Here is a 71846-nt window from a genome sequence, read left to right as displayed (position 1 = left end):
AACATTGCACGGTCGGCAATCACATCAAAATGTAATATCCAGGGAATCTGCAATAATCAGGACCTTGTAATTATTATTATTTTATATTATTATTATTATTATTATTATCATTATGGAAACATGGTTTTAGTATGCAGTCCTGATTGGTGGAAAAGCCCAGCTTTAATGACGAATGGACTGATAAGCAGGTCCTGTATGTCTCATTTTCAATGAAACGATGCTGTGGCAAAATAATAATAACACAACCAGCATCATTATCAAAAATGAAGTACACGAAGATAACAATTGCGTCATTCACGTGCATATTAAGTAGCCACATGTATTTGTTTTGGTCTTATAATGCATCCATATTTACCGCTCCAGCGGAGAGGATGGTTTCTTCAGACAGCTTAAGTTTATAAGAATTTGTCCAAATTTCAAGATCCCTCAAACTAAGTTACAAAAACAGACTACAAACCAACAGCTTTTGCTTTAGCTTGTTTTGTAAAAATTCGCTATTTGCAGAGTAGAGCTGTGTTTGCGTAAAACAGCGCAATGGACAAGAGTGGACTGAGCAGACAGAGCAGATTGAATTATCGCTTTCTACATGTTTATGCCGGTCTACACAGGTGAGTGCACTGATAAGTATTGGCTTTTAACTCACGAAGGTTTAATTGTAGCCTCCTTACAGTAACAAGACGTTAGTTCATCTGCCCAGCGGCCGTTGGTAATCCTCTTTGTATTGTTCCCAGTCAGAGATATGAGTCAATCAAACTACCGTAAGTAACAGGTTGCGCACAGGCGCCGATTTGTTTTCCTCCGTGGGTGCTCACACGCGCACACCCTTTAAAAAAACTTAGCACCACCTGCAATGTTTAATATTAAAATAATGTAAAAAGGAACTGGCAGTCTGGCACACGTGGGTGCTCAGTATTTTTCGTGGGTGCTCAAGCTCCGGAGCACCCACGGTATCGGCACCTATGAGATCGGCAACTGTGAACGTTGTAATTTGGCATGCGGATGAGAGAGTGCTTCAGCATTTCAACCATGATTTCAACACATTAATAACTCTCTTGCACACATATTGCCAGCGTGCCATTGGTTAAGGTGCCGCGTGCCCATGGTGGCACGCTTGCCTAAGGTTGCCGACCCCTGGTCTACGGGAAGACAACACAAGGGTTAAGAAAAACAGCACCTCAGGTGAAACTGTGCAGGGCCAGCGAGGTGTCACCCAGTTGTGGTTTGGCTCCTGCAGTTCTGAGACTACGGTTCCATTGGTTAATTTTTTTTTTTATTGAATCTAGCAATCATAACAAAAAATAATTTGGGAATGTATTGTGTTTAGAAACCTAATGAAAATTCAACACTCTTCCTGTGCTTAAATCAATGCCACATCAGCCATGGATTTCTCAGGCTCTTGTTGCAGTGTTTAGCTATTAGCACCTAGACCTGCTTTTTAATCCAAAATGTCTCACTGTCTACGATACGGGACCAGTAAAGGCATTTAAATGGCAAAACACGGATGGCTTTTATTGTGAAGCATGCCACAGGAAACGAAAACGTGTATGCCATTTTTAAAAATCCTAATCTTTATTTATTTTCTTTTATTCCATAAAAAAAGTCCGAACATCAGAAGGTCAACAGAACAAATACATGACAGACCTCACCACAAATCAGGTCTAACCATCAATTAACAAGCAAACATCAAAAGATAAAAGAAAAATAGAAAAAGAAAAGGGAGAGAGAGAGAGAGAGAGAGAAAAAGCTAATAAATCAATAAATAAATAATTAAACTGGCAATAAAAGTAAAGTGCTTCCCTCCCTTATTGTTTTAAATCATTGTGCCCTTTTTTTCCCCATCACAACCTTTTTTTTTCTGTTTCACTTCCAAACCCTCTTCGCTGAGCAGTTTTTTTTTTTTAACTTCACACTGTGATTACAGGACAGCTCATGGCCCCGTGACTCGTTTTGTGCCCTCGCTCCTGTCACATACACTGCCCTCCCAGGTGCTGACACAAGACAGAGCCCACACAGCTGACACTGACATATGGTCTCCTGTGAGGAAACATGAAAAAAGTGTCTATACAGCAGGTGGAACAGACATCACAGTCCTTCGCTTCCTAGGACTTAATCTGTCCGTCCTTTCAGCTACTTAACTGTGACATGTGCACTGCAGGGGCTTGTGGCGTGCATCATGTACAGTGGTGGACGAAGTCTTCAGATCATAGACTGTTAATATTAATGGACAGTGCATCCGGTTCGGCGAAGTGCTGCAAATGTGGAAGCGCCTTAAACCTGCATTCTATCTGAATTCCAGAAGGGGGCGACACGTGCGGTTGCAAAAGGAAGTCTGTTTCTGGAGAAGTCTGTGAGAAAGTGACCCACTTCTCACTTGATTTATTACCTCAGTAAACATTTTCATAATGACTTTTATGGTCTCAATCGCTAGTTTTAAGTCTTCTGCAACACAGAATGGTGTTCATGTTTTGAATTATGATATGGTTGATTTTAAAATCGGCGATAAAGCGGGGGGGTGTTTTAGGGCGTGGCTATGATGTGATTGCCAGTGAAAGTGTGTAACGTAACGTAGAGTGTAAGCAGCTCCTCCCTCGCTCCTCCCTCTCGTCTAAAATCGTCACATCTGCAACCAGGATGGCTGCGCCCGTAACGGCAAACTCGACGACAGATAGCAGATCTCCACAAACCAATGGGTGACGTCGCACATGCTCTGTCCATTAATATACAGTCTATGCTTCAGATCCTTTACTTCAGTAAAAGTACTAATAATACCACAATGTAAAAACTCCTGCATTGGGCGCCCATATAGAGGTTTACTCCTCGACGCAGCGGGCCTGGGTTCGACTCCGACCTGCGGCCCTTTGCTGCATGTCATTCCCCCTCTCTCTCCCCGTTCATGTCTTCATCTGTCACCTGTTACTTAAATGTGCTCCAAGCGATGTCACACGTTTTTTAGGCTACGACATTTTTTGTCACATACAGCAAACATCTCCTCACTGTCCGCGAGCTGCCTGTCCCCTGAACACACTGTAAAAAAAAATCGCGATCTCTGTAGACAGCCCAGGCTCCACAAACGCCAACAATAACAAACTGGCCAACCTGCACCACCAAACATAACAAATAGTGTTCCAGCCAATAACCGACAAGAAGGATTTAGGGGGTGGGGGTAGGGGGGGTTAGTGCGCGGAAGTACGGAAGGGAGGGAGAGGGGACAGGATGAGGAGGAGGGAGGGGCGAGCTAGTCTCTGTTTGGTTTGAAAATACTTTGAACGTCAACAAGAAGTGCCGTCACCCAACATCGCTTAGAGCACCTTTAAGTAAAAGTATGGAAGTATCAGGAAAATGTACTTTAAATCATTAAAAGTAAAAGTACTCAATGCTGAAAAATCCTCACATTTTAGAAACTGTAAACGATCCAAACAGTTCTGTCAAGTTGTCTAATCATTTCAGCCAGATTTGTAGGCCGTTATATTCTCAGGTAGTTTCATTTGTGATAAAACGTTGTATCTTATAAACTACATGTGTTCTGTGTGCAAAAATTTTATTTGTTAAGTAACTAGTAACTAAAGTTGTCAGATGAACAAAGAGGAGTAAAAAGTAAAATATTTATCTCTGGAATGTAGCAGAGTAGAAAGTGGAAAGTAGCACGAAAAGAAAAGACTTAAGTAAAGTACAAGTACCTCGATTTGTACGTAAGTACAGTACTTGAGTAAATGGACTTAGTTACATTCCACCACTGATCATACCATATATGTCATGTATTTGGTTCATAAATCATTTCCAGGAACAACACCGTCAGGATGCTCCTAAGAAGTAAGTCAAGTTTATTTATGTAGCACTTATCACAGACAGAGTCACACAGGGCTCCACAGGCCAAATAAATACATACATTAAAACAAACCAACACAAAAAAACAATAATTACTTGATGCAATAATTTATCAGCTAAAAGGTGTGCAAAGATGTTATTTATTCACTGCTGCTACTTATATTCACACTGTACTTATTTATGATCGTACTGTATTTATGTTGACCCTCACTGTACTTTAAGTTGACACTGCACTACAAATGCTGCGTACAATCCATTCGAAACAATCTTTTTGAACCTAATCTTACTTGTGACCTAATCTCACTTACTTCTACCTAACGTTTTTATTTATTTATGACTGTAGCTATGTAACTTTATACACTTATTGACTAGCTCTTTTCTTCTTCTTACTTTAGCTTGAGTATGACTGTGAGCAACTGCAACTAAATCATTTCCCTGAGGGGATCAAATCAAAAAGTATTTGGATTCTGATTCTGATAAATTAGAATAAAAAATTAAAACACTTACCGGAAACGACGAGCGGGATGAGCGTGACGAACATGACAAAAAATCTGACGAAAAATCTGACGAAAATCTTTCAAACTGACCTTTGTCGATCAAAACAACTGACAGATTCAGCAACTGCACGGCCTATTTCTTGCTTAAAATGTTTTCAGAAACACATTTGGATGAACTATTTTCGAAAAATACGAGATCGTATTCCGAACGAGCCGCCATTACGGTTGGCCTTTTGAAATTTGGGAGAAGCCAGACCCACGTGACACATTTGTCATTTCCGGTTTTCATTTTTTAAGCGACAATACAGATTAGTGCCGCCTGCTGTTATGGAGACGTATTACGTCTCGCACACGCGCAGAACGTACGCTCAAGTTGGCGTCGCTTCGGTGTGTTCCGAGGCACTTTTTGGACTGACAGGAGCCGAATGATCAGTCCGGTCGGCCTTCGGGTTGGTGTCTCAGAGCCTTTAGTTTTTAGCTTAATACGGGGAACAGCTCAGTACAGAAGAAGCTCATCTGGCCTAGATACTCATGCAAACAAGGCGGGATAAATAGTCCCCTGTGATCTATCTCCACCATCCCGATCACCACGCAGGTACACAACCATTAGCGTGTTTGCAAACGGCTCTAAAAATAGAAGCCATGCATTATTTCACTATGAAACACGGCTTAAGCATGTAATCCGTGTGTCATGCCCTTCTGCATGCACTTCATCATAATGAAATGATCAATGATACAAAGCGGGAGATCGTGTTTGCAAAGAGGAAAACATGTCAACAAAAGGGAGGAGGGGGGTATCATACAACACGGAAGACTATGAACAAGGGGTGAGGAGGGTGGTTTTCCTTTAAGGATGTGAATAATTTCCTGGTGTCCCACATGGATGCTCGCATCTGCTGTTGCTGTTGCGGAGGAGATGAATATGGATGTGTGCACACTGCACTCGCTGTCGTTTATCAAGTGAGGCGAGGGAGGGAGAGTTTGGGATTGTTGCATCTTTGTCTGTATTCTCCCATCTGACTTGCTGAATTCAATCTCTCATAGAAGACAAAGGAAGAAGTGGCCTTGCCTTCATTTTATGTAGTGAAAACCATATTTTCTATTTTTTTTAATGGAGGAAATTGTGACTGTGAAAACAGTATTGGACAACAAATTCAATGATATTACATAAAACAAGAGTAATGCCAAAAGGTATTAAAGAAATGTATCAGTACAGTAACAAGGTAAATGGATTCACAAAAGTGTGGCCATAGCTGTCAAATGTGTGACATTGTACTTCATGCCAGGGAGAAACAACAGCCCCCATAGGAAGTCCAACACAGTAAATACACACAAATTCAACAACAGTCAAATATAATGTTGCATTAGCGACACATTAGCTACAGAAAGCTAGTGGCTAGCTTGGTTAGCAGGAAGCTGATAATAGAATCAAACTCAATTCTACTAAACCACAAATCAATTACATGACAGATGTAGTATTAGATACGGTTCTAACAAGGGCATTTGGGGAGTATATCGAATATTCATATAAATACTAGCTAAATACAAAGCGCGCTGAAGGAGGGTCTGTCTACTCCACATAGCACTCGAGAATGGGAGGAAAACGTGCTCTGGTTTAATGGCATTTCTTTAAACCAATCAGAATCGTCATGGTGCGGCGCCAAACTCCGCACAGAGCCGCTGCAAAATAGTCATGTGAGAGAAAACTCAGATTGGACAGAGAGTCTAGCTAGTTGTCTGGATTCACCCTGTAGAGATCTGAGGAGCAGTCAACATTGATCCACCGAATTTAAATTTCCAACACAAAGAAAGCGGAAGGAAACAGAAAATACATGCATCCGGCGGAATGCATCCTGGAAGTGTAATGTCAAGGATATAGACTAGTTAAGTAGCAACTGCTAACCCCATAGAACTCTGCCAGTAGGGGTTGCTACTACAGTAGCAACAGAGTGTTGAACTGAAACCAACTTGCTGGAGGCAGAACACCTCTAACATACACTCACCTAAAGGATTATTAGGAACACCTGTAAGATTTCTCGTTAATGAAATTGTCTAATCAACCAATCACACGGCAGTTGCTTCAATGCATTTAGGGGTGTCGTCCAGGTCTAGACAATCCCCTGAACTCCAAACTTAATGTCAGAATGGGAAAGAAAGGTGATCTAAGCAACTTTGAGCATGGCATGGTTGTTGGTGCCAGATGGGCTGGTCTGAGTATTTCACAATCTGCTCAGTTACTGGGATTTTCACGCACAACCATTCCTAGGGTTTACAAAGAATGGTCTGAAAAAGGAAAAACATCCGGTAACACTTTACAATAAGGTACACAAAAAAATAGGTAGTTAATGATTAGTTACTGTTTGTGAAAGGGTAGTTACCCTTTTTCAGAAGGGTAACGAATGATTAGTACCTACATGGGGCGCACGCTCTTACTTTGAGAGCTAGAGGCCGCCCCTTGGCAGATGCTTTTGACCAAAGTGACTTGAAAAAAAGATCTGAAAAGATGGGTTTTTATCCTACAGCAGAAAATAGGCACTGCCTTTCTCAGGACTCTGGTGTCCTGACTTCAAAATTAAAGATATATCATTTGACTTCATTTATTTATCTTTTGACCACTTGGGGGCAGTAAAAAAAACAAGCTCAAAACACAACATCGGCATGCGTCGAGCTGAGTGTTATACTGCTGAGTTTAAAAGCAATCGCTAACAAATTCAAGAGATTTGAAAGCGGGATATTTTTTTTGCTCTTGGTCCACCCATGCTAACTATGCTATTTGCAGTATTTTAAGTTAAAAGGTGCGCAAGGCATATTGTGTAAGTCTCTCTTTTATCAGGTAAATCATTGGCAAAGTTTCTCTGTCTCGCTTATTTGTCGTGTCTAATTCTCCTGTCTAACTTGAGGCGCGGTGTTTAATTGGGTTAGCATGAAAGCTGACTTTTGAATCAATTTCGAGCTTAGAGAAGATGACAGGGGACTTGTTTTCTTTCCCTTTCTCCTCCCTCAAACTCTGACATATCAGTGTTCAATCTCACACACACACACACACACACACAGACACAGACACACACACATCTTGAATCAACGTGTGCGAGTTGTGTCGAGGCTCTGTGCACCGCGGGGTGAAGCGAATCTGCTGAATGGAGGAAGAGGAGAGGTGAAAGGAGGGGATGTACGACAGTGACCTCCCTCTGGCTCCGGCCCTCCTCCTCCGTCTCACTCATCTCTCCACCGTCTGTCTGAGGATTTATCCACCTGATTACCCAGCGGGTATCCCAGCTGCTCATCTCCATCTCAGCCCTGCTACGCTCAGCATAAACAGCTTAGGGGTTCATCCCTTGACCCACAGGGTATTGCAGCATTAGCTACTTATAATGTCAGGGATCCTGGAGTTTTAAACTAGTCAAGATTTTACTTTTACCCCCAGGAGCAGCTGCGTGTGTAAGGCCCAAATAAGCCACTTACTTCTAACCTGTTTTAAGAAGACTGATCAATTCAAATCACAACTTAAAAACACGTCTGTTTAGTTTAGCATCCCCAACATAACTTCAGTGGTGGAATGTAACTAAGTACATTTACTCAAGTATTGTACTTAAGGTACTTGTACTTTACTTGAGTCTGTTCTTTTCATGCCACTTACTACTTCTACTCCGCTAATAATATAGCTCAAATAATTACACGATTAAACACTTAGTTAGTTGAGTGACAAATCAGTTTGGATCGTTTCCAGTATCTAAAATGTGAGGATTTTTCTGCATTGAGTACTTTTACTTTTAATTCATGTAAGTACATTTTCCTTATGATACATGCATACTTTTACTTAAGTAACACTTTGAATGCAGGACTTTTACTTGTAACAGAGTATTTTTACTGTAGTATAAGTACTTTAACTTAAGTGAAGGATCTGAATACTTCTTCCACCACTGCATAACTTTCACCATGTCCACCTTGACTTAATTGACTTAAATGTTTTGAACTAGTCACCTTGATTTTACTATCGATGCATTTGTTGTGCTTTTATTGCTTTTTTATAAGTGTTTTGTAAGGTGTCCTTGGGTGTCTCGAAAGGTGCCATGTCATAGTAAAGCAGTTTTCTGTTTCCTCCTGAGATTCCCCTCCCTTTTTGTGTGTGTGTACTTGTTTGTCTGTTTGTGGGCGGCAACTTGTTCTGGGCTTCTGGCTGAGTGACACACCAGAGGATCATTGCCAATCAACCATCCCAGGGTGCGAACTACGGGGGAACTAGAGGGAGCTCGGCTCCCCTTAATAAGACATGGTCTCCCCTGAAAACGTGATTTTTGAAATTTTGGGGGGTCTCTAAAAATATTTTTTGTCATTTTGACGTGCACTTTGAGTTTGGTGTAATGTGATCATCATGGATTATTATGTGTAAAACTGCAAAAATATCATTCATGCATGCATGACGGCAATTAAAATCTACTTCACTTCAGATTACTATTACTATTACTATTCTGGTCATGAGCATCAAGACATGGCGGCGCTGCGGTGCAAATTCAACACATGTTTAGTAGGCTACATGTTAACTCAAAGATTCGTATTAACGTTGGAGACCATTAATTGGCACGCAAAGTCCTTGAAATCCATTCTGCAGTAAGTGTCATATAGCCATGGCAAAAAGAAAACTAATTAATTTTGGTTTTACTAAGAAGTTGTGTAGCGATGATGTTAATAGCACGACCAATTCACCTGTTGCAAGCCCTGTTAGCACACCTCCCACCGGGGTGACAACGCAAGAAGAAGCTGAAGAAATAATGTCTTCTCTGGCTGAAGATGATCCTAACCCCTCTTGCTCCTCTCTCCCGTTAAATTGGAACAGCCAGCAGAGGAGAGACTGGAAGAGCCGATATAGACATGGCTGTTTGTTAAAGATGGAAGCTTGGGGTGCGTCGCTAAGGTCTAATTGAACGGAGGAATTATGCTATAGAACACTGAACCATCCTGCATAAATAGTGTGTTCCATTTACCTCGGAACTCCGAAGCTGAAGCTGTGAATGACGTCACACCCAAGTTGAATGGAGAGCAGTAGCTACATGGCGTTTGAAGATGGATGGGTCAAACAACACAGGAGAAAAGTAATTTTGCTTGTTATTTTTGATTCAGATTTTAGATTATGGGAGGTGATCCACAAAAGCCTATATGGTCGGAACAATGGGATGTCGGAGCAGAGGGTTTATTTTTTCGGAGTGTCTATTTGCACCAACAGTACGAATAGCCACACAAACGTTAGTTTGTTAGTTAGGCTAGTACCTATTTTATTGTATACAGTATGGTTACCTAGCAACCGAAGTTTAAAGACACCACATGGTAAACAGTTGTACATTGCTCTGAAAGAACTGCTAGGAGAGTGGTTAGAACACTGAGCATTGGTCTGGGAGCCTGGAGTTTGATTCCCTGGTGAGGTCATCTTATTTTTTTTAATTTTGGATTGGATAATTTGCGTGCACTTGCGCAAGTCAGGGAACGCAACATTTGTTTGCAGGGTGGTTTAAATGGAAGCAGGGAGGCAGGCGCCATGCTCTTGCTGAAGAGTCGTCCCGCAGACAAAGAGGAGACGAGACCCCTGGAGGAGGCAGAGCCCAGAGTTAATGATCTTTCTGTATGCAAAGGCCACGGTTCAAAAGGCACTGGGATGATAAGAAGTGGCAAAACCCCATTAACTCCACGACAGAGTCTGCCACGAGTAATATGCTCTAATCCATTTTCTACCTCTCTTCTCTGGGTCTGTCTTTTCTCCCCATTTCCTACTCCATCCTCACTCTGGTTCTCTATAGCTTCCTGCCTCTCTCCTCCTTTCTGTCTCTCTTTTACTTAAGATGTGCATCTCAATCTCTCTCTCTTTATCTCATCAAATCTCTTATTGTCTGTCTTTCTTTTTTGTCCTTGTATGCCTACCATACACTACAAGAATTTGAAATGACTTTTAACAGACTTTGAAAAGACTAAAGTCCAACTCCACCTCACATCTAAAGACAATCATCTCACATCTATTAAATTAATTAAAGGACTTGAGGATGGGGAATGACCAGGGATTTTGGCAAAAGTGGCATTAGTAGCCAGACAAGCCATACCCACATCAAGATGTAGGGTCTGGGAACTTACCATTGACAGGGCTCAATGCGAGGGGCGGGATAAACAGCTGTCTTTCAAATTCCCTCTGCACGCAATAGGATAGAGCTACAACCAGGCAGAGCAACGAAGAAGGTAGCGGAACTAGTTGATAGATTAAACTTTTGCCGTATCCGGTCGGCAAAACTCTGAACACGTCTTCTTTTTTTAAAGGTCCCATGGCAAGAAAATTTCACTTTATTTATGCGTTCCCCCAGCCTGCCTATGGTCCCCCAGTGGCTAGAAATGGCGATAGGTGTAGACCGAGCCCTGGGTATCCTGCTCTGCCTTTGAGAAAATGAAAGCTCAGATCTTATGAGGTCATAAGGAGCAAGGTTACCTCCCCTTTCTCTGCTTTGCCCGCCCAGAGAATTTGGCCCACCCATGAGAGAGAGACATCATGGCTTTCAAACGAGCAAAGTGGCAGTTGGTCAAGCCACACCTCCACCCTGCACCTTGCCCCCCCCCTCCTCCTCAATAGCTACAGACAGAAATGGCACATCCTAAGGAAAGCTCATTGTGGGACTGGCTCTAGTGGCTGTAATTTTGCACCAAGGCTGAATTTCGGGAAAGAGACTTCAGATACAGTATTAGGGGACCACTAAGGACTATATAAAAGCATCCAAAGAGCACCATGTCATAGGACCTTTAAGAATGATTTCAGTGCCGTTCTTTGTTCTTTTCTCAAAGAGAAGCTTAACTCCAAGTCTTCCTGAAGATTGCTGTTCCCAGCAGCAGCAGCCATAAGCCCGCCCACCGACTCTATACACGATGTGATTGGCCTGACCAGAGTTTGGTTTTTCCAGCTCGCAAGTCAACTGAGAGTGCCTGGACCCCCCTGGCTACAAATTAAATTTGCTGCTGCTAGGGTGCGTCTAGATTTCTAGGCTAACTATATGTAGCGCAACTTTGGCTGGAGTTGCTGGACTGTAAACTTCCTCTAACAAATAAAGAGCAGGACAGAGCCGTGATTCTGTAAACGCTGATATATTGGCACCTTGACTTCTATGCAGTGATGTTCTTCTAATGTAATCTGTAACCCCACATAATCAAAAAAAAACAAGACATAAAATAGCAGCACTGTATTTTTTCTCAAAGTAATACATGAAGCAAACTTAAATACCTAATTGCCATCACATTTTCTACATTGTATTGCATCATTCTGCAGTGGTTTAATGGCGCCTGAAGGAATTAGTGCCACCAGTTGTTCATCTGGATGCATCCAAACTCTTAATAATCACACAGTAGTGAATGGAGGCACACATTAATTCACATTTTCTTTGGCTGAAATTTGCGCTACATATGGATGACAATTGACAGGAAACTTGTAATAATTATTGGCAGCAAGACCTTCACAGCTGTACTTGCGTGGAATCCCAATACTAAAAAAGGCTGTAAATAGTTTGCGTTGTACTGGGTTGCACCATGTTGTAAGGTATTCAGCTCTGCTTGTATATCCAGCAAGTATGCATGTGTTTTAATGATGGCCAGGTCAGCGTAACCACAGGTTTTTCAAAGCCTGTTTGATGTGGTTTTATTAATGTTTTTCCACCTTGATGTCTGTTGATACAGTTTCTGCCTGATGGTGCGAGCTCCTGATTTCTCCCAGTTTGTATTCAAGTCAGTTGGCTTTCCGGACCACCGCGCCAATGTCTGTTTTTTTTCTTCTTTTTTATCTTGAGGCTTGACGTCAGAACTAAACTATCCGTTCAAGTGAAAGGTCTTCAAACATTTAACACGCAGTTCAGAGGATTGATTTAAACTTGTTGGGCAGCATCTGCAGCCTAATTTATGGCTATATATTACAGAATACACTGAGAGTTCAGACTCAAAGGCTGGGCCACAGACAGGGCATGCTATGTCAGAAGCACCCAGCAAGACACATACTAATGGCCTGTACTTGCTGCCATTTAGTCCCTGTCATACCCAGCGAGCTTCAAAATGCCACCAACTGCGTGCATATAAATCATCAGAGAGGGAGACAGAGAAGGGATACAGTGGCCATTTTTAGCTCCAAATTGTTGCTACAAATAAGGGGGAATATACAACCATGTATTGTGCGTCCCAAACTTTTCTGTTATTTTTATTTTAAAGATAATTTTTTGGGCATTTAATGTGACAGGACAGCTGAAGAAATGAAGGGGGAGAGAGAGAGGGGGATGACATGCAGCAAATGGCCACAGGTCAGAGTTGAACCCAGATCCACTGCATTAGGTGTAAACCTCTGGGCGCCTGCTCTACCAACTGAGCTATCTGGGCGCCCACTTCTCTGTTATTTTACCGTAATTGTGCTGTAAAGAGTGTAACTGTGTCGCCCTTCGGCTTCAGGCATGAGCAGACTCCAGGGTCAATATGACACTGAGTAAAGACAATAAGACAGAGAAAGGAGAGTATGAAAGACAAGGTAATACAGGAAAGTGACAGGAAGACAATAAAAAAAATAAAAGTGAGAGAATTTGATTTGTTTGGTTGTGTGCTATCTTCATTTATATGTCTTTTAAAATCGCTTGACTAATGCTATTACACAACACATCCAGAGTGAGTAGAAGGGGTGAGATGCTGTCTCTCATACTCTTATCTCTAAACAAACACAAACTTTAAACCAAATCAAATCGGGTTTCACCAACCCACAGCTTGAAAGCTGTTAGTATCCAGCATCAAAATTGTCAGAGAGAGAAAAGGCAAAGTTTGGGACCGGTGTGGGAGAGTATAGACAAGCCACTGTCTGCTGAATTGGTGTTGACAAATTAGCTCGGTAACGGGACATTGGCCTTTTGCTATCACAAGGGAAATCTTGTATGGGTGAAATGGCATCAAACCCTACTTTGCTCACCGACTGTCAAATCAGCCTAACTGCCATCTGTCTCACTTAAGAAATCGCATTGGGTTAGTGAATGTTGAAGCACGAGGGAAGTATACTTCAAAGAGAGAATGTCTTTGTTACATTCCCGCAGAATATAATTTCCTTGGAATGGGAAGACTGTTGAGCTGCTGAGTATTAATAGTGTTAGTGATATCAGGCTGAAGGGGCACCTCCTTCCCACCAGCCTGTGTAGCTTACAGTTGTGTTCATGTTGCTGAAAGGAGGGGAGTGATATTTGGTTAAAAGGCAGATATAGGCTACCAAAGTACAGCACTGCAACCACACCTGCATCACACTGAACTACGCCTAATATTTAGAACAGGCAGAAAAGTGGTGAACTGTTGCCACTTAGTGACCAAACATGGAGCTACAACAAGTGGCAGACTGTCAGGGATGCAGTTGTAAATCTACCCTGATATGATTTTTAACATTTGTCTCTACTTTATACTTCCATTCCAAAGCGGGGTGGTTGAGATCTTCACTTTTGAGCAAAATTGAAAACACTTAATTTTCTGCATTCTGCAGATTTTTTTTTTCTGCAACAACTTGTGCCTTATCTGCATCAATTTGTGGTGCAAATACACTGGCCAGTTTTGATTATCGGGAGGGTTGTAACCACCCCATCCCTCCATATGTGATTGCTGAACATCTCAATCTACAACTACTGATATGCTGCTGTAACAGCATCGCTTCTTTTGGAAAAGACTTTCCACAGGATTGTGGAACCTGGCTGCAGGGAGTTGCTTCTATCCAGACACAAGAGCATAAGTGAGTTCCGTCACTGATGTTGGGTGACAAGGCCTGGCTCTGTGTTTTTAGTTCATTCCAAAGGTGTTGGGTGGGGTATAAGGTCAAGTTCTTCCACATCAAACTGGAAAAAAAACATTTCATTACGGACCTGGCTTTGTATATATATATTTATATATATATATATATATATATATATATATATATATATATATAACAGCAAGGGGTTCACCAAACTGTTGCCACAAAGTTGGATCCACAATATTGTCTGAACAAGAAATACAGGACTTATCTTAATTGAAACCTAAACCATGAAATCCATGAAAATCAAGTAAGATGTGTACTGGGCCAGCCAATATCATAATCAGCCAATCAAATATGATGCACTGTTACCAGTAACACAAAGTAATTTACTGGGGAAGTGCAATGTTAAGACACTTGTACTTAACTTGTAGTAAAATGCATTACATGCAGTGTAGTTTATATTATAGCAAATAAGCCATCTGGACAAAATTACCCAACGTTTTCATTTCACATTGTGACCCAAAGGCATGTGTTTCTATTATTGCTGAATGTGCTTAATGATCATCAGAGACTGGAGTTCTCTCATTTTTATAATTAGGCTACACTACAGCAGATTGACTCATACGATGTTAAATTGTGGCTGCACTGTGGTGCATTTGCATAGCCTATAATCTTCACAATCAACCCTGTTATCTTGACTTCCTTCATGGTGTGTCGTTATTTTTTATAAAAAATAAAATAAAAACTAGAATCGAAATGAACCCAAAATAAAATCATAAACTATTCATAAACTTCGAGGATACACGAGAAAAAGTTGTATGATCTGCACATATCAAAGCCTCGCGTCTTTCTAAAGGTCACATCATGTGACCTGTCTAAGTTAACGTTATCATTGCGCTTTTCAAAATGATCCTTAATAGATAAGAAGGTGACATTTGCATGCACACTTGACGCCGGAGCGATTTGTGTAGTGACCTAACCTCTAACCATGCGGAAAGGCACGTTTGAACAACCTCAATAAAAAAAAAAAAAAAAAAAAAAAAAAAAAAAGTTTGAACAACTATTGCATTTCACTTCCTAGTGTAGGGTTACATTCCCGTTGACACACACGCCTCTCCTCTGCACAGGCAGACCGGGCGAGTTGCGGTGATTTGGCTTCAGAGTTCAGCCCAGCAGCACGCGCCTCTCAGGCCACCTAAAGGGTGTCATCACTGACTTTTATATATATGTACAGGGCCGCAGTAGAAGAGAGAAAAAAAAAAAGAGAATGGACGCGTGAAAAGTTTTTTTTAAGAGGCCTTGATTTGAATTTTCTTCGGTCGGAGGCACACCTCCGCCTATGCTGAGGGCGCAGACCTGTGAGGACTTGCCCGCAGCCCGTCGGAGTCGAGTCCGAGGAGACCCACCTTTTAGCTGCTGTTTGTGGCTCGACGGCGCCCTCCCCCCTCTCTCCCTCTTTCTCTCTCCCTCGCTTTCTCTCTCTCTCTAAAAGCGGAGGATTCTGAAAACAGAAATGTCGTCAAATGAGAGAGCAACGCGAGCATTGAGGGAGATCCTTCAAAACCCTGAAAATGACGCTTGCGCAGACTGCGGCGCCCCAGGTAAGATACAATAGCCTAAATATCACGCCACATAGCCTATCTTGAATTGCTGGAATGTAACGTGCAGGAGGTGCCTAGCATTTACCTGTGCCAACACGGTAGTAAAGGTTGACTAATCATTTAAAGTAGGCTTCATGCTACTTTTAACACAACACTGAACGTGTCAAACGCTTTCTTTTGTGCCTTTTGACCTTTAATGTGTGGCAGGGTGAGTTGGGAATTTAGACAGGAGAGCTTTCCTGGATATGGCTAGCCTACTTGCAGGTATAGCAGCCAGCACAGGTGAAGCCTTTTTAGTATTTTGTGTTGGAGGCTGCAAGAGAAGAATCTTCAAGTCTTCAATGAACAAGTCTCGGCATGCATAGTGAAGGGCTCATACGCACCCTCTCTTGCTTTTAGCCCAAAATAAAAGGTCCTCCTGGAGATCCTTTAGCTCTCCTCCCTAAGTCCGCACACTGGCCTCCTTAATTGTAGGTAGCTTATAGGAGGTATAGCTACTGCCCTACAAAGGGGATTTGAGTTTAAAAGGGTTTAAAGGCCACAAACTGTGTAAAATGTATTGTAGGCCCCAAACCTTAATTTTACACCTTTTTAAGTCAGATTATTGGACCCAAAGAAATCACTTTCGTAACCTATAAAAACTTAATAAAGATCAGAATCGGAAAAGGATTTATTGCCACAATAAGTTAGACTTTTGTGGAATTTCCCTTGGTGAATGGTGCATACATAAACAAACAAACATATTAAACATTAATATGAAATAAACAATGAATACAGAAACACACACACACACACACACATACACATATATATATATATATATATATATATATATATATATATATACACACAAAACAACTTACAACTGTTGCTTAAGAAAGACAAAAAAGAGGCTGAATGGGTTAAAAGATACTGCATGCTGCCTTTGGTTTATTGTTAAGGAATGTGGGAAGGAAATCATTATTTTATAGTTAAGTTTTTTCAGTTTTCCTTTCCATTTTAAGTTTATTTTTAATTTTTTTAAAGACAATGAATGTTACTTGGCATTGTACAATCAATTTAGGAATTCATTATTTCTCTGCAGGCTAACATTTATATTAAATTCAATACACACATACGTGTATGTGATTTAAAAGTAGGCTCATACATTTGACAGTTTGCTTCTTTGTCATATTTGATTGGCTGTTTGTTCTGTATGTGTCACAATAAGACTCCTCTGAATGTGTATCATTGATTTTCTTTAGTCATTTGCTGCCTTGCTCTTTGTCATTGATTAATATCTTTGACTTTTGGTGCGTTGGTTTGAGAAAACCAGTAAACCGAAGTGGGTTTAGGGGTTTCCCTCGGAAAATTTGGTTAGAGGAGAGGATAAGCATGCAGGAGCTGTGTGATGGTGCCCCGCTGCTCGTCTTGGTTTTCCATTAAAGCCAAATAAGTCTAATATTATACTTAACGAAAATGTAATCATTTCTTCTGACCGTGCCTTTGGGTCTCAGGATTTGTGGGGTTTTTTTGTTAGCATTTATTAGGTTAAAAAATTGTTTGGACTAATTAATCTAAATAAATTAAATAAATAAATAATCATTAGTTTCAGCCTTAATATTTAGCCATATAAAACATGCAGGCTATGTCTTGACTCCCTGGACTTTATAGCTTTGATCGATTAACAAGTTAAATATTTGCATCCCCTCGCTCTTAGCCCCTCCATCTTTCATCTTTCAATCCATTTTTTTTTTTTATCTCTGTCACTCCATACCCACCACACCACCTCTTATCTGTTATCCATCCCCGTACTGCATTTGCTCTCTCCGTCTTCCTCTCTGCAGATCCTGGTTGGGGCTCCTGCTCCCTGGGGGTGTTCATCTGCTTGGCCTGCTCCGGGATCCACCGCAACATCCCCGCCATCAGCAAGGTCAAATCCCTGAGTCTTTCCCACTGGGAGGACCACGAGGTGCAGGTGAGACAGCAGCAACCCCTCAATAAACAGGATTTTTAATCACTAAGACCTTTGTTGTCCCTTTTAAAATAACATTTCACTGGGTTGGAAGGGTTGTACTCACTGTATTAAATTGGGGTGATAATTTGAAAAAAGTTGGCTGGGTGATAAACAATTTGTTTCTGTAACAACCAGATGCCACTTTTAGTACAAGTATTGGTGTGTAAGCCTACCTCAAAAATGCTAGAAAACTGTGTACTGACTTGTTACATATGATCACAGTGGCGAAAAAAAAACCTGTATTTGCTGCTTAGTTACTTATTTCCATTCTGCACCATGGTTGGGTTATCATGTGCTCTTCACCACAGGTCATTTCTCTTTTTGTTGGTCTTACTCATATTTTATTCTCTTTAATGGAAATAGTTTGACATTTTTCTGATGTCGAGGGTTTGATGAGATAAGCTCAGAACCACAGTTACGTCAGGTTAGCTTAGCATTTAGACACAAGGAAAGAAGGGCTAGCCTGGCTCTGCCCAAAGGTAGCAACATCTGCCTACCAGCACCTCTAAAGTTCACTAAATTAAGTTTGCTCAATCCTAGTCTCGCTTTGCCAGGGAGGAAGGTCTGGCTACTCCACACAGCATTCGGGGATGGGAGGAAAACGTGCTCCGGTCTAATGGCATTTCTTTAAACCAATCACAGTTGTCTTGGGCGGTGCTAAGCACGCCGTGGTGCCGCTGCAAAATAGGCTCGGAAGGAACACGTTTTGTTGTAACGTGTACGTGTAAAAGTAGTTTTAGTCGTGCAACAGAAAACTCAGATTGGACAGATAGTCTAGCTAGCTGTCTGGATTTACCCTGCAGAGATCTGAGGAGCAGTTAACCATAGTGTCAGGGTTTAGGGAAATGGCGGACCCAGAAATGCAGAGACAGCAGGGCAGTGGTGAGCTTGAGGATTTAATAAAATAAAATCCATACAACCAAAAGAGTCCTGAAGACAGCAGGCAAAAATGGTTCCAAAAATGTTGAGGAAACCAAAAGAACAGGAATCAAAAAAACTGGCCCACTGAGATAAAGGGGGGTGAACTTACACACACGCTAACACAATACAATGATCTGACAACAGACAAAGACAACACAGAGACTAAATATACAAGATAACGAGGGTGAAACAAGGGACAGGTGACACGAGGGCTCAGGAACAGGTGAAACACATCAGGGTGGGGCAGACAATCACAAAGGTGGAAAAACACAAGGCAGGAAGTAAAACAAGACGTGACATGGGAGAAAACAGACTACAAAATAAACAGGAAACTGAAACATACACAACCATGACACATAGTCCTCATAAATCCACCGGAGTTTAAAATTACAACATAAAGGAAGCGGAAGGTAACGGACATCCGGCCTAAATGAGTGAAATCCGGCGGATTTTCCGGCGGCAATGGAGCAATCCCGGAAGTGGAACGTCAAGGATATAGACTAGTTCAATCCATACCCAAACTGTAGCCTATATTTACATGACATTCTTTGTTTTTCATTTTGTGTGTGTGTGTTTTGTTAGTTCATGGCGGAGAACGGTAACGAGATGATGAAGAGGAAATATGAGGCCGCCGTTCCGGTTTACTACTACAAACCAACCCACAAAGACGGCCAGTGAGTAACCATAGCAACACACATACACACATACAAACATGCAACGTTTTATACCTTATCTGTTTGAAACACACGGTAGTTTTTTGTATGTTACACTGTGTGTGTGTGTGTGTGTGTGTGTGTGTGTGTGTGTGTGTGTGTGTGTGTGTGTGTGTGTGTGTGTGTGTGTGTGTGTGTGTGTGTGTGTGTGTGTGTGTGTGTGTGAGATCATGGGTATCCATGGATGGAGGTTTCCTGGTTTTGTTTGTGCATGTGCATCTCTGTGTGTTTGCATGCAGAAATGAGCTATTCTTTTTAAAGAACGTGACACACATCCTTAAACTTAAATCCTTACATAAACCCAGAAGTTTATCTTTAAGTGTTCTGACATTACTTTTATTTCTGTTAAAAACCCATCTTTTGAATTTGTTACCAACAAGGAGAAGATTCCAGATCGGCCCATCTGAGCTTTCATTTTCTCAAAGGCAGAGCAGGATACCCAGGGCTCGGATTACACCTATCACCATTTCTAGCCACTGGGGGACCATAGGCAGGCTGGGGGAACTCATATTATTGTTAAAAAACCTCATAAAGTGACATTTTCATGGCATGGGACCTTTTTAAATAATTTCTTACAGCATCTAAACAAAAGTTTTGTGTTGGATTTTGTAACATTCCAAAATAGTAATTTTGACTTCAAGATTTTCATTTTCACTGTATGCATATTGGCTCGAAATATCGGTTATCAGTTTTATTAACTACTAATAATCCGTATCGGCCGTGAATAAACAGTAACGGTCTTTCCCTAATTCTTTGCAATCCTTTAATCAACACAAGACATTTAAAAGGTCTTTTATGACCTTCGTGAAACTATAACAACAAAGTCAACTTATCGATTAGTTGATTTAATCAACAGACACTTTCTCCACAAAGAATGGCCCAGTTTCCCAGTTCAAGTAGACCTCGCTTATATACAAGATTTGAAAAGCATCCTCTCTAAATTGATGGTTTGACAGGGAAGCTGACTTACAATGTCAGGTTCTCATTTGCCTTTTGAAGGTGGTGTTTTTGAAATAATACTGCAAGGTTGCAGGGCTGAAAGCTTTTTCCTTCTCCCACTCTGAGCAAGTAATGCCTTTTTTAGAAACCATTCAGCTCCCCTTTGAAATGTCTCCGTGTGAAGTATTCAGCCCCTGTGACCGCACTCTACAGGAGCACCTTTTGGCAGCGATTCACATGTTCGTGGATACGTCTCTATTTTTGAATTTTCTGCTTTTCTACCATGTAGGTTTGCCCAAGCTTGATCAAGTTGTAGAGGCTTTGTATGTTAGGGCTGCCCGCTCTTAGGACTCATCGGTTGTTTTGGTCTTAGTTGACTAAGATTTCTTCAGTCAATTTGGCATTTTGTTTATGCTTTTTTTTAATGCTAATTGACTTGTTTCCAAGAAACAAATGAGCACATGTTCGGTAAACACAAGAATTAAAGTGGTGCTTTTTGTATGATTCTTTGTGGAGAAACTCTGTCTGTTGATTAAGTCAACTAATCGATTAGTTGACTTTGTTGTTATAAATAGTTTAATGAATAAAAAAGGTCATAAAAGACCTTTTTAAATGTCTTGTGTTGATTGAAGAATTAGGGATCGACCAATACTGGTCTTTCAAGGCCGATACTGATTATTCGTAGTAAATAAAATTATTTAAAGGTCACATGGCATGAAAATTTCACTTTGAGTTTTTTTAACATTAATATGAGTTTATTAGGGGACCACTAAGGTCTATATAAAAGCATCCAAAGAGCAGCATGTCATGGGACCTTTAATGAATTAGAAACTTTCAACATAATACCCAGTAAAAGATAGTAAGATAGTGTTGTGGGAGGGACATTAAGTCAGACTCAGTGGTGAGTGAAACTGTAGAATTGGGACAGACAGAGCTGAAGCCGAGCCAAAGTAGCAAACTTTTTATATAATTAACTTTATCGGTTATGGGTCAAATAAAACAACAATACAGATAATCTGTCAAAAAACGAGCTGGGCCAATAATCAGTCTATCCCTACAAAGAATGTTTACGGCATTCAACTCATCATCTTTATTAGTAGTAATTATGGGTGACGGTACAGTGTGTGATGCATTTTATTTGCATCAGTAGATTTCTTATCTATCAATTCAGTCAGCAATTTTACACCGCACAGAAATATGATTAATAAAGTGAATACACAGCAAGACAAGTGTGTGTGTGTGTGTGTGTGTGTGTGTGTGTGTGTGTGTGTGTGTGTGTGTGTGTGTGTGTGTGTGTGTGTGTGTGTGTGTGTGTGTGTGTGTGTGTGTGTGTGTGTGTGTGTGTGTGTGTGTGTGTGTGTGTGTGTGTGTGTGTGTGTGTGTGTGTGTGTAAACCACAATCTTTAATCAGCCGAGGATATTAAACATTTTCTCCTCTCCACTGTGAAATAACTATTCTAGACAAAGAAAATTGCCTTGTTCTCTGCCTGAACACAAACACTAACCATTTCTCATTAACAGTCAGTTCCTCCCCCCTTATGCTTTTTCTCCTGGTCTCTAAAACGTATGTCCATCCTCTTCTATGCTTTTAAATGTCTTCTTTTTTTCAATATGTTTTGTTCTAATGCCTTCCTGCAGCTCCGTCTGGTCTTACATTTTACAATGGAAATGTGATTTGATTTTGTAATATTACTACTAAACGACTTTTGGCATTCAGCGTTTGAACTTTAGTGTCAGTGTTTGCAACTGGTAAGGGCATGATACTACATGACATCATCACTAATAGCTAGAGGTGTTAAATATCTCGCAATATTAAACTTGACGAGATTTCTCGTCGAGGTAAAAAGTGTCTCGCTGTATCGGTACACAAGTGCAGAGCAGCAGAATTGAAATCAGCATAAAATATCCCCCGGCCGTTGTCCAAAGTTGACTCTGAGTTTACTTTTGCAGAGTGATATCAGGAGAAAAAAACTCCCGTAAACCCAGCGTTAGAACGTTAGAGATTACCACTGCTCTCCCTCTCTTGGCCGAGACACGAGTCTGCAGCGTGCAGTTTACTGTGGCGCTGTCTCGCGCAGACCACGCTCTTTCTCTGTTAAAAGGAGGTGTGAAGTGGACAGCAAAAGCTAACTTTCCTTTTAATGATATTAAACCAGGAGAAATGTTCTCCCTTAGTCCTATAATGGTCATAGATCGATACTAGAATTGCCTACTTCCTTGTTTACTGCTGCAATGAATGAAATGCATAGGAGGAGAAAAGAGTATCTGTCTTCACAAAAAACATCCATTGAGTGTTTGATGGTAATTTATTTTTGCTTTAGAACGTAATCAATGTGAAACAATAGCAAAATAAGCTTTATTTCTCTCTGTCTACTGTACAATGACAAATTCATGTACAAAACATTTGGTCTCAACTGCTGCCAGAAAACGCTTAGTTATGTTGTAACCTTGGTTTTCTGAGTGAAGAGACTATCTCTCCACCATCCATATGGAACAAGTAAAAGTGTAACTGTTAGTTATACAGGACAGAAGCCAGTCATTTGAGTTTGTGGCAAAACCTTTCAGCGCTGGTTTTCATTTTGTGACTTTTGATTGAATAAAGGACCATTTCTGCAAGTTTTCTGTAAAATAGTGTTGAAATCTCGTGAACCCAATCTCGTTTCTCGTCTCGTATCCTGAGCTGGGTGTCTCGTCACACCCCAACTAACAGCTGCTATTAGAGTAGCTGTCAATTCATCCACAAACCGTTGACAATGTAATGTTATTACATACACTTATAACTTCAGCAAGTAGCAAGCACGTCCAGAGCTTAAGTACAACCCATATGATCCTTATAAATTTGTAAAAACTTTAGATCACAGAAAGCAGGTTGTGTTTCACAGCTGCTGAGAGAGAAGACCACTGACGTGTAGGGCTGGGTACCAAATTCAAATCTTTTTAGGCACCGTATCGAGTATCAAAAAAAATACCTCCTCATTCATTACCTAAGGAGTAAAATCTCATCAGAGTCAGCAAGCCAATAAGCATGCTGCATGCTTTTACCAAGATCTAATAATTCTTGTGATTGGCTGTCTAACTTTACAAGTCGTACAGGCAGGCAAGAAAAAGTCTACGTTAGGCTACGCACAGAGACGGGGCTCACGTAGTAGGAGCTGAAAAAAAAATAAAAAGATTTGTGCCATATGTGTAAAAGATTTTTTTGTTTTATAAAATTAGCATTGAAAACAAGTATAATTTAGGATCCTGTATCAAAGTCCCGGTATTGGTACCGGTACGATACCCAGCCTCACTGATGTGCAAGTCATATTTGAATAGTAGCTACACATTTTTGATTACATATCCATATTGTGAGAATAAAGTCAAAGCCAACCAACACCTTTTTATTTTAAAAGCATTTCTGAAACGTTTATTGTCGACTGTCTCTTTGCTGCAGAGATGCATTCTCTTGGGCCACCTCCAGATTACCTGTAGACACACTCTGACTGTCTCGTAGTGTGTTACTGCTGCTGCACCGGGCAGCTCCCAGACAGGAATGTTTGGAATTGTACTGAATTGTATAAATGTGAAGCAGCTGGGAGTTTTTGGAAAAAGAGCAAACCTTTTCATGTGGCATACAATGATACACAAGCGGCCACAGCCACGTTTAAGCCACTTGTTGGCAATGTCTTTGCCTGATGGAAAAATGTAGTGCGTGTGTTGAATGGAAGGAGTAGCTCACCACTGTATCTGTAAATATTTGCCTGACGATAGCTCAAATCTCCACGCCCTTCCCTCACACACACAAACGCATAAAACACGCATGTAGCACCTTCTTTGATCGTTTGTAATAAAGACTGGTGCAGAGGAAGGTGGGTGAGAGAGAGATTCCTTCTTGGTTGACTGTATGAAAAGAGCTAAATCAGCTGGATTCAACTCTGGATTTGCATTGGCCTTAGACAGAGAACGTCCGTCTGCTATTAGAGTCAAATTAGGATCAAACGCACAGACATGAGGATAAACAAGTGAATTGTCGACAAAGAATAGGATTTCTTCACATAGTTTTTTAATCCTGACCCAAGTTTGCAATAAGGGTTTTAAATAAACTAGTTTATATGTTTAATTTCTACTAAAACCTGTGTGAGGTATCAGGTTAACCCAGGCAAGACATAAGACCTTTTTTTCAAAATTGAATTCATGGTAGAAATTAAGTAGACTTATAGTTAAGTGTCTTGTGGTTAAGTGTCTCTGGTGCAGGGTTGTTAGCTTTGCTAGCTAGCTAGTTGAATAGCTTATAGCAAACATGATGGAAAAGTTGTTATTTTAGGGTTTTTCCTTACTAAATATATTTTCAAGTATACATTTCTGAATTGTGTGATTTTAAAGTGTTATAATTCAAATACCCACACTTACTGTTTGCTGTTAGCTTACCAACTGGGCTAGCTGGCAAGACTCTAGCTAACTTGATAATAATCAGCAAAGTGCTAAATTGTAGACACACATTTCAGTCTCTATACCTATGCACATTAAATGAGGATTAAGCTTGACATTTTATACACTTCATACTCATTCTACACATTTATAAAATGTTTAAAAAGCATTAGACTTTTACTGAAATAGGCAGTAAATTTGCTTTAGAAAATGTAAGCAAATGAAATGAACTACTTGAGCAGAATAGCCCTTCCCAGTCTTGTTTCTTTTTAACCTTCACTATGCAGCCCAGCCTCGTTCTCATTTACCACGTTTGCATGATGTCTTTTAGTCTAATCCGCTGACTATTTTACAAGCTAGCTCTATTGACATTTCATCCGTTTGTGTTTGTGTGTTCAGGACGTTGAGGGAGCAGTGGATTCGAGCAAAGTACGAGAGGAAGGAGTTCTCTGAGCCTGGGAAGAGCTTTATATATGAGCAAGGTGAGTGTGTGTGTGCGCACACATATACATGCACACACGCACAAAAAGGCATTCATGCTAATGAATTACAGAGCTCAACAGTGACCGTCCACTTTTTTTAACGGCTCTGGTTCCGGAGTTGTTTTTCCCCATTCAGTATCTCCATTGATGTTTCATTAATGTCGTATATAAAAAGTTTTAAGTCTGGAACCAAGCCAACCCGCTCCGAGATGAATCGTGACCATGAAACACAATATCTGTAAAGGCAAATTATGTGTCAAACCAATCTGAATTAAGTATTATGGTGCTGCAGAGGCGTCCCATCCTACAAATTGTATCCTACAGACTAGAGAAAACAATCTTTGTTTGGAACAGATCCTCTCAAAAAACATATTATAATCATTTACATTTTTTTTATTTTTATTTTTTTAAATGAAAATCAGAATAATGATACCAAAATGATCATTCTTCCAATATCGTGAATCAAATCGCAATATCGGTTAAAATAATCACAATTAGATATTTTCCTCATATCGTGCAGCCCTATTTCATATGGACTTCTAATTTCTACAGGAGCAGAAACTTTGGTTTACAACCTCAGAGCTTGTGGTCAGGCTACCTTGGATGGTTTAGATGGCTAATAATCAAAATCCTTATGGAGGAAGTTAATGGGATTTTTACTTCCTGAACCACACTGTTGAGCACTATTGTTGGTTTCCCGCAGGAACTAAAGATGGCATGTTGATGAAGAAGGGGCGGGACAACGGGCAGTTCCTCAGCAGGCGATTCGTCCTCTCTGAGAGGGAGGGGACTCTGAAGTATTTCACCAAATTTGACGTAAGCAGCAGCTTTTTAATTAGACTTTTAGGTGCCACATGCAGCTAAACACACACCTTGCCTACACAAAAAAACATGCCTCTAAGACACCAGTGACCTACTGTAATTACACAGCGTTCTAATTAGTTTGTTTGAACGCTTCCAGCATATGTGCGACACCCACACACACACACACACCCGCAACCATAACACAAATACCCTTATTAGAGAGCACTTTAAAGACATCAAATGTTCTGTAGACAACACCCCCGCATTACGTGCTGCAGTATTTTTACACACATACACACAGTTTATAACACACTTTATAATCATACATACCTACCAAAAGCCTACAAAGAGTATCTGTACCTGCTCCCTCTGCTGTGTGTGAGCGTGCTCAGACAAGCTTAAACAGCATCCTGTCCTCTCTGTCAGTGTGGCTGATTCACTGAGCTGTACACCACCCAAACTCTTTCTGGCTGGAAGCAGTGGGAGTTCTTGGGGGATAACTGGGAGCTGCGAATAATATTCTTAAAAATACTAGAAAAAAGTCTTTCCCTCTCATTTTTGTAAATGCATTTCCAGTGTGTTTGTCTTGGCATACAAATGTCCTTTTTATTGGGTTAGGGTTCTCCATGACTGTTTTTTTTTCTGTGAAATATTTAACTTTGTATTCTCCTGGTGGCACTGCTATAGCAAACAACAAAACAAAACCTCCTCATAGAGTCACAGCTGTACGTGGAAAAAAAATAGAATGGAAAATGTCGCTCCTTTGCTTCAGCTTTTTAAAGCCAGTGAGCTGGTTGGGTTTCAGAAGAGCCTTGAGGTGTGTGAAATATTCAGACTCAAGTAACAGTCTGCTGGCTTCTTGTTGTTTTTTTTAACGCTGTGAGAATCCATACACCCAATGAGAGAAAAGTGTAAACTCTAATCAGTTGTCAAATAGATTGTGAAAAAGTCATGGCTGTGTCTGTTTTCTGTTGAGGTCAAGGGCACACAGACAGATTCTGTTCCCATTGAAATTCAAGTCAGGACAGATTAAAGCACAGCTACCAGAAACAGGTTTGCTGGGATTAGTGTCGGTCTCAGACATGATGGTTTTCAGCGATGCAGACTGATACGTAGATAATAGCTCTAGATATTATTTTCATGCTTAGAAAGAGCAGAAAATGTGACCCCAAGCCTCGATACAAGAGATGTTCTGGTACCATTTTTTTTTTTTCCTTCCCGATTTCGATTCCAATACCTGATCTTGCGTATAAGATATCAAGGTAAAACAACAACAATATTAAAAAACATGAACAACAAAAATCTCACATCTGTGTCGTTCCAACTTTTTAAAATGCCATCAGACAACTTATTAGACTTGGATTTATCCTAAATTGCCTGAAGAGAGGACGCACCTGCAGTCACAGTATGTGGGCTTCATATTGTTGACCCTTGGCATTTCTAATACACACAAACACTCCTCCTCTCCTCCCTCTCTCCTGCAGGCTAAGGAGCCCAAAGCAGTGATCAAGGTGGACACCATCAACGCAACCTTCCAGCCTGAGAAGATAGGAAACCCCAACGGCCTGCAGATCACCTACCTCAAAGACTACAGCACCCGCAACATCTTCATCTACCACGAAAACGGAAAGGTCTGCATAGCTTGTGTGTGTGTGTGTGTGTGTGTGTGTGTGTGTGTGTGTGTGTGTGTGTGTGTGTGTGTGTGTGTGTGTGTGTGTGTGTGTGTGTGTGTGTGTGTGTGTGTGTTTTGTGTGTGTGTTTTGTGTGGATCATATAACATAACCTAAAAAGACAGAAACTGTTTCCTATTTCCAGTGATGCCGGACTGTTAAAGGTCCCATGGCATGAAAATTTCACTTTATGAGGTTTTTTTAACATTAATATGAGTTCCCCCAGCCTGCATGTGGTCCCCCAGTGGCTAGAATGGTGATAGGTGTAAACCGAGCCCTGGGTATCCTGCTCTGCCTTTGAGAAAATGAAAGCTCAGATGGGTCGATCTGGAATCTTCTCCTTATGAGGTCATAAGGAGTAAGGTTACCTCCCCTTTCTCTGCTTTGCCCGCCCAGAGAATTTGGCCCACCGATGAGAGAGAGAGACATCATGGCTTTCAAACGAGCAAAGTGGCAGTTGGTCAACGCCACACCTCCACCCTGTACCTTGCCCCCCCCTCTCTCCTCAATAGCTACAGATGCAGAAATGGCACATCCTAAGGAAAGCTCATTGTGGGACTGGCTCTAGTGGCTGTAATTCTGCAACAAGGCTGAATTTCGGGAAAGAGACTTACTTACAGTATTAGGGGACCACTAAGGTCTATATAAAAGCATCCAAAGAGCACCATGTCATGGGACCTTTAACATTTTACAGACTTTCCTTACCACTTTATTTTCCTAACCGTTAACTGACTTAAATTGCAGCATAAGTTGCCACTTGCATATTTTGTATTTTTATCATCCATCACATTAAGGGGGCAGACATGTGTTGAAACTATCTGGTTTGTGTTGTTGTGGGCAACTCTCCAACCATCTTTACCATCTTTTGGGCGGCTGATGGAATCCATTAGCTGATAACATTCAAGATTCACATCAATCATTCTGTGTCGCTCATGAATACACATGGAAATATGTGGAAAAGTTCAGTGTTCTAGTCAGGTTGAGGAGTTATTTGTCTAACATCTGAGACAAACTTTTACTTGACTAAAAGTAAAAAGATGCTCATTTAAAATAAAAAACACAAACTTGTTGCTACCCATCCGGCCCATCAGTGACTGCAGTAGTTTCTAGGGCGCGATTTTCTTTTGTTTTTTTACCCAGTAACAGATGTGATATAAAATGTACCGAAGTACAATACTGCAAACAAAAGTAATCGTAAAAGTACAGATTTTAATTTAAAAAAGTAGAAGTACATAAGAAAAAAAAAAACTACTCAATTACAGTAACGTGAGTAATTTCAATCCGTTACTTTCCAGCTCTGGCAAAGGTCATATAGGTTTTATTTATATATATATATATATATATATATATATATATATATATATATATATATATATATATATATATATATATATATATATATATATATATATATGTATGTATGTATGTATGTATGTATGTATATGTATGTATGTATGTATGTATGTATGTATGTATGTATGTATGTATGTATGTATGTATGTATGTATGTATGTATGTATGTATGTATGTATGTATGTATGTATATATATATATATATATATATATATGTATATATATATATATATATATATATATATATATATATATATATACATACATACATACATACATGTGTATATATATACAGTATATTACAAAGTAGTTGTTTGGTAGTAGTATTTGTGATGATTGTGATGATTGTGATTATCAGTCATGTGTCAGAGCTGCATTATCTTTCTAAATGATGGAGGGGAACAACAGTAATCCCAGGAAGAACTCATGGAAGACTCTCTTTCCTCTCTCCTGTCTCACCCTCTTTCTGTCTTCATCAGGAGATCGTAGACTGGTTTAATTCGATCCGTGCAGTTCAGCTTCACTATTTAAAGGTGGCCTTTCCCGGGGCTTCAGATGCTGAGGTGAGCACACACAAACTCACTTCCTCACACATCCTGCAAGTCTTTAAAAAAATGATACCTACTGTCGATGATTGCTGAGGGTAAAAGGATAATAGCGCTGGTTTGAGATACTAACATTGATGTAGTTAGAACTCCCATTACTGTATTAATGCACATGTTGAGCACTTCTTACAAAAGGGATATTCAGCACTGGTTATTCTTTATCCCTTCGCTTTGCTTGTTGTTTTTCAGCTGGTACCCAAACTTACCCGCAACTTTCTGAAGGAAGGATACATGGAAAAGACAGGTCCCAGGGCAAGTAACACACACACACACACACACACACACACACACACGCACACACTTTAAACCTGTACTTGAAAATACTGTATGTACACTCTTCTTTTGCTTCTTCGTTTCCTTGCAGTTGGCTCTTACAATTTCACCATCAAGTACACAAATTTATATTTTCATAAATCCATAAATGTAGATCTTTGTGTAATAGAATCACCTCTGGGATGTCAGAATTAGCTTAAAAATACAATACACAGCAATAGGACAACATTATATTACGTTCAAAAGTCTTTATGAAAATATATATCTAGGATTGAAATCACAGTCTTCAAATCTTCATTTTATATAAATACATAAGATATCACTCAACAGGGTAACCAATGATATTAACCGTTAGAATCAGTCCAAATGGAATTTAATTCCAGGGGTCTGAAGGTACAAAAGTAGTCCAAGCCTATTTGTCAATTAAGTCAATATCAAACCCTTTTCACATGGGACAAATACCTGCGGTTGTTCTAGGATTTGTAGTAATTAGGGAGTCAAGCTGTAATGACATGGAAATGTCCAAGTGTAAGTTGTTTTAAAGTAAAAAATTCTCCCTCAAATTGCCAACCATGTTTTGCTTAAGATGATCATGATAATAATAATAATTATAATACACTTTATTTCTATATTTTCTTAACAAGGTAACAAAGTGCTTTCAAAATAAAGAAAAAAAAAAAACAGCAGATAAAAATCAAGAACAATAAACAAATGGTTATTTCAACAATGATTTAGCTTTACAGTACAATGTGAATTAAACTTTAAGTGTGTATGGGCCAGCGGTGATAGTCATTTGGGAACGGGGCTGAATTGATTTTTCTATGATAGGCCGCTGTCCAGTTGCTATTAAACCATGTATATATGATATGCATTAAAAAAAAAAAAAAGTCAGAGCAGAAATTTCTAGTATTGACCACACATTAACAGATCACCTGTTAAAATGCAGTAAATTCCATTCATCATCAAGACGACTGACACTTTTTCTTATTTTTAACAAAGTAAACAAGGCTTAGTTCCGAATTGAGTTTCAGACTAAGTTTCTATTTAACTAGTTGGATACAGTTCCATCCTCCAAACTCCTCCTGGGATTCCAGCCGAATGGGGGATGGATGGATGGATGGATGGATGGATGGATTTTATTATTTCCAAACTGGGAAGTGACTTACAGCAGCAAGTTACACACATACACACATACTCACCCACACACATACAGACAATACAAGAAATATACTAGAAATACAAACAGTACGATAACAAATAAGATATCAAAATACCAGAACAACTACTGAAAAAAATATACTTAGAGGAATGAAAATAATGTACATGTATTTACAAGTGTAGGATAAAATGTGCAACTACATACATAGTATAACAAAATAAAATGTAGCCCAGCTGTCAGTATGGCTGCTTTCCACTGCTGCCTGACAGGCTGCCTGACAGCTGATAGGACTTACCTACCTGCCTCACTGTCTGTCTGTCTGAGAGGGAATAAAAGGCTTCTATCTGAGGATCAAATTGTCAAACCCTCAAATGCACACATAAATACAGACATATGTTGGGATTAAGCAAAAAAACAACACAAAGAGGCATCTGTGAATATGCATGCGGTCGTGCACAGTTGCACCGACTCGTTTATATTAGCATATGTGAACACATGCAGGTGCTTTCCCACATCGCATTCCGACCGAAGCACCTGCACAGGCAGCACCAAGCAACCTGATACTCAGCAGCCCATCTGGTTCTCTCTTCAGACAGACACAGACTCCCAGTTTCATCTCCGTCTGTCAGGCTGAGAGATGAAAAGACTCACAAACTTGCTGCTTTGGGCTGGTTTGCTAAATGGATGCCATAATTAATTTCCCTCACACACGTATGAGACATATTTGTGGAAGGAGTCACTAGTCGAATTGAGAAGGGAACGGTCTGTTGTTCGGGCGTAATGAGAAAATCACACACTTTTATGAAGCCAATTTGGCAGCAGTTGGGGAACATGATCATCATTATTTGAAGCTTGACTCTGTGCACTTCAGTAAACTCTCAGAAGGTGCTGCGTATTCTTCGATAGATCATTGCTGCACCGATGAAAACACCGGGACACCATGAAGGCAAGAGACGGGAGTTTCCATTTTCAATATTTTAGTATTGTTGGTGAAACAAAAATGCCCTTTTTGACTTTTAGTGCTGGAACAATTAGTCTCCATCGTCTACCTCTACAAAATATTCAACAACAGTTTACATGATTGGTTTGGCTTTTTTGAGAAGTTATAGGCTGAATTATGAATTGAAAATATAATTGACAATGATTAGTTTCAGCCCCAGTCACTTTAATAACCGGAAGTCTTAAAGACAGTAGTCAGGAAACTGATGCCTAAATTTGTAATAAAAAAATAATCATAATCACAATTATTTTGGTCAATATTGAAATCACGATTATTTTACACGATTAGTCATTGACTTTTGGAAGGATGTTGCAATTCTTGAATAAAAAACAACTGTGAAACAGTTAAACAAATTACCAGTGAAAACACCTTAACCCTCCAAATTTGACCTATTTTCAAAAGGTTTCTATATATACACTTGTATTTATGTATTTCCCTGAATGATTTGTACATGCGACCCAAAGACTTTTGCTAAATAAATTTGTGGTGTCTTGTAATCCCATGTGGGATGGGCTAAATGTTTGACATGACACAGAAATAAAATTAACAAAAACTATATCACAAATTTGGGTTTCTTTCAACCATATTTTCAAAAAGAAAATAACGTGGATGGTTCCATACAACGCTCTTCACAAGTAAAGTAAATTAGCAGTTCACCACTTTCATTTGAAGAAAAGAATTGATAAAATAATGTTGGAAAAAAAGCTTCAAAAACATCGGGGGAAAAGCAACAAACGTGTCAAAGATGACCAACATTTTTTTGAAGTTGCACGGTCGACGGGAAGACAACACAAGGGTTAAACTGTGAAATTACCCTTAATGCATTTTCCGTTTGAACTTTTTTTTGACAAAACCGTCCATTGAAGAGCAGAATATGAGCCACTTTTAATTAAAATAAACCAGACGGACGCCACCTTTGGTACAACAATGCTGCTTTGTGTCTACAGTTGCCCTCCCTATCTCTCTCTCTCTCTCTCTCTCTCTCTCTCTCTCTCTCTCTCTCTCTCTCTCTCTCTCTCAGTGTTTCTCTGTCTCACTCACCTCATGTCTGACTTTCTCTGTCAAATGATTTGTCTCTACAGCACACAGAAGGCTTCAAGAAACGCTGGTTCACTCTCGACCAGAGGCGACTCATGTACTTCAAAGACCCGCTGGTATGGCATCTTTTCACACGCCTACTACACACATCAGAAAACACTTCCGTATAGGCATCTGTTTATCTTTCAAGACTTTAGTTCATGCCTAAGTGACTACGGCTCATTTTGTTGATCACAACCGACCAGCAACTAGGCCTGTCACGATAGTCAATAAATCAATTAATCGCACGATTAAAAAAAATGAGCTCGATAATTTTTCTGGCCCGATAATTTCAATTTGCATGCTTGTTTGTTTTCCTTGTCTCTCTCTCTTTCTCTCTCTCTCTCTCTACCAAAGAGACTGGAGGACCACTCTCGGTTCCTTAGCGTAACAAGGAGTGAACCCTCTTTTTCAGTCGCATGGTCTTTGTGTAGGCGGGACTCCAGGCGGAGAGAGAGAGAGAGACCGAAAACGCTAGTTGAGAGTTGGAGCAGGGTTTCCCGCAGCACTTTGCAGTTAAGGCGCCGTCAAAAAAAAAAAAAAAAAAGTATATGAGCGATATCAACCGTGTTACTCGGCGTCCCGTTTTCTCCCTTTCATTCCAAACCACACAGCTGACAACCTGCAGGTGGAGGCGGGCAGGGGCGACAGGCTCGGATAAATATAGGGTCCTGGGCTCGGACATACACGCCACTGTGGACTTGTGTCAGTCTCGCAAGCGGTTTCAGGAAAGTGGCTGCATGTGTTCATGCACAGAACATTAACCGGTACAAGCCTACAGCTGTCCACGGACACGGAGTGGATAGTATGTCAGATTCGTGTGTGTGTGTGTGTGTGTGTGTGTGTGTGTTTGTGTGTGTTGGCCCGCCCCCACGAAGCTCCGACCTGCAAAGGAGCAAAAGCCGCACCTTCGCCAAAATGAAGACTGAAAAACAGAACTATTTTGCTACAAACATTTACTCGCCATGTGGCAGATAGCCATATAGACAGATTTCATTTATTAATTATATATTATTTAAATGTAATATTTAGTGTTAAATAATTGTAAAATAATAGTACAGAGTCTGTAGTCTATCGCACAAACACTCGAGGAATGCTGCAAACGTATGAATTACCTGGGAGAACATACGTGTCACAAACGACAAACAACAGCGTGAAAGACGACATACTAAAGAGATCAAAGACATATTGTGGATATTTAAAATGTCTTCCAGTTCCAGTGTTAAATATTCTTTAGAAATAAATGTTTATTGATCTTTGAAAAGGTGTACCTGCATTATTATGCCATTATCATTATATTAGATGAAAATGGTCTCGCAATAATTTCTGGGACAATTTATCGTCCAGCAAAATTTGTTATTGCGACAAGCCTACGTTTAACATGCACATAATATTCCGGTTTTTGCCCTTACTCCCAAAAAGACGATATTCCGACTAAGCTGTTTACATGGCTAATGAAAGTGAATATTCCACTAATATTCCGGTTTACATGTAGCTGTTTACCAGCGGTGGCGGACTTGTTGGACCGTGCGAACACAGTATCTCTCTTTCATTCCCTCAACCAGCTTCTTGAAAAGGTCGGCGTAGCAATGTGTGCGCACGTCCGAAAACCTGTTGATATCCAAGTCTTTGATAATGTTTTAAAGTAGCTGTGAAATATTATGGAGTCTGCAGCCTTGCAAACTGTTGGCTGGTTGGTTTGTGTACAGCAACCATAGCAACAGACCTGACCATAAGCCGTAAACAGGCAAGTGGCCATAAACTGCGTTAAAAACCCTGATTGAAACGCATATTCCCAATGCGCTGTATACATTTCTAAAGAATGCCTCCTAAAACCCAAATACTACCAGAATATCCCACATGTCTTTATTTGGAAAATGCTATATATTCAGAAGAAGGCCTTATTCAGATTATCCAACAGGAATATGCTGTTTACATGACCTTTTTTGGAAAATACTGTCATTGTCATATTCGGAATAACAGTGGAATATTTGTGTGCATGTAAACATACTCAGTGCCTTGATGGTACTTTTGTTCTCTAAAAAGATAAATGAACACTATGAACAGTGGGAGGAGGAGGTTTTCTTTTTTTCTATCAAGCAAATTAGATTTAGTAGACAGTGTTGGGGATATGAAGCCATGACTCAGTGGGAAGAGGGTGATAACAGGTACTTTCATTCATACGTAATGTTATTATACGTGGCATTGATTGCCACGACCTCGCAGTGTGGATTGCCTCAAAGTGAAGCGGAATGCTAAACCTGCAGAGTAGCGTTATCCTGTGACGCTACACTGGACACTTCTGCAGACAAGTCTACGTGTAAACATGTACTTCATTTATCTCATATCCGCGCTTGAAAGGCAGAGATGTTGTAAAAGTGAGATTCTGAGTCATTGCGATAAAAACAACTCCACTCTTAATCATTCAGAGACTTTCCGTGCGAGGCGGCGGCTCAGATTGCCCAAGACTTGGCTTAATGCACATCAGATAACCAAGCTAGATTAGCTCAGCATTCTTGCTGATGCAATAGTTCAATGGAGAGGTGCAATGATTATAGGTGACCGAAATGTCCGACTTACCCCCGAGAGTGTTGGACAAGAATAACTGGTAGATAAAAGCAAGAGGAAGTCTAGTGGAGTTGAGTGCAGGCTGGGAATATGTGGAGGAAGCTCAAAGCAAGTGAAATTTGATCACTTGGATAATGACTCAGTTATGCTTATTTGATCTTGTCTATACAATGGTGCACTGTTTATGGAAGTGTTCACACTCGGCTTACAACAAAGTAAGTTAGATTTATTCTAGATGATTAGGTATTGTCACTTTTCAGTGACAGCACAACAGTGAAATAATTCACCTGTATCTTTTTGACATATTGGTGCATCTTATAGGATATAATGCAACAGTTCCTTGTGCAGTAAGTGCTGAAGTCTATGTCGGGATGTTGACAAACAAAAAGAGCGTACAGAATTGAATACCCACGTTAAAAAGCTTTCTGGAGATTATCTCACTGTGATTTTGACATGGAGACCCCCTATAAATTCCCAGAATGTATCAGCACATTGTCACATCTGATTTGCTCAAAAGCTAGTCTGTATTCACAACGTTCCACTCCCGGGATTGCCCTGGTGCCGCCGGAAATTCCACCGGATGTCCTTTTCAGCTGGATGTCTATTGCCTTCAGCTTTGCATTTTAAACTCCGGTGGATTTCTGAGGACTATGGTTAACTGCTTCTCAGATCTCTGCAGGGTAAATCCAGACAGCTAGCTAGACTGTCTGTCCAATCTGAGTTTTCTGTTGCACGACTAAAACAACCTTTAAGCGTACACATGTTCCACCAAAACAAGTTCCTTCCCGAGGCTATTTTTTGCACCGTGGCCCCGTCCGGCGCTTAGCTCCGCCCATGACAATTGTGATTGGTTTAAAGAAATGCCAATAAAACAGAGCACGTTTTCTCCCATCCTGGAATGCTGTGTGGACTAGCCAGACCCTCCTCCGCCGCGCTGTGAAGGAAGGTGTGGCAATGTGAGACTACTCAAAAGCTGATGGAAGTTGAGCATTAGCAGTGGATCTAGTGGATACATCAGTTTTATTGTTAACTTAGCCAGCTCTCACCGATAAGCAAAGAAACTCAAAACAGACACAGCGGAGCTTTTAATCAATGAACCAAGAAAATAACCGGTAGATTTATCAATGATTAAAGGTGCAATATGTAATATTGTATGTAATACTGGCAGCTAGCGGTTAAAATAGTTACTGCACTACCAATTCAAAATACTGGAGAGTCGTTTCCCCCGCCCCCTCCTGCCCAGACTCGAAGTTTACGGAGGTTGCCAGGCTGAGACCGCAGCATTCACAACAATGTTTCTAGACGCTTTTCTCACATAGCCAGACATTACTCCACAGAACAGCAGAGTAGCTACCGTTAGATGCTAGTCTCACATAGCCAGACATTACTCCACAGCACAACGGAGTAGGTAACGTTAGATGCTAGTCTCACATAGCCAGACATTACTCCACAGCACAACGGAGTAGCTAACGGTAGATGCTAGTCTCACATAGCCAGACATTACTCCACAGCACAGCGGAGTAGCTAACGGTAGATGCTAGTCTCACATAGCCAGACATTACTCCACAGCACAGCGGAGTAGCTAACGGTAGATGCTGGCTATATTGACCGTCATAAAAGAATTACAATACGAAACGCTAAAAATACCACTACCTTGCGGACGGAACACACTTCATTGGCTTAGAATTACGGCAACAATCGCTAAACACACTGCAAACTCACAGTCCTCTCTTTCCGATTTACAGCCCCCCTCTCGTGGTTTAAAATAACTCACCGTTGTCGGCTCCAGCCGCTGAACTACACGTTGTAAACACCCATGGGCTGCTTGCCTGGTCCTCCCCGGTAACGTTAGCAGTTAGCAGGGTTAGCATGGCGGTGTTAGCCAGGACCAGTCGGGATCACTTTACTGGCTGTGTCTCAATTGTTTTTGCGAGTAACCAACTTGGGTACTCTAGCTATATAATTCAATGTGAGTACACAAATGTTGAAATGACAAAAAATGCCCATCCCTAGTAGCTGTGATAAATTAGCCTGAAGCTAATGCTTACCTGTTCAGGAGGAAATAAGCCAGCTCTGCGTCCTTTTGGGATCTAAGCTGTCTCCATCTTTCAAATACATCTCCAATATTTACCAGGGGGTTGTTACGTCTCTGGTCACGCAACTGTTAGAAAAATGCTGTTTTCTTTTTTTGTCATGTAGAATCTATCTCCGTTGATCCTGTTCGTTTGTTTGCTGCTTTCATTGCTGTACTACCGTTACAGCTGTAGCGCGCTGGGTTTACGTTTTTACAGGTATATCTGGCAACCCGGCCTGCCTGTCAAACTGGGCCGTTGATAACAACACACAGATCAAAACATAAACATAAATTCCGTCACGGAATGTAAATTTCAAAAAGAAAAAATACTGACATTAGCATTGTTGTCAGAAAAGATAGTATTTCAGTTTAACATGTTTCCTTAATATCTGATGAGGCATTGGTGTTATTTTTGGATTTATTACAGTGCAAATATTACATATTGGACCTTTAAAATAATCTTTAGTTGCAGCCCTGAATGTCTAAATGTCATGGCATTCCATCTAACAGTTGAAGAGACACAAAGTCAAAGGATCACCACAATCTATAGGATTCATCCTATTGTTACCATCAATGTGTGTACAAAATTTGATGGCAATCCATCTAGTGGTTGTTGAGATATTTCACTCTGGACCGACCAACTGTTCAACAGACCGACATTGCCATCCCGAGCTAGCATGGCTAAAAACAGCTGCTTGGGTGCTGAGAGTAGCACTAAACTTAAGAAAAAGCAAGTACCCTAAATTCAGAAGTTTTCAGTCGACCTATGTTTCTCTGTTTGAAGGACGCCTTTGCCAAAGGTGAAGTGTTTTTGGGGAACAGGGACTACGGTTACAGCGCCTCCCCCGGCTTGCCCGCTGGCACCCACTGCAACGGCGCCTGGCAACACGGTATCACCATAGAAACTCCTGATCGCGGCTTCCTGTTTACTTGCGAGTCAGAGAGTGAGCAGAAGGATTGGCTGAAACACTTCAATGCGGTCATAAGTGCTGTGATGTCCCCTCAGGAGTACACAAGTAAGAATCCGAATGTTTAGCCTTTATTTATAATGAGCTGCTGATCACTTCTATTGTAAGTGGCTGTTTTTTTTTTGTTTATTTTTTAATAAAGCTTCACCAGAAATGGTGGAGGCTACGTTAAATGTACTATACTGATGTGGTGGCTCTGTGAGGCTGTAATGCTCTGTGTAAATAAATCCTTACCGTTAGATGGATAGCTCTTACTTCTGGATCCTTAGTGTTTGTGGTGAAGTAAATGTACAATAAAACAGGTAGTGTATGCCATGCTAACTCACTCTCGAAGGTAACATAACATAACATTTTCTTGTTTAGCATGTTAGCATGCTAATATTAGCTAATTACCACAACGTAAGCTAAGGCTGATGGGCAAACAATATTTTGGCTGTTAACTCATTTAAAGGTGCTGTAGGTAGGATTGTGAAGATCCAGGACTTAGCCCAAAAATTTGAACAACTTCTCAGTCCCTCCCCCCGTTTCTGCTTAAAGCCCAAACAGTCTCCTAAGCCCCTCCCCCCACAAGAGAGAGCTGTGCACGATAGAGCGCGTGTGAAGAGGGGGGAAGTGGAGGAAACCTATCAGCCTATGCAGCTCGTGTGCAGGGGAGGGGGAGGGGAGGACGCTATGAAATGCGTGAGCAGTGATTGACACGGAGTTAGACCCCCTCCCCCCTGACCATGATTGGTGCATCTGAACAGGGAGCGGTGGATTTTTGCAAATCACACTTCAGGCTGTAGGTGGTGCCAGAGGAGCCAGATTTCTTTTTTTTTTAATACCTGCTTCATCTAGTTCTACTGGAACATAGGGTCAGTTTCAGCAAATATGACAGAAAGTTAGTTTTATAAGTCTTACCTACTGCATCTTTAATGCTGTGAATGTAAAATATTAACTTTAGCCAAATAACGTTAGCAGTACTTTGTTAGCATCATTTTCCTAGCCTTAGATTGGTTTCTTACTTTTGCGTGCGCACCAGAAAAAAAGTCAGGCAACTCTATAACTGTGCCACTAGTGCAGACACATACCTCAACTTCCAGCTATAAAATAAATCCACTTGATTATTTTATTTTTGCATCTCGGAGAAATTGTCAGAGAGCATTGCAATTTCGAAAAATGTTTTATGTACTGCAATAAAAGTCTACATTTATGCAATTATACAAATGACAAGAATGGAATGTTAAAAGGGCAAATAACTTCATATTCATTAATACCAAGGCTCTTTTGTAGTAGCCATACACAATGATTTGACTGAATGGGTAACAGAGCACTTTTTCTAACTTTGAACTTTGATTTGTATTCAAGTGGAAGCCTTGTTCAGGCACAGGCATTGATGGACCAGAGGCCAGCGGGACCATCTCCTCTCATCCCATCACCAATCTGTCACAGGACGACCCACCATCAGTCCTGCCACTGAGCACCAGCATTTGGCCTTCATCACTAATATGGTCAGACTGGAGCTTGTTCCAAGTTCCCGTGGTGCTCTTTGTTAATGGGGTTAGAAATGCAAACCAAGAGAACCTAGGCATATTCATTATTAAATGAAAAACAATCAGTAAGATTTTGTATTTGATTAGTTTTATTGTTTTTTGCACTTTGTTAACCAAACAGTCTGGGCAATGCTATAACCTCATTCTTTGGGGATTTTATGTAACACATTTGAAATTCTAGATGTCAATCTTTCCTTGGCTTGTGCAGACATGTCCTCTGTTTCCAAATGCTAACTAAATATAGGCATGTAAAATGCATTACTTTCTGTGTGCCACTGGATTGTTGTTTTTTGTATCATGGTACAGTAAATAATATTGGAATTTCTAGGTTTATTAGAAATTCAATGCAAAATTTAAGAAAAATACATTTTTAAGGCAAGAAGTGCCTGGATCTTCTTGTATTCCATATTTTATACCAAGTGTGATGTAATGACTGACTAATAAGGTACAGGGACTTAAATGGGTCAGACAGGTACCGACCATCAACTGGACATAAAACACTTATATCTTTGAGGGATTCTGAATTCTTTTTGAGTTATCTCTCTGTTTTGTTTTAGTTTATGCAATGTTCACGCAATGGTGGTTCATTGGTGGTTTTATGTAAACTTTGTAACTACTCTAAAGACTTTATATTCAGAAAGTAATGCAGTCCAGTTTATGAGCTACATCTGCATTGGCAACTGGACTGTTTCAGTCCAAAAGGTCAAAGAGAGATTTTTAAATTTTAGTTTCAAGCAAAGCAATATCTCCAGACACACTACGTGGACAGTTTGCATCATGAATTAAACGTGATTTTTATGATTTTGTATTTCCTAGACTTCTAAGACTAGGCAAATGTTGGTTTTCTAAGAGTTTATCAAACATGTCAGTACTTCTGTAAAGGATGTACTTGAAAGACAAAAACTGAGATTTGCTAATGCATTGGGATAGAAAAGAAGGAGGCACTGTAAGCCATTACATGGTCTAACAGCGCCTCTCTGTGGCATACAGTACTAAGTCTTTGTTAAAACAAATAATTCCAATTGCATGTCATTTCCCCCCCAAAGAAGTTAGTAAATAATTTACACATTATAGTGTTGTTTTATATTCTTTTTCTATTTTTGGTTAAAGAGGTACTTCAATTACGTATTGATTTGGTGTCTGTTTGGTATGTATATATACTTTAAGAAGCATTTCTGTGCTTGAGCATCGCTGACATACCACATGAAAATGTTGATGATTACTAATAAAAATATTTCCTCTGGAAGTTGTCAAGGAATCTCTGTACAGATTTGTCTACAAATTCAGTAATATTATTATTATTATTATTAGTAGTAGTAGTAGTAGTCTTAAAAAAAAAAGTCTCTCACTGTATATTATCAATTTCCTCAAACTGAAGGTGAGTTATTCCAAAACTAAGTTCCGCCCTGAGCCCATTTAGTGCTCTTCTAGAAAAACTTTATTCTGTAAAAAAAATATGCCAGATTTCCTGCACCATCAACTTTGGCAAAAACATAGATGCTTACTCCTTATAATTCACAGAGCAGAAAGCAGGTGTATAATGTTTTTTAAAAGTTCTGAAGATAAGGATTTTCAGTTCCAGTTGTTCAAAATTAAGAGATTATATCCCTAAAGAAAGCTGGAATTAATAAATGCACTCCTTACTCATGCATAGGTCTGATGTTTGGCTGTTGTATCTGGGAATGTGTTTGTGGTTGTGGACAATTGCCCCCGGCCATTGATTTGTGGGTGTCCAAAACTACAGAGCCAGCAGACCTGTGGGGCCTGAGAGGAATTCCTCATAAATCTATAGGCCCATGCTAGTTTTTCACCCTGGTGAGAAAGAGGGAGGACACGGTAGGGGAGAGACGAGGAGGGACAAAGTGACCAGGAAACCTCCAAAGAACACAGACACAAAAGTCTTCTATCAAACCAGGTAGACAAATGGATCCGAGGTCCATCTGCGATGCATCAAATCATTTTCGGAGGTACATAGGATCAGCAGTGAGGCACTAACACGGATTGCGTGGATAATGCAAATGATCTTTACTACTTAGGTGTCTTTATACCGGTAGAAATCTAGAAGGGAGACAAGACGAATTTTGACTGAATATAGTACAGCTGTGGATTCAACCCTACTTGATCCAATCAAGAAGACAACAACCAAAACTGGATATGTACTGTAGTCACACGAGTGGACACAGATTTCTTTTCTTTCATCAGAGACTTTGAACGCAGTTGGCCAAGTTGAAAGGCAGTGTCCTTACTCACCACGTGCCACGTCCCCTGATTTTGGAAAAACATAGGACCATCGCTGTGTGGAGGACATTTTTTTTTGGTGGGGATAGGCAGTGCAAGCCGCAGGAAGCTCTGTAGTTACTGAAGCTGCTTGCCATGTCCGATGTGGTCTAATTACATCTTCTCTTTGGATTAACACAGGTGTCACCTAGTGCCCGTTCCTTGGATTTAGCTTCAACAGTTTACAGGTTTTAACAACATGTAATTTATGATAAGTAATGTTTGCTTTTCACCCGAATTGCGTGGGACATATTTTCAAAAATGACTTATCTTTACAATCAGCTGCCATCTTCACTCTGTGCTCCGCATCTCAGCAGGAAATACAAACTCTAAAACCTATTTCCAATTTAATGCAGGAGCCAACCATCAGATAAATCGGTGTGTAAATTGGCCTGACCTCTGCCTTTTGATTGTGAACCTGCGATGAACTGCACTCCTAATGCCACCATCACTCCACAGATGGGACTAGTCCTGAGCCCAGGGCCTGGAGATGGAGGGTCCCAGGAGAGTGGTGGTGGTGGTGGTGGTGGTGGTGGTGGTGGCGGAGGCAGTGGGGGCCTTTGGGTGACATTCCTGCTCGGTGCCACACTGATGATCATGTGCGCCATGGGTGTGGCGGGCAACACGTACACCCTCATGATTACCCGTTCAGCCGCCTTGCGCCGGACAGGTTCCATGTACGTTTACATCATCAATCTGGCTCTGGCAGACCTGCTCTACCTCTCCACCATCCCCTTTGTGGTCTGCACCTACTTCGCCCACGACTGGCTGTTTGGCGAGGCCGGCTGTCGCATCCTGCTGAGTATCGACCTCCTCACCATGCATGCCAGCGTCTTCATCTTGGTGGCCATGAGCCTGGAACGCTACCGTGCCGTCGCTCGGCCCTTCAGTGCCCACAGGTCCTCGTCCCGTAAACGAAAGCTAGCGGCAGGGATTATCTGGGGTTTGGCTTTCGTGCTAACGCTTCCCATGATGGTGATGATCCGGCTCAGGGAGGGCAAACCAACTGCGGCTGGTTTGGTTAAGAGCATATGCTTCCCTACCTGGACCCCTGAGGCCTTCAAGGCTTACATCACGGTCCTGTTTCTTACAAGTGTTTTAGTTCCTGGATTGGTAATCGTCGGGCTGTATATGGGGCTAGCCAGCCGCTACTGGGCAGTGCAGGCTAGTTTAGGAGGTAGCAGCTGGTCTGCCCGGAGGAGAGGACTCAAACAAAAAGTCGTGTCAATGATCTTTAGCATCGTAATGGCCTACTGGGCTTGTTTCTTGCCTTTCTGGGGATGGCAGCTAGCCAGACTGTTCTCTCCAGAGTCCCTCAAAGCTTTGTCTCCAGCTGCTCATAATTATGTCAATTTCTTTGTCACATGTCTGACCTATGGGAACAGTTGCATCAATCCATTTCTTTACACTCTTCTTACCCGGAACTATAAAGATTACTTGGCCCAGAAAGGTCAGTCTGTGGGTTCAAGCAGGGCTGACCCCGGGTCAGCTGTAACTTTGCCACTGCAGGACCTTTAGTGGATGAATAAGTGATTACTGAGCATAGACACTCGAGTGAGAAAAGGTCAATAAGCCTGAGAGGGGACATTTCTAGCAATATTGTATGCTACAAAAACTGGAAAATGTCCTTTTTCTGAGACACTTTCTACAGACTTTGTAAATGCTGCAAACATATGCGGTGCGATGCCACACGTTGCCAGCTCTGTTGAGAAGTTTAACCGGCGCTGTTAAGGATTTGGAGAAATTACGCACAGCAGGTGGATGTTTGCTAACATGAAAGTCTGACTGCAAGTCTTCTGGTTGGAGGGCAAACAGCACACATGGCACAGTATTTGATTTGTGTTCTGTATTATGATCTAACACTTATCCCCACATGTACAGTACAAATGCCTGTCTAACAATCTCCAATCCTGCTGTCTTGGCATTGATATTATTCTGACAAATACAGACTGGATAAGATCTTTAAGCTGCTGATAAATGGGTTTAAATGTGAGTTGTTTTCCAAAAGAAAAAAGATTACAAAAAAAGTTTAAAAAATTTGAATTTTTATAGTGGTAGTTCTGAAAATATTTTTGCTTTACTTTTTCCTTTACTCTCCTATTTGCCACCCACATTACGCACCCACATAAACACATACATGTAAAGGATATTTCATCTTCTTCCGTGGAATGTGATTGCATCGTGCCACATTCCTCAGCCTCGAGCCACGGCTTCTTTGAGTCCTCCTGCAAATTGTCTCTGTAAGAATGTACCTCGTCTCACGTCATATGGTCCCTCGTTTTGCATTATGCTATTTTACCCTCTATTATTTGCTCTAGCCACATTCATGATTCTTATTTAACTTACAGCTCAGTTTAACAAAATTCTGCTTTGTTTTGTTCACATAGCCTACAATTTTTTTCAATGTGGCCAATGTCTAATACCAGTTTTAACATGTCACCCTTTTGTACAAACTTAAAAGTAAATACTGCCACAGACGTCCACATTTATGCAGAATAATACAATAATAAAATGGTGTTCACATTTTTTAAAGTGCTCATGTTATGCTCATTTTCAGGTTCATAATTGTATTTAGAAGTTGTACCAGAATAGGTTTATGTGGTTACATTTTCAAATTGCTGCAGCTCCTCTTATCTCCCTGTGTGTTGAACTCTCTGTTTTAGTTACAGAGTGAGGCCTCACACTTCTGTTCCATCTTTGTTGGGAGTCGCACACGCGCAGTAGCTAGGTAAGGACTACTAGCCAGTCAGTTATTATGGAACCCACACAACTTCTAGGCAAGGCCTGCCCTTCAATAGCATTCTCACACTACTATTGGCCAGGCGTCCATAATAACTTGTCAGTTGCAGAGTATGAGCGTGTGCCACGCTAGCAGCTAGGCAAGCATTATAACGTGCATTATAACGTGCGTTACAAAGTGACGCACATTCGTCACGGAAGTAAAGGCTGGACTACAACAGAGCTGTTTTGAGAAGTTTGTGAACAGTGTTTTCTGTTGGAGATGGTAAGTTCCTTTGGGGTGGACTTTGGGCTTTTTCACTTTGTAAACCTATAACGTGCACAAAAAGATCTATAACACAATAAAGGAAAGGGAAAAAGCCAAAAAGCATAATATGAGCACTTTAAGGCATCACCTGTGGCCATCATGCAGCTTCAGTGGCTCTTATCTGGTTTTAACTGTTTTGATACCATTAAAGTTGGCAGCTATTTTTAGTTGCTTTAAAACATGCACTGGTTTCATTATGTCATGTGTTGCATCTGTCAACAATTCAAATAATGTGATTTAAAACGTGTCCTTTCTAAACATCTTGGGGTGGCAGTAGCTCAGTCTGTAGGGAGTTGGGTAGGGAGGTGCCAGTTCACCTCCTGGCCACTGCCAAGGTGCTCTTGGGGCATTGCACCCCCAACTGCTCGGAGCGCCTGTCCATCGACAGCTCTGACATCTCTCCATTAGTGCATGTATAGGTGAGCATATGTGTGTATTTCAGGCTTACGTGTGTGTGTAACAACAGCAGAGTGAAAACATTGTAATTTTCCCTTTGCAGGTTTAATAAAGTTTTAAATTATTATCATTTCACTAAAGGTGGCAACGACAAAACAGCATGAATTTTGCAATTATTTTTTGTTGTTGCAAGTTTGCTATCAGGGTTCAAAATTAGCACCATCTATTGGCCAAATGCTGGTAAAATATTCAAGTGGCTGGTAAATTTGCTTCACTCACCAGCCAAAAAAAACAATGGTAATCTAGTGAGTGGCTGGTGAAATTTGAACATTCGCTAGCCATTTGGCTGGTGGACGAAAAAGTCAAATAGTCAAACATATGACTGGTCTTTTTTTAAATTAACTGATTCAGATACAAGTGATGGCTGTGTTTCATGGATGTTGCATATAGAGTTGAATAACGTACATCAATTGTTGATTGGAGACTGTGTATGGTGTTTTGTGTTAGCGAGTGTTAGAGAGTGAGAGATAGGGACAGAGACACTTTTTTCCTTTTTTTCCCCACAGCATTTATTAACAAACCCATTGACTGATGAGATGTCAAACAGACACAGTGTGTGTAATGTGTGTAATGTGCTGTGGCTCCCTCTTTAGACCATGTTCTCTTATTACAACATCAACACTCCCTGTTGGTGTACAGTACATCTCTAGTGTTATTTTTCCCATAAGCCTCAGCACGAGAAAAGAAAAGATATATCATCAGGTCTGGGCTCAGTCATGTAAAACAGACTTTTACAGTGAAACACACAAAATGTGGACAGGTCAAGATTTAAGAAGAGTTCAACTTCTATTTGACCTTGACGCCGATGATCCTTGCATCACCGCTGACGTCAAAGTACTTGTACTTGACGTCTCCCAGTCGGTTGGGGAAGTTCAGCATGGAGCCGTCAGGAAGCCTGATGTAAAACTGCGAGCTGTTGAAGTTGATGTGAAACTGAGGAGCGAAGGACAAAGGTAGATAGAGGGAATGAAGTCATTTATCTTTCAGTGTCAAGTTTCAGTTCTGTTCATACAATAAAACAGTTAAGAGGACACAAAAAGAAAGACTGAGATAGATAAGCAAGACTATCTCTCTCAGCGGCTATTAAGTTTTACGAGCCTATACAGCCCCTTTGTGATTGGGTAGCTCGGTGTCTGTTGATTTAACAGTGTTGCGACACAGATACCAAGCCCCCTAATGAGCCTCCTTATGACAAAATACTGAGCTTGAGTCAAATGACTCGATAAATACAGCAAAAAAAAAAACAATATTCTTTAAAATATATCAGGTCTGTGTGTGAACCATAATCAGCACCAAAAGCCGCTCTAAACCTTTGTTGTCTAAACAAGGCTAAAACCATATGAATGCAACTTAATACTTTAAAAACTGTGTCGACGTTGCTTTCGGAATTATAGGTTTGCCATTATAGGAGGTGCGGAATATCATGTAAAAATAATTAAAGTCAGGTAAAACACTTTCTGGAGCAGAATTTATATCAGTAGCAATTCTGTTGTCAGTTATTTTTTTATTATCTATCTTTCTTAGAATACTGAGACATGATGATTGTGTGTACTTTCTCTTACTCTTGAATTAGACCGATAGGCCTATGCATTTGCAAAAGCAAACTTAAAGTGAGACTATATAACTTCCGAGAGAATAATATAACTTTGTCTTCTCTTAGAAATGAAAAGGTGAAATGACATGCAATAAAACACACCTTATTTCAAAATACACAGGGGTTTTGCTGGTACAACCTTTCTTGGTCTGGCATGGATATCAGTAGCTTATGGTGACTAATGGACCTTTATCATAGCAGCAATTCTGCCTTGTCATAGTAGGAAACACCAGGTAGACTAAATTGATAACATTAACAATGGCTAAGTTAAATGTATTCCAGAATGCACAATACCAGGGCCTCCCCGAAGTAGATAAGTAGTAGTTTTAAACACGTGGTTAACGTTGGGAACTGGTTTTAGCTAATATTAGCAAACGTTTAGATAGATATTGCTATTCTCTCTTCTTGTGCTCATGCTACTGTGATATGTTTGAGCGTTTACCATTTTATTGTAATTGTCACTTGTGGCAAAGGTTATGAAGTCTTTCTTTAAAGTTAAGGCTAAAGAGTGCACTGTATGGGTATTAAAGTCTCTCTACTTACATCCTTTACACTAAACCTTGTAAGCGTACGTAATGATTTTGCTGTTTGGTATGACACTAAACAGAATTCTTAGACATTACAGACAATTTGCACCCTTATCCTCAATCCCAACACACCTTGCATTCCTCCCCACGCACAAAGGGGAAGTTTCCCTCACACTCCTCGGAGCCCCAGCATCCCCCGGACAAGGAATTGAAGATGATGGTGTTGCTGTCGAAACGGGGGTTGAAGTGCAATGCGATGTTCTCACTGTCGTGACCGAAGTTGATGGCAAAGCTGCAATAAAAGCAGGAACGCAGAGTTCAAACGACAGCGCGCAGTGAAAAAAGGGAAGAAGTGGATAAAACATGAACTGTATCAACTTCCTCCTGATTAAACATAACTGAATCCACACCACTGACAACTCGATCTCTTATGAGGGGAACTTACGAATTGCAGTCGTCCTTGGGCTTGACACGGATCTTGAACTCCTGCCCCTCCTTGAATGTCATATCCTTGATTAACTGTAAAGAGAAATGACAAAGAGGAACATGGGAACTGATTTAGATGGATGGATGGATGAGTCTTAATAAAAAAGACCTTTTCGCTGCACACAGAACAAACGTGGCTCTATTGAGGAAACAAGTGACTTTAAAATGAGAACATGTGCACAACTAGTCGCCTTCTCTTATTTTAATCATTTGGATCAGACCACTAATTTGGGGAGAGGAGATATTTTACAAGAAGCAGGGGAAATTTGACATCTCTGTTTTCACATTAAAACCCCATTGTGTTATAGAACCTAGAGTGCAAAGACATACAGTGGACAGTGTATGAGTGTATCAGTTGATGATATTACATCTCTTTTTAATCTATATGGGATGCAACAATGAGTTGGCATTTCACTTAAATATTTTAGAGACAAACAGAATGATTGTGTGTCCGGTATGCTGTGGGAGAATTACTGTCCTTGTTTTAGCTGTTGATGATCAACCAGGGTGGACCATGTACACTCGGCTGTAAAAGTACTGAAACAGGAAGGTGCCGTATTTGTTCCTTGACATGTGATGGCTATAAAGACACAGTAAAACCATAAAGACGCCCACAGACCTTCTGCCTCAATATCTGATAAGTACCACTACCACACCTCTTTTAAAGGTGTGTGTGTGTGTGTGTGTGTGTGTGTGTGTGTGTGTGTGTGTGTGTGTGTGTGTGTGTGTGTGTGTGTGTGTGTGTGTGTGTGTGTGTGTGTGCGTGTTTGTTTGTGTGTGTGTGTGTGGGCATCACCTGATTTGAGTTACACATGAACTTTAACATCCTGGCCCCTATATACCTGTACCACACCTTTAGATAGCACTTCCGATATAGTCTTTACATTCATGTTATATCTCTTATCTCAGATCAATACTGGTTTATCATTGACTGCACAGGCAGGAGTTTTGGGGAATAATTAAGTCAAGGTACACATTATTAATAATGCCTGTGGAAATTTGAGTCATCCTAAGGATTAGGAGCAGTGTGCAACCTCCTAGCACATTGCCATTCTTTTATTGGCAAGCCATTGGACATATTATACCTTGCAATACATGCATGTCTCATAGGGGTGGGAATCACGATACTTATGCCACGCTACAATATTATTGCGATTTGAAACATATTGCAACATTCTGCGATATATTGCAATTTATTCACTTTTTTCCAACTTCAAATTTTTCCCAATTTCAAATTATGTCCCTAAAAGGAAACTTTGTCAACATCTGTCTTTATCTTAAAAGATACATTTCTCTGTTTGCTCATCTCACTTACATTGTATTGCTGCAAAATGGGATTGTCAAGCAGACATACTGACCAACACACATATAACAACTGAGCGATACTTGGCGCCTGTGTTTCGATACAGTATTGCCACGGTAAAAGAACGCAATATTATGCCGTATAGATTTTTTCCCCCCAACCCTAATGTCTCACAGGGATCAAACAGGCTCAGGTCTTTACTGTGAGTAATCCATGAGGCACTTATTAGAGTGTGTGTTACATAGGTGAAGAGCACTTTCTGGGCAAAAATACATAGACATTTCAGATTTGTTGGTCAGCTTTGGTTTTGATCCGCACATCTTTGTCACACTGTAGAAGTGAGAAATATTTCCGTTTCCCTGGAGTGAATGTTAATGATTGACAAGATGTCAGTAAAAAACTATACCTGAAACAAATGACAAATGTGCTAATGCTACCAAACCCTTTCTCTCCTTTCTGTGGACAAACCATCAGCACTTTTACAAAAATCTGGTTAAATCAGTGTTGACAACTCTCCAAAACCTCTTTAAAATGTACCACTTTGATCTTACTTTTATTCAACCTGTAAATATGAAATATTGGTTTAAAAAATGCAATAAGAAAACCAAACAGCAAGATATACAGTACCTCTCATTACACATTACATCAATTATTATTAATGTCAGATCATAGGATATGGCTATAGAGTTTGGAGAGAATAGGAGAAACGTTCCTGTTCTGAGCTTTTAATGTCATAACTAAGATAAGGAATAACAAGATAAGGAATATTTGTCCACGTGGAGAATGAAGAAATATCCTATGGATGAAAACTTTCACACCACTTACCATCGTTGCTGTCTTCAGTGGGTTGTTCCTCCAGTGATAGAGCTCTGCAGGCAGGTGAGTGGTTTATATAACACCGGTGACGCTGGCGGCAGGAAGTGACAAACAAGGAAAGGGTTGTAAAAACATGACTAGTCACACATATTTGCCCTTCAATGGTACTACTTGCTGTTCAACTTTACAGGATGGTGGTAGTTTTGGATGGAAACTACATATTTATCCGCATATTGTTTACAATTACAATTAAATTATTGAACACATAATTCACATAGTGTGCTTGGTAGACTTTGAATTTTTTTTTAAATGGTCAGTCTTCTTAAGAAAAAGAATGAACTTGTTTACTTTCTGAGTTTGTCAATAATCTGCATATGGGGGTAACTGAGATTTTTGCACTGCCCATATGCAATAGATGTGTACTGATTTCTCAAAATGTGTGCTCTGGAATGTATTTTGTTGTTTAAACTCTTCACAGCTATGCCTTCCTTATGTAGCCTACGTGACCTTTTTGATAGTGTCATTGGGAAATATTGCTGAGAACGGTTATTTATTAGTTTGCATTCAGTTTGCCTTTCTTTTTTACTGTAACACAATAACAATCAGTTAATTTCATCCTTTAGAAACTGAGTTACTTACTATGGATTTTTAATAATACATTTTTCATAATTGCAAGGCATGCCAATATGTATATTGATATGCACATGAATGCTTTTTATAACGTACAACATCACATTATTTCGGCCTACAAACAAGCTGGAATGAACTGAAGAAAAAGGGGGGGAAAAAACACAATACATTTATTTATAAAACCTTGACACATCAGCATACATTTCACTTGCTGTATAATGCATAAAGACTGGCACTTAAAAACTAAGGCAGGCTACTATACGCATTTCCACTATTCATGATATGCTACGTTTTATTCATTTCATTAAACTACAGATTGGCCTTTAACTTTTGCTTGGCAGAGAACAAATGAATGGATGAATTTAATTAGTTTGCTTTTATTTGTTGGCCATACCTACATTTATTCAGGAAATTCTCATTTTCATATTATTATTTATTATTGTTATGTCATACTAAGTGCGTGTGTGTGCTTATGATTGAAAGTAGGTCAGGATTTCACGGTTTCACGGAGTAGCACGCTTATGGTGTACTTCATCACATTGGGCGTGACTTTTAGTACTGTAGCCAATCCCCTGTCCCCATTCTATGATGGGCGTGGCATATATTCAGTGCCCAGAAGCCGAAGCTAACTCGGATAAACAACTAACTTAGCTTGTCAGCTAGTTAGCAACTTCTGGTACGTCTTCATTTCATAAGGGATTTCATTTAACGTGATTCGGTTTTGTTAACCCTTTAGATGTGTGCTTTTTTAAATTTAGTTTGACTGTTAACGGCTACCATTTATTTTTATTGTAGTGTTAAATATTATAACAGAAAGTTCGATGTTTGGTTAGCATTAACGTTAGCTAGCTATCTGGATGTGATAATCAACCTATCGCTAGCTAACTAGCTAACTTTCTGTCGTTGCTAATGGCTAAAGGCTAGCTAGTGGAGCCAAGCAAAGAACACAAGTTTGTTTATTTATTTTTTGCGGCATTTGCATTATTGCTCTTTCCAGACATGGCGTCGTTAACGGCGACAGAACCAGCGACATGCCCGGGTGCAATACCAGCAGCAGAATCCATAGTGCCCGCTTGCATGTTTGCACCGGACCAGGGATGTGCCGACGATCCATGCAGCGTAGAAGGCTTTGAGGACGGCGAGTGTCCAAACGGCGAGTCCGCGGATCATTTAGACTTGAGCAGCAAGGTAGGCCTCACTGTAAATATTACATAGTAACGTTACGTTTGAATACGTTCCAGACAATCAGCTGTTTGTTTTGATTCGGTAAACGAATGCTGTGCAGTACGAAATCCGTGTTGCATGTAAGCTGCACACAGCGCATTTTGTGCTGGCTGTGCAAAACACCAGAAAGTGACACGTATGTTGCATTACGTACGTAACCCAGCTGGCAGGTTACCCAGCTATGGGCCATGTCTACTGTATATGCAACATTTCAATGTATTTCTTTATTGATAAAAGGAGCAGACTGAATTTACAAAACAAAACTCTGTTGACTGATTTGCCGAGCACATCGCCTTAAAACAAAATATAGCTCACTTGTAGAAGTTGTGACTTTAAGACACTTACAAATAAATGTTTGACTCTGTGTTTGCTCTTATTTGACCTCTCCACGTCTTTCTCTCACTTTCTAGCTGGTCCTAGTGAGTCCAACAGGGCAACAGTATGATTCACTACTACGACATCTGAGGGAGCAGATAGATGAGGGCTGCGGAGAGACAATCTTTGTGGTTGGGATGGGCTCAGGTAAGGAGAACTTTTTGAGCACCTTAAGGATTGAGAGCATACACTAGGGTCCACCAAACACCACATCATTCAACAGAGTGTCAGCTACAACTGGATCCATCAGAGTATATGATTTGTTGTTATAAATAAATGAGCATGTGACAAATACCCGCTTTTGTTATCTTGAAAATTTTAAAAGGAAGCAGAAGGCAGTACAAATCCACATTACAAGTTTGGGTTTTAAGTGATTCTTGGTGGATCTTTTGTATGCTCTCTTGAGGAGTGTAGAGATTCAGAAAGTTATGTTCTGCAATGTAGGTCTAGAGCAATTAACTGACACATCTATGCATTTAAAAAAAATGTTTACCTTTATTTATCCGGGTAAGTAGATTGAGAACAATTTCTTATTTGCAACGACGACCTGTCACATTCACACAGTTACTCATTCATACCAAGGGGGGGTAAGCCAGCCTCCACACAGGTGACCTCGTGGTCCCAAGCTCGCTTCCTTAACCCCTAGGCCACCACTGCCCCAATGCATGTAGATGTCCTCCATATAGTAGGAAATACATGTCAGTGTTTTCCCTAGGTTTGTGGAAGACTTTGGTGCATGTATTTGGCGGGGGCGGTTCAGGGGTTTCCCCCCTCATTTAAATGTTACGTTTTTCTCAGAAAAAAATATGCAATTTCACATCATTTTAGACCTTTTATTATTACCATATCTGTGTTTAAAACATTGGAAAAGCTAGAGCAGATAATAAATAGATAATGCTCAAAAAGCTTAAAGACAAATATGCTAAAGAAGTACACTGGGGACCAACTCCAATCAGATCTGAGCAAGACATTTAGTTAGTTTTGATGCTCGCATCGATTTTACATTCATTCGGCTTAGGGGGGTGCACAAATTGACTTGGATGCTGCGCCTAAGCCTTATGATGGTAGGGAAAACCCTGCATGTGTTACGAGTGGGTTAAAAATAAAAGCCTCCGTTGGTAGATTCAGAAATTAAAGTAAAGTGTGTTCTCCTAGAACAACCTCCTCCTCTGCTCTTAGCCCTGATAAGACCATACAACCTTTACTGATGCTGTACCTGCCTGTTTGCTTTCATATACATATACAGTAGCTGTCGGTGCTTCTAAAGTTACCATAATCGGATTGCATGTCTAAAAATATTGTAAAATAGGAAACCTTGTTAATGTCATTACTGAAAATGGTGACAAAATATATCCATCAACCACTTTTTTTTTTTTTAATAAAGAGAAAGAGATGTTTTTATGAAAACATTTAATATAATACAATAATAGCTGAATGAAATCTCTCTATATTATTGAAAACAAAGACAGGACAAATATGCACTGAGATATATAAAATACAAGGTGACAGTTGACTTACATTCTTTCTCTGTATTTTATAAATTCAAATGTCCATAGATTTCTTTTTTTCGACAACAAATTGACCGGCATTATACTCACGTGACCTTTTTCAATCAGCACTAGGCTTACAGAGCACTATTGACAAGTCAAATAACTGAATGTTCTGTTCTTTAAAACTAATAAAAGAATTATTAGGGAGAGCCCCAGGGTTTTATTTGAACTAATATTTAGAACAGTTTACCAGCTAGATTGTTTTGTTTAGAATCAAACTTCAAAATCAAGGGAAAACCAAGGAAGGTTTACTAGCATTATCCATTCACAGCTGACCCTAGGAAATATGAATATAGCTTGCTGCTAAAACAAACACATTGTATTTACACTTTACATTGACCAATTTCAGGCAATGTAAGATATTGTTTTGCACCTGTATAAGTAGTTGGGGAAAGTAGTTTTTAGTATATTTAGGAAAAAGCTAAGCCACTATTGTGAGCTATCACTTCTGTCAGCTGTGTGCCGGTGAGAACTCCCAGGGAACTAACCCCATTTGTTTGCCTCATAGTTTTCATTCTGGAACCCTTCAGCCCCACATACAACCACGAGGGCTTTTGTTGGCAACCAGGGTTATTTGTATGCCTGTAACAGCATCATGTGTGACCCACCTGGCCTGTCTGTGGGTCAAAGCGCATGTATGAAAAGGTGTCATTTTTTTCCCATGTCAGCAAAGGGGCTGTCAATAGTTCAGCAGTCAATGTCTGTCTGACTGCCTGCCTAGCTGTCTGGCCCACTGACCTGACTGGTTTGTTGCTGTTCCTCCATCTGGAATAACTTAGGTTTTGTGTCCAGGGTGTTAGATTTAGATTACATTTACATAAAAAAATATATATCCCTATGTAGTAACAGCTGACAGTCTGCTCTTCTTAGATTGCGACCGAAGCTAACTGGTTATGATCCAGTCATTTTGGCAGGTGGTGTTGTCCCAGTTTGAGGTTTTCTCATCTCTACACCACACCCACTCTCACCTGTCCTATACACCACCTGTTTATTTACTCTTTGTGCTATAAAGTATGCATCCAACTTGGTATTTGTCCTCCTGGCCACCACCCTGTCATATAGGAAGCCACTGTACAAACATTACCACGGTGAGGCCTAACATTAGCCTTGACATTTGCCAAACATTCTTTCTCCAAGGCACTCTTGATACAATCATACATTAAACAGCAGATCATTCTCTCAGCGTGACTCTCTTTTCTTCCTCCCTTGGTCCCTCTTTCACCCTCCTCCTTTATCTACCCCCTCCGCTTTCTCCTCTCTGCTAAGATGGGGGTGATTACGGTCTGGATGACAAAGACATGGAAGCGTCTGTTGCCACGGTGCGGTCGCTGTGTGAACAGATAGAGGCTGACCTGATCTTGCTGAGGGAGCGGACAGACACTGGCGGAAAGATTCAGGACTACCTCATCCGCCGGCGTGTGGGCGAGCAGGATTTCCTGGAAGTCAGGTGAAAAAAAAAAAAAAAAAAAAATTAAGAGAGTCATTAGACGGACAATAAACAAAGTACGTGCTTAGTTCAATCATTTGCAGGCAGAGAGAGGATGTGCACAGACTAATATAACAACATATAGTTCTCTGTACGGATACTTGTAGTTCTCACTCTTCATATTCTCCTTTTTTTATCTTGTCTCCAGAGTGGCGGTGGTAGGGAATGTGGACGCGGGGAAGAGCACTCTGCTGGGGGTTTTGACCCATGGTGAGCTGGACAATGGCAGAGGCTTTGCTCGCCAGAAGCTCTTTAGACACAAACATGAAATGGAGAGTGGCAGGACCAGCAGTGTGGGCAATGATATCCTGGGTTTTGACCAGGAGGGACAGGTGAGCTTCTGCCAATGCTCAGGACTTACTGTGTCAGCAATAGATGGCCATGGCAAGTGCAAAGTGAAGAAAGTGATAGCCCCTATCCTACGTCTCCTAGCTCCTAGCTAGATTTTAAAGATGTTGGGATTAAATACCATATATTTAAAAAAAGAAAATCTTGGAGAGAGGCCATGTTTTGACCGTAAAATCTCACTTATTGTAATTACTACTTAATAAGCTAGCTTTGTTGATTCCTCAAAGTGTGATACAATTGTGAGATGTGATACCATTGCAAACAAAAGATGCATCATTAGACTGTGCACAACTGTTTGGTTGCATGAGACCAACACATAGATGCACGTATAGCCTCTCGCATCACTCACAGTTGCACAGTACAGAAATGTTGATGGTTTGTTAAGGGGAAAGAGGGACTTTCTTTACGCTGACAATCCAGGCTAACAGCCAGTTGTCAGATAGCATTTGTCTTGCGGGAGATATTCTGAAATTTGAAATCCAACAGCAGCAAACATGTTAATATAGATTTTCCATTCAGATTAGATACCAGTACAGTGAAAAAAAAATTTACTTTTAAAAAGTTGTTAGGCACTCTGGATCAGAGATTTTTTTCTCTCTCTTTTGGGGTTTTTATTCTACTCTTTAATTTCTTTGACACACTGTGTAGATCATCTTCTATTCTCTGTGTCTGCCCCTTTAGGTGGTGAACAAGCCAGACAGCCACGGCGGCAGCCTAGACTGGACCAAGATCTGTGAGAAATCCTCAAAAGTGATCACCTTTATCGACCTGGCTGGCCATGAGAAGTACCTCAAGACCACTGTGTTCGGCATGACGGGACACCTGCCTGATTTCTGCATGCTCATGGTGAGAGTGTGTGTGTGTGTGTGTGTGTGTGTGTGTGTGTGTGTGTGTGTGTGTGTGTGTGTGTGTGTGTGTGTGTGTGTGTGTGTGTGTGTGTGTGTGTGTGTGTGTGTGTGTGTGTGTGTGTGTGTGTGTGTGTGTGTGTGTGTGTGTGTGTGTGTGTGTGTGTGTGTGTGTGTGTGTGTGTGTGTGTGTGTGTGTGTGTGTGTTCACTTTCCCAAATGTCCTAGGCCAGTGTTTCTCAAACTTTTTCAATATTGTACTCCTTTTTTGAATTTTTTTTTTTTTTTTTTTTTAAGCGACGGACCCCCTGACCAGCACAAAACATTTATAAGGAGGTACAATACAGCGCTGGCAGTGACACATTCTAATGTTTCGAATCCATCCCTAAATTCATTCATTATTATAGTATAATTGTTTTAGGAATTATGCATGACATATTTTTAAATTACCCCTAGGGGTACACATACCCCCATTTGAGAAACACTGTCCTGGGCAACCTAAAATTGATTTTTAAAGAAAATCCGGTAACACTTTACTTGAATTTATCTACATAAGAGTGACACTGTCATTCATGACAGTGTCATGTCACTCTTATGTAGATACCTTGAACCCTTGACACATGAACCCTATCCCTAACCATATCTTGTCATAACAAAAAGCCGAATGACACTTACTAAAAGAAGCGTTATGTCATACACGTTAATGACTTGTTTCTAATGTTTATGACACGTTCATGACAGTGTGACGTCGCTCTCATGTAGATAACTTTGAGTAAAGTGTAACCAAAAATCCCTGTTCCCCATCTCTCTTGTCTCAGGTCGGCAGTAACGCTGGCATCGTTGGCATGACCAAAGAGCATCTAGGTCTGGCTCTGGCCCTAAATGTGCCAGTGTTTGTAGTGGTTACTAAGATAGACATGTGTCCGGCCAACATCCTGCAAGGTAAAGAGACGTACCCATGTAATACATATTGAACTGCTAGACCTATTCGTGTTAGAGCCCAAAAGAAGCCGTATATCTTTTTAATAACTCTCATCACATCTCTGCAATGCTTCTGTCAAAGTAAGATACGTTACTGTTGAAGTTCCAAAGTGTTGAGACTGCGGTAAAAAGTCAGTTAGTATTAGTGGGATTCATTTCTTGCATGGTAAGTGCAGCACAATTTATGTTCCCACAGCAGTAATTACATCAGTACAACAACACAGCCACGCTATTTTACTAATCATTCTGTTGTAAAAAACTGTGTATAGACACTCATTCATTCTAAAAACTACTTGGCTCTGCTTTAATGATGTTAAGGTAGTGTGTATGAAACTCAACACATTAACAGTACATTAACAAAGCAAATGGGACCAGGTAAGAAAACAGGGAGTGTTTTTTTTTTTAAATTAAAATTAGATTAAATATGTAAAATAAGTTAGAATAAAATGGTTATCTCTAATGAAGGCTTACTCTTTACGGCAGTTTGCTTATTGTAGAGTATGTACTCCATCTGCTTGTGAAGCATTTTACTGTTCAGTATTTTTTTGTTGTCCGTTCAGTTCCCAGACGTTGTGAGAGCTTTTGTGCGATTTTGTGTGTGTGTATCTGCAGAGACGCTAAAATTATTGCAGAGGTTATTGAAGTCCCAAGGCTGCAGGAAAATCCCAGTGCTGGTCCAGAACAAGGATGATGTCATCGTCACAGCCTCCAACTTCAGCTCTGAGAGGTGAGGAGGGCGGAGGGATGATAGGAGATAAATGAAAAATCTGACTGACAGACAAGCAAACAGAAAGGTGGGAAGATGATGTGACATAAAGCAACAAAGAAAATGCTTTGTGTAATTCTAAATTTAAACAGGTAGTCAAAAACAAGATGGTTTAAGCTTACAACCACATACTTCTTTTGTATCAAGGATCAGCCAAAGCAGGTTTTTGTGATTCTGATTTGTGCCATTCTCTTAATTATTGACTTTGCTCATAGAAAATACAAAAACTGAAACGAAAAGATCCTTGAAAAGGTGGGTCCTGTGACCGGTTTGGATCAGTGGTAGAGCAGGCACACATACTGACGCAGAGGTCCATGGTTCGAATCCGACCGGTGACTATTCTCACCTAGGTGTCCTGTCAAATTAAAGTCAGAAAAAAACCAGAAAATAATTCAACAAAAAAAACAGGTAGTCTCATTAGGATTAGGCTTGATACCTGTGTACTAGAATAAACATAGTTTGGACTGACCCAGAAAATTCTCACACGCATGCCTACCAGTTACATTAGTTTCACATTAAGAAAAGCAATTACAAGTGGAATTGAGAGTATAGTCATTTAAAATCTTTTCTGGTTCTGGTTTCAATGGTTGTTTAGTTTTTTTGCAGCTCATTCCATTTGTGAGGAGCAAACCAGCTCTTCCAAGTCATTGGAACACAACAGTGTTCACACAACAGTCACACTTTCCTCTTCTTACGCCCCCCCTCTCTGCAGGATGTGTCCAATTTTTCAAATCTCAAATGTGACGGGGGAGAACATGGATCTGCTGAAGATGTTCCTCAACCTCCTCTCTTCTCGGACCAACTTCAACAACGACGAGCCTGCCGAGTTCCAAATAGACGACACATACTCAGTACCGGTACAAAATAAAACACACGCTCGGCTATATACTCCCCAAAATCTCTTTTTTTTTTTTGGATCCTCACTTTTCTTTTCAAAACATGAAAGGGGTTACCAACGTGGAGCAGCTAGACCAAACAAAATGTTTGGCAGTGCTCCAGATGTTAAAGTCAAGCCCTGGGGGGAGACAGCAGCAGTCTGAGAGTCTCTGCTGAAGCCAGTGTCTCTCGGCAGCATTGTCATGTAAAAAATGCTTTTTGAGTGCCACTCATTGTTATAAACCTGTATGTTAATGTGATTTGCAGTAAGAGCCAGTAGATTGATTTGCACAGCGAAGCGGTCACTGCTTTTAACAACAGAGACGAGTATAACAACAAGCAAATCCCGCTTTCATTTGACAGTATTAACTGCTTAACAGCTTTCACTCAAGCAACAGTTGGAGAAAAAAAACCTTTGACATAGTGGTGAAAATAGACTACGTAGAGTTCTACTTTCTGGATATTAAAAAACATATTGTGCGTGCTCTGTGAAAATTCTTGATAAGGTGTGAAGTACCATAAGTTTAAGTGTTTACATTTACACTTTTAAAGGAATATGCCACCGTTTGTTGAAATAGGGTTATTCACCGTCTCCTCTATATTTATATAGGTGGGCAAACGCATTTTTGTCTCAGTGCATGCATTGTCTTAGTCCGGCAGTGCTGCAGCTAGCTTAGCTAAGCGTAGTCAATGGAATCCTTTGTTGCTGGTTAGCATGTTGTGAGTAAAAGTGAGCCAACAATAAAACAACCTGATTACTTCTTATGGTTCTATTTACGAGTACAAATAGCAATGCAGATTAAGACTAGACGATTGATTTGGGACTATATTGGGTGGAAGTAGCCTACAGCTGATGCACTGCTACATGGGTACAGAGATATCCCGCAGCAACTCTGTGTGAGTACAGGTCTAATATAAGTCGATCTATCCCGTAAAATAACCATGCGTCATGTTTACAGTAATCACTTACTCTGTGGACAGCTGTTTATTGGGTCCATTCAGCGTTTTCCCCCAGTTGCCTTTATCGCACCGGATAAAAAAGTCGAGGACTGCAAGTTGGATCGTCGCCAAGAAATCCTCGGTAGCTGTGACACAACGTACTGCGGGCCCGCTCATCTTGATCTGACACGTTGAGCCTGGTCATCAACGGCAGTGCCTTGTCCCACTCGCCACTGCACAGACACTCTATTTCAGTCGGCATAGGTTGGCATATTCCCCCACACTCACACCTCAAGTTGGTGTCGGCTCTCTTCCTCACGTCCTCGGGCTGTTGAGTGATCGCAACCTCCTCCTATTGTTGCTCTATTTCCAAGGCACGCAGCTCCTCTTCTGAATACTCTGGTTCGTAGAGGTATGGTTCTGGATCTTACACAAAATCTCTCTCACAAAATCCGCCATGTTCATCGCCATTCACTGTCTACTGTAGGAAAAATAGCCAGCTAATATTCACACCGGTATGTTGACCGAAGTTGGGGGGGTTTCAGGTGCCGCGTGATCACTGCACCCGTGTAGCAGTGCTTCGGCTGTGCTTCCACCCAATATAGTCCCAAGTCAATATCTGCCTAGGAAATCATCCAGTCTTAATCTGGACTAGACAATATTTGTGCTCGTTGTGGAAACGCAGGCCACAAGAAGAAATTAGGTTGCTTTTTGTTGTTGTTAGCTCACTTTTAATCACGGCATGCTAACCGGCAACAAAGGATTCCATGAGCAATTCCATGAGGACGCTAAGCTAAGCTAGCGCCGGCGCTGCCGGACTAAGACTAAGACGGTCTCTACAGATGTATGTGATTGTTGATTGTCTCTTGGCAGGGGGTGGGCACAGTAGTTTCAGGAACTACGTTACGTGGAATGATACGCCTCAATGACACACTGCTCTTAGGCCCAGACCCGCTGGGCACCTTCATCCCCATAGCAGTCAAATCCATCCACCGCAAGAGGATGCCTGTCAAAGAGGTTCGCGGTGGACAGACGGCATCCTTTGCGCTCAAAAAGGTTTGTGGGAGAACAATGTGCCGGAATAACCTGCAATACCTTATTGCAAAAACAACCTAACACAAAGTTATAACTTATCTACAAGGATAACTGTTTTAAAACCTTTGGATATGATATGCATATGAATTAGTTTTTAATTTGTGTGTGTGTGTGTGTGTGTGTGTGTGTGTGTGTGTGTGTGTGTGTGTGTGTGTGTGTGTGTGTGTGTGTGTGTGTGTGTGTGTGTGTGTGTGTGTGTGTGTGTGTGTGTGTGTGTGTGTGTGTGTGTGTGTGTGTGTGTGTGTGTGTGTGCATGTGTGTGTGTGTGTGTGTGTGTGTGTGTGTGCCTCTATCTCAGATCAAACGTTCATATATAAGGAAAGGCATGGTGATGGTTTCCCCAAAGTTGATGCCACAGGCCACCTGGGAGTTTGAGGCGGAGATTTTGGTGCTGCATCACCCCACCACGATATCCCCAAGATACCAGGCCATGGGTTAGTTTCAACACACTTCAATCCCTTTCACACTGCCGTGCACCGGTTCACGGAACTTCTGTATGTCTTTGGTTTGCCTGATCTGCTCTTTAGTAGATTTTTGGATGCAGTTGCACTTGTATTTTATGAGGTCTCGCTTTATCCAAACACTGGTCATGGTCATGGTCACCCTGAAACATTCCTTCCGAGACTAACTGAGTCTATCTCTCTCTCTCTCTCCGTCACACCAGTCCACTGTGGCAGCATCAGGCAGACCGCCACCATCCTGACCATGAACAAAGACTGTCTGCGGACAGGGGACAAGGCCACAGTCCATTTCCGCTTCATTAAGACTCCTGAGTACCTGCACTATGACCACAAACTGGTGTTCAGGGAAGGACGCACCAAAGCTGTGGGCACCATCACCAAGGTACTGAAGCGTCAGCGTAGATGTGGGTATCTCGGCATTACAAGGATGCGTTCAGACAAGCTGCGTCGGACATCCGACGGTGTGGCAAAAACGCAGGTCTTTCCATTCATTTTCAATGGGGGTTGTGTGTTTAGGCTGCGGCGCGGTTTTGCCGTACCCTGGAAATCCAGAGTTTTTCGCTTGAGCACAATTTGAATTTGCTCAGCTAGTAACTCTGGCAATAAGTAATGATGCTCACTGACTATGGCTTTGGAGCCGAGCTGCACCAATCACATCGGTGTATCTGATAAAGGCGGGCCAGAGGCGAGCTAAACCGATGACGACAGTGCTGTGTGGATTTCCAGGCTAGGTCTGCCGCAGGGGGGGACACGCAAAAAAGCCTGCGGTGAAAAGTTGAGACCGACTCAACTTATGGAGAAACGCAACCCCAGGTCGTGCTGCGGTGGCCAATCGTGTAACCGCCGATCAGGGTTGTCGGTGTATTTGAGCTATGGTTCGAGGCGGTGTGACAATCCTGTACAGTAAACATGAAACATCACTGCCTTTATTGCTGCCACATGCAAGTTTTAAAATGCTATGATAAAGAAACAAAACACAAGCACCGAACTGCCCGGGAGCGTGTGTAATAGCTGAATGTCTCACTCGTCTCTTTTCTTTCTCTCTTTCCCCGTGAAATAAAGCTGCCTTCAAGTGCAGTCGGAAATGTCGTGATCTGTAAATGATCTGACGGAAAACAGTATTTGGGAAATACAAAGTCTACTTGTGCTACGTTGGAGGGGTTGAATAACATAACAGGATGCCACACAAGTGGACCATTTCAGTGACGCTCCCACCGCTGCACCACCCTGCGGCAAATCACCTGATCGCTTTTTTTGGTCTGAATGCAGCTTTAGTGAGTCGTCTACATGGCCAATCCCTGATTAATGCAGGTCAACTGACGGCGGCTGTTATTGTGGTTTCAGCTTCTCCAAGCAGTGAACACCCAGGCAGCGAAGGCCCAGCAGGCCAAGATGCAGGCCAGTAAGAAGACTTTTAAAGAGGGCACGGCAGCCAATGAAGAGGCTGGATCGACAGCACGACCGCCCAGTCCTAACACAGCACAGCTACCAGTGAGTCAACCCACGCTCAGTGAACCTTTTATAATGTGTAATGTTTTAAGGTAAACAGGTGGGACATTCCCTTGGTTATATCACGTTTTTTTGCATCCATTTTGCGATTAAAGTATGTGATGTAAACAGTTACATCCATGGGCAAAGTTGGCCTTATGCATCGGATCCTTGCACCTAAAAAGATCCATTCTCAATACAGAACTAGTCAATCTTTTGTTTGTTGCTTTTTCCAATCCAATCGTCAACATCATGACGATTACCCTTGATTCAGGGTAGTATCATTGATTACTAAAATATTTAGTTTGCTCTGAGTTCCCATGAAAAAGATAGATTTGATGAAGCTATATTTCTTCTCCTTTTTAAACTTTTTAACAGAAAGGTCAACCTCCTTAGAAATCCTTTCCATATTGTTGTCAGACACTTAGAATATTAATCTGAGCCTGTAAGCGGCAAAACAAGCACTTTTGTGAACGTAAATACAAGCTGCACTATTGCCCTATTAACTTACATTGTAGCTTGTTTCACCGCTGCCGACTGCAGCGATCTCACTTAATACTGAACCAGTGTCAAAGATAGTTGTTCCCATCACTCACTTAGACACAAAAACATAGGAAAACAGGTTGGAAAAAAAAAACAAGGTTACCCTTTAATAACATCTTAAAAATAAAAGCAAGATTATATTCAAAACTGTTTGTAATGCTGCTTCAATTTGAATTTTCTTTTAATATTTTAAAATGTTCAAAATCGGCATGAAATGCTACTGGTTTCCTTTTCTTGCTGCTTTTGAGTCTTTACTTTTGCGAGTTTGATTTCTCTTTCCCTGTCCCCTCTCGTACTGCTCTCACCTTTCATTGGCTTTCTTACCCCTGCCCATCATATCCTGCTTTCATCTCTCCGAACGCTTCCACCTGTCCCCCCTCATCATACTCGTTCATTTACACACCTCCTTTGAACCTCGCCCCTCCTCTCTGCCTTTTCTGCCCTACGTGCTCTTTCCGTGAACTTTAAACACTTTACTTTTTTCTGCTGCCACCTCTCTCCCTGTCTTGGCATGCTGCGTCAGACAGTGGCAGAGGAGGAGACGTTGTGTAAAGATGGCAACAAAGAGAACAAGGTAAAGACCTTTCTGCCGTCCTTGTCTTCTGAAGCTTGGATGTTGTTTTGTTGTTGGGTTTCTTCACTTTCTAAACTTTCCAAATCAGTGTTTTCTAAGCATGCATAATTCAGCGCAGATCATAGTTTCACAGAGTAAGTAAGTAACACTTTATTTATATGGCACTTTTGAAAACACGCAGTTACAAAGTGCTTCACACACACACACACACACACACACAGACATACACACACATTCAATTTAAAAATGCAGCATAAAAAGGGATGCAGCCCTTTGCACAAAGTAACGTATAAACTTACACTAAAGTATAAAGGTGGGGTTTTACAAGACGCTTCAAACAGTCCAGAGATTCAGCAGACCTGACAGACAGAGGGAGAAGATTCCAGAGGGTTGGAGCTAAAATGGCCCATGCACGATCATCTTTGGTCTTGTAGTTGGAGCGAGGGAATGGATGAAAGATCAAGGTTCGAGGATGTGAGTGGGTGTCTAGTGGTGGAGTGAGGAACAAGGAGCTCAGAAATGTAGCAGGGGAAAAGGTCATGCAATGCTTCGGAGGGGATCAACAGGATCACAGCAGGAAGCTTCTCTAGTACAACCGCAGTGTTTTACTGCTGCCCACTGAGCTTCACCTTTTAGCAATGAATTGCTTAAAGGGATGGTTCGGAGTAATTTCACCCTAGGGTCTTTTGCACCATGACCTCGCGGCAAACAACTTCGGTACGAAGTTTGGTACCATTCCGGGCATTCCGGGGTAATTACGAGATACACCTTTGGTTCCATTAGCGCCTGCACTAAGCCATTCGGCTGATAGTGCTAACTCGCCCATTGTTAGACCGAGGGGAAAAAAAGCTTCTGGGGGGGGTGTTTGGCTCTAGGTCATGGTGCAAAGGACCCTAGGGTGAAATTACGCCGAGCCCTCCCTTTTACTTGCTGAAAAAGTTACTGAATTGGACCCCAGTGGTTCTAGATTAAGAAAGAGTTGAGGCACTTGCCTTTTTTAAAAAGGAAAAACCAAGAGCTTGTACTGTGTTATCTCTCCCCCCCCCCCCCACCTTTCTCCCTGATTGTGCATATTACTTACAGTATTTTAACGGGAGGTCTTTGTGTTTGTTGTAACTAATTTAGGGTTCTCCCTGGTCATGGAATTTAATAATTCAAATTTGTGTTTTTGAAAGTATTCCTTTTTTAAATGTTTTGAAGACAACTTGTGTAATTGCAGGCTTTTCTGCAGTGTTGCATTGGGGTGGGGCCACCCCAACTGATATTAAGACCCCCACCTGCTAATGTCAGATGAAATGATTACACTTTTATCGAATATAACAATAAGCAGAGGAGCTACATCTACAGAAAAAAAAGCTGTATATTTAATGAATTTAACACCTCCACTTAAAATGTTGTGGGGAATAGGCATGGGCCGGTTACCGGTTTCAATGTTTACCGCGGTTTGAAAAAGTCAGAATCTTATACCGGCCCATGCCTAGTGGGGAAATCCACGAACCGCTGTGACTTACCTGTTTTCATTTTATTCCTTGCCCCAGGACAAACTTTAACCACGTCTTTACCCTCTTAACCTTTTCAAGTTCAAAGCACGAGTGAGAAATGCATTCCTGTTTCTCAGAAGTTTATCTCATATTGCTCATATTATGCTTCTTGGCTTTTTCCCTTTCCTTTATAGTGTTATATATCTTTTTGTGCACTTTATAGGTTTACAAAGTGAAAAAGCCCAAAGTCCACCCCAAAGGGACTTCCCATCTCCAACAGAAAACACTGTTCACAAACTGCTCCAAACAGCTCTGTTGTATTCCAGCCTTTACTTCTGTGACGAACGTGCGTCACTTTGTAACACACGTTATAATGCTCGCCTAGCTGCTAGCGTTGCACACGCTCATACTCTGCTTCTGACTGGCTAGTAGTCCTTACATAGCTACTGCGCATGTGCGACTCCCAACAAAGATGGAACAGAAGTGATATTTCTCACTCTGTAGCTAAAACAGAGAGCTGCAACACACAGGGTGAAAAGAGGAGCTGGAGCAAAGAGCAGTACAACAAAAATATGGTGTTTTTTAAAATATAAATAATGTAATGTAAACCTATTCTGATATAACTTCTAAATAAAATTATGAACCTGAAAATGAGCACAATATGAGCACTTTAACATCTGAACTGTTCTTTAACGGCTTTTTCTCAGTTGATTTATGACCCGCATTTCACGCAACGGCTGACTCACTGTGGCGTTCCTGTCTGTCTGCAGCTCAAGTCGGGAGGCGGAGGCCGCAGGAGAGGCGGTCAGAGACATCGAGGGAAAGGCCTGAGCGCTGAAACTATCTCCACAGCCGTGCCCGCAGGAGCGGCCGGCACAGCCTAATAAACACATCCCATCTCTTCTCTTTGTGCAGGGAGGGGAAAGTGACTGCATGGCTCTCCGGTTGGTTGCGTACCGAATGCACATGTTTCTTTAATACAAAATGACAATTTTCATCATGAAAGAGTGAATTATTTTCCACATCTGGTCCATTTAAAAGCTTTATTTGTGTAATTATTTGATGGGCTGGTGAAGATGATATTGAGTTTTTATTTAGTTTGAGTTCATTGAGGTTAGATTTCATTATATAACCCTTGTTTTTCTATTTTACTGCAGACGTTCTGGGGGGGGTGTTCCAACTTGTTTGTAGTTCATCAGAACTTTTCGCTTATGGCATTAACTGTTTTCCTCAGCCAGCAGAGGCGTCAGTCACTTTCCCTGCCTGAACCTTCTCCACACTCTTCTTTTTGACACTTTACAAATGTTCTTTTCCTCTTTCGTCATCATCTCGTGTTCACCTCCACCTAACTTTTCAAGAACGCACCTTTTTTTCCGGACGGCACCAGGGTTGGCGTCTACGTACTGCCACGTCAGTCACACTAGGAAGTAGACTGTGTTGAGTAGTGGAAAAACTGCATTTTCTTTCTCTTATACAAAGCTCCGCCCCATTGGCAATTTGAATTCACATTGGGAATTGACTGAACTGAAATGGAATTGATGCCAACCTTAGGTGTATTCATGTCTGTGACATAAAGCAAACAATTTGCTGCGGGGCAGAAAACAAAATCACATGAGCTGGATGCTCGTTAACCCTTGTGTTGTCTTCGGGTCAAATTTGGCCTGTTTTTAACGTTTCTGTAGCAGAAATTTTGATCTCTTTTAACCAAACGGACGGTTCCATGAAACGCTAAGGATCAGTTCACTACTATCACTGACTTTTGGGTGTTTTATTCAATTTTATAGCATTATTCTGACTAAACTTTGACAGTCTATGATTATCCATCAACATCCTCTGATCTTATAATAAATATATAATAATTCATACTTTCTGAACTCAAAAGTTAGATATATTTCTAGGGCTGTGCTCGATTAAAGAAATTCTTAGTCGACTAACAATCATTCAATTGTATCGACTAATCGATTAGTTGATTTAATCGACAGATCTGTAAATCTGAGTTTCTCTGCAAAGAGTCATGCAACAGCACCACTTTAATTCTTGTGTTTACCAGAGATGTGCTCGTATGTTTCTTGGAAATAAGTCATTCAGCATGAAAAAAGCATAAAACATGACTAATGGACTAAAGAAATCTAAGTTGACTAATACCAAAACGACAGATTAGTCGACTAATCGACTAAGAGGGAGCAGCCGTAATAATTTCATATATGCTATAAAAGGTTTAGTGACCAGAAATTCAAAAAATGGTGGTTATAAAAGGGGGAAAAATGCCAAAAACGTTAAAGAAAATCCGCAAAATAAGTGACAAAAAACGTCAAAGATGTCAACTAAAAAAAAATGTCTTTTTCAATTTTGACCCGGTAGGACAACACAAGGGTTACATTGTGTAGTTCAATGTCGGTTCACCCCGCCGTTCGCTTGGGTTGGTACCTAAACTTGTGCTCTGGAACTCACCGTCTGAAGATTTGCTTTCCTTGCGTAACAGTGGTAAAAGGTTTGGTGAAATTTTGTTGCCATGCGACAGAAAAGTTATTGTCCTATCCTGGACCACTGGATACTACACTGTTCACAAGCCATCGGCTGTCATAGCGTTATGTCACATCTTGTTGATAAAGAACAAAAACAGTCTCCTATCCATTTGATCTTCCCTAGCATACATTTGATCTCGCCATAGAAAGGTCATTTGATCATTGTTGAGCCAATGTTGCAGTTCATGCTAAGAAAGAGAAGCCCGACATGCCCTTGCCCCCCATTGTCATTGTGAAGTCATCTACTCAGTTTGCTGGGATATACCTTCCATTTTGATGCAGATACCCAAAAAATCCAGAAGTTGATTCTCCCAAGCACAACAATTATTCATTCTGCAGCGGTGTTTCACACCTTAAATGTAAAAAAAAAATAAAAGAAAGCCAAGTAAGAACATATTAAAAATGTACTAAACATGTTACTGTGACTTTGAGTGTCTGCATATCACTTCTTTGTACTCCAAATGTGTGTCAGACAGGAAGTCAGTGTTTTCATGTGATCTGAGAAAATGTACATATATTTTATGATCCAGTTTTTACTCTACAGTAGTCTTATCAGCCAAATTAGCCATGGGACAGAAACGGTGTGATATTTTTTTGTGGAGGGTCTAAACACAGCAGCCAACAGTGTCCCTAGTTCCAAGTCATCAACGGACCGCTACAACCTTTTCGTCCGTATGTTTCCCGCTGGTTTTATCAAGTTGTTCGAATGGTCCTCTTCCCAGTTTTAAGTTAACGAAATAGTCTTATCGGGTGTAACAGTTTGAGTTTTTTTTTTCCTTCTTCTTCCAATGCCCCAATGTTCATATACAGTACATACTATGATTTCATGCTGGTCAGTCTGCTCTGAGAGTCTTTTGGGCCACTGAATTACCCATTTTATAAAGATCACAAACAAACTGAACTGCCAGAATCTTAGACCTTACCAATATCATTTTAAGGGACACGTGTCTATTGTATGTACGAACAATACAGTGTTGTGAAGAAGAACCAAGGATTAAAAAAAAAAAATTTAAATGAAGTGGTGCCAGTTTGTGTTGTAAAAAAAAAACGTGCATAACACCATTTATGTTTAAGGCATTCATGTAACGCTGTATGAAAGATGATTGCGAATCAAGTCGGACCACATTGAGCTGAAATGAAGCAGTTAGTCAAATGTTTTCCAGGTAACATAATTGGATGTTTACAGGCCATCATTACCCGACTAGCATTCCACATTAGCTTGTAGGTGCGGTTCTTCAGTATCGATACATTTAGCATCTTGCAGCTCATTGTGTGTTTTCAGGCCCATAGGCTGTTCAAACTTGGCTTCTTTTTTTTAAGCTGCCAGCGTCTGTTTTACGTTATAATCCTATGGAGTAAACTGTATTTTCAAAGCTGACTTTTTTTTTTTCTCGGAGCATCTTTTTGAAATTGAAAAAAAGTTCAACTTTTCTGAAAAATCGCCCTACGTCAAGCGCTTTTTTTTGACAGCTGACCAATGACAAGCGGAGTAGCCAGACCTGCCGTTTTTATCAACAAGAATAAATGGAGTCGGAGCACAGCGAGTTACAGTATACATAAAATATACTATACAGTATAGTGTATTGTATGTAAAGTGTCCAATCTGAGTTTTACACATGTTCCACCAAAACAAGTTCCTTCCCAAGGCTATTTTGCAGAGGCACCGTGGCTCCGTCCAGCGCCACCCATGACGATTGTGATTGGTTTAAAGAAATGCCAATAAACCAGAGCACTGTTTTTCCTCCCATCCCGGGATGCTGTGTGGACTAGCCAGAGCCTCCCCTGCAGCGCTGTGGAGGAAGGTCTGGCAAAGCGAGACTACCTAAACTAAACTCAAACAAAGTTAGTAACTAGGAGGAACTGAATGTGGTTCTTGTTTCATCTATAGACTTCTTTAATATGCCTCACATACGTATGATTATAAGACGTATTAGAAAGAAGAACAAATTGAGTTAAAGTGTTAAAAGGTCAATCCCGAAAGAAGCTCCAAAGCTAAGTTCTTTATTTGTAGAAATAACAAATAATACCTTGGTTAACCCTTGTGATGTTGTTGGGTTTTAAAAACAAAATTGATATCAGAAATACGGGGTTCTTTCATCCAAATTGCCCAAAAATAACATGGATGCATGGATGTACGTTATATGGAACCCATACAACAGTCTTCGCAGGGAAAATCAAAGATTACTTTCATTGAATTTTGGGTGTTTTATTCAATTTCATAGCATTTAAATGTTTTTTTTTAAATGGTTTCAAAACAGTATCCTGACTAAACTTTGACATATACCCATCTGTGATCCACTCAACATCCTCTGATCTTCACTATTAGTCTTAATTTCTGCTTTTTTTTAACTTAAGAATTAAATATAATGTAATTTCAATCAGGAGAGACTTTGTTGCAGATATGCAAAGATTTATTGTACGTATACATGATATGACATGTACCGTCTTTGGAGATTAGACTCCATTGTTATGAAATGTTAGGGGGTTAGAAAGCCAGAAGATGATCCTCCGATGGAGTCTAGACACTGACGGTGGTGTGAGGAACCCGAAGACCGAACCGAGGAGCCCAAGGGGGTAAGCCTCTCACCGGGACACATAGCTCCGATGGTGCCATTTTGATGCTACCAAGCCATCACCTCCCGTTAGCATCCCAATGACTGCCATTCATTTTGACGTCACTTTGACAGCGAATAACTTTACATGACTCTATTTGTCCATTGTTTATTTCTAAAGAAACACGACAAAAGGCTCCATTACCTTGTATCTCACGTTATGGCTCCGTAGCAGACATTTTTGTAAAAATAGGCTAACGATTGTGTCATAACCAAGTGACTTACTGTCGCACAGTAGAGGAATTACCGTATAGTACAGGAGAATCTCGCAGGCAGTTTCGACTTCCATGAGCTGTTTAAGTTTAATTACTGATGTTCACT

At 40.7% G+C, this 71846-nt stretch overlaps 4 protein-coding genes across 5 annotated transcripts; 3 read left to right on the top strand and 1 right to left on the bottom strand.

The window, feature by feature from the left end:
• Positions 1 to 15172: 15172 nt before the first annotated feature.
• Positions 15173 to 41420, top strand: zgc:92360 (arf-GAP with dual PH domain-containing protein 1). Its single transcript, XM_028597905.1, has 11 exons — positions 15173 to 15680; positions 17507 to 17637; positions 19180 to 19271; positions 25056 to 25138; positions 25842 to 25954; positions 27427 to 27573; positions 29445 to 29528; positions 29760 to 29822; positions 33085 to 33156; positions 38506 to 38737; positions 40037 to 41420. The coding sequence occupies exons 1-11, from the start codon at positions 15593 to 15595 to the stop codon at positions 40063 to 40065; spliced, it is 1134 nt and encodes a 377-aa protein (XP_028453706.1). The 5' UTR covers positions 15173 to 15592; the 3' UTR covers positions 40066 to 41420.
• A 1501-nt stretch (positions 41421 to 42921) lies between these two features.
• Positions 42922 to 44016, top strand: uts2r4 (urotensin-2 receptor 4). The gene has a single exon (XM_028567626.1). The coding sequence runs from the start codon at positions 42922 to 42924 to the stop codon at positions 44014 to 44016; it is 1095 nt and encodes a 364-aa protein (XP_028423427.1).
• Positions 44017 to 46509: 2493 nt separating this feature from the next.
• lgals2b (lectin, galactoside-binding, soluble, 2b) lies at positions 46510 to 50814 on the bottom strand. Of its 2 annotated transcripts, none has more exons than XM_028564171.1 (4): positions 50736 to 50814; positions 48567 to 48640; positions 48254 to 48413; positions 46510 to 46933 (listed from the first exon to the last, which is right to left on the bottom strand). In XM_028564171.1, the coding sequence occupies exons 1-4, from the start codon at positions 50736 to 50738 to the stop codon at positions 46787 to 46789; spliced, it is 384 nt and encodes a 127-aa protein (XP_028419972.1). In that variant the 5' UTR covers positions 50739 to 50814; the 3' UTR covers positions 46510 to 46786. The 2 variants fall into 2 exon arrangements, with proteins under 2 accessions (XP_028419972.1, XP_028419981.1); XM_028564180.1 differs by lacking the exon at positions 50736 to 50814 and adding an exon at positions 48717 to 48754.
• Positions 50815 to 51884: 1070 nt separating this feature from the next.
• LOC114545603 (GTP-binding protein 1) lies at positions 51885 to 67385 on the top strand. Its single transcript, XM_028563998.1, has 14 exons — positions 51885 to 52032; positions 52354 to 52544; positions 52991 to 53102; positions 55772 to 55952; positions 56140 to 56323; positions 57021 to 57185; positions 58003 to 58126; positions 58778 to 58892; positions 59644 to 59788; positions 61620 to 61802; positions 62140 to 62275; positions 62506 to 62684; positions 63647 to 63793; positions 67159 to 67385. The coding sequence occupies exons 2-14, from the start codon at positions 52356 to 52358 to the stop codon at positions 67270 to 67272; spliced, it is 1974 nt and encodes a 657-aa protein (XP_028419799.1). The 5' UTR covers positions 51885 to 52032; positions 52354 to 52355; the 3' UTR covers positions 67273 to 67385.
• The last annotated feature ends 4461 nt before the right edge of the window (positions 67386 to 71846 follow it).

The sequence above is a fragment of the Perca flavescens genome, chromosome 2, assembly GCF_004354835.1.
Source record: "Perca flavescens isolate YP-PL-M2 chromosome 2, PFLA_1.0, whole genome shotgun sequence".
NCBI classification, from domain to species: Eukaryota; Metazoa; Chordata; class Actinopteri; order Perciformes; family Percidae; genus Perca; species Perca flavescens.
The sequence above is the reverse complement of the archived record's forward strand: the minus strand, read 5'-3'. Positions and strand labels throughout refer to the sequence as shown.

What these genes read in the sequence shown, in the direction of transcription:
- lgals2b (XM_028564171.1), bottom strand. An exon ending in CCCAAGGACGACTGCAATTC is followed by an intron (nt 48,414 to 48,566) that starts GTAAGTTCCCCT and finishes CTTTTATTGCAG; the next exon opens with CTTTGCCATCAACTTCGGTC. An exon ending in TGCGTGGGGAGGAATGCAAG is followed by an intron (nt 46,934 to 48,253) that starts GTGTGTTGGGAT and finishes TTCGCTCCTCAG; the next exon opens with TTTCACATCAACTTCAACAG.
- uts2r4 (XM_028567626.1), top strand. Translation starts at nt 42,922, where the DNA reads ATGAACTGCACTCCTAATGCCACCATCACTCCACAGATGGGACTAGTC.
- LOC114545603 (XM_028563998.1), top strand. Translation starts at nt 52,356, where the DNA reads ATGGCGTCGTTAACGGCGACAGAACCAGCGACATGCCCGGGTGCAATA. An exon ending in CAGGATTTCCTGGAAGTCAG is followed by an intron (nt 55,953 to 56,139) that starts GTGAAAAAAAAA and finishes TCTTGTCTCCAG; the next exon opens with AGTGGCGGTGGTAGGGAATG. An exon ending in TCCGGCCAACATCCTGCAAG is followed by an intron (nt 58,127 to 58,777) that starts GTAAAGAGACGT and finishes GTGTATCTGCAG; the next exon opens with AGACGCTAAAATTATTGCAG.
- zgc:92360 (XM_028597905.1), top strand. Translation starts at nt 15,593, where the DNA reads ATGTCGTCAAATGAGAGAGCAACGCGAGCATTGAGGGAGATCCTTCAA. An exon ending in AGTATTTCACCAAATTTGAC is followed by an intron (nt 25,955 to 27,426) that starts GTAAGCAGCAGC and finishes TCTCTCCTGCAG; the next exon opens with GCTAAGGAGCCCAAAGCAGT. An exon ending in CCGGGGCTTCAGATGCTGAG is followed by an intron (nt 29,529 to 29,759) that starts GTGAGCACACAC and finishes GTTGTTTTTCAG; the next exon opens with CTGGTACCCAAACTTACCCG.